This window comes from Astatotilapia calliptera, chromosome 19 (assembly GCF_900246225.1).
Source record: "Astatotilapia calliptera chromosome 19, fAstCal1.2, whole genome shotgun sequence".
NCBI lineage: Eukaryota > Metazoa > Chordata > Actinopteri > Cichliformes > Cichlidae > Astatotilapia > Astatotilapia calliptera.
In genome coordinates, this window is record NC_039320.1 from 17,368,197 (window position 1) to 17,440,285 (window position 72,089).

The 72,089-nt window shown below is 39.7% G+C and overlaps 2 protein-coding genes across 4 annotated transcripts; one reads left to right on the top strand and one right to left on the bottom strand.

Moving 5' to 3' along the window:
• Positions 1 to 25,770: 25,770 nt before the first annotated feature.
• On the top strand, positions 25,771 to 52,570 carry slc7a14a (solute carrier family 7 member 14a). Of its 3 annotated transcripts, XR_003270680.1 has the most exons (11): positions 25,771 to 26,007; positions 37,988 to 38,513; positions 38,856 to 39,092; positions 42,189 to 42,406; positions 42,549 to 42,695; positions 44,434 to 44,642; positions 44,730 to 44,877; positions 45,802 to 46,297; positions 46,409 to 46,645; positions 47,767 to 48,135; positions 49,433 to 52,570. XR_003270680.1 is itself a non-coding variant. In XM_026152421.1 (10 exons), the coding sequence occupies exons 2-10, from the start codon at positions 38,207 to 38,209 to the stop codon at positions 48,063 to 48,065; spliced, it is 2,298 nt and encodes a 765-aa protein (XP_026008206.1). In that variant the 5' UTR covers positions 25,771 to 26,007; positions 37,988 to 38,206; the 3' UTR covers positions 48,066 to 48,194. The 3 variants fall into 3 exon arrangements, 2 of the variants coding, with proteins under 2 accessions (XP_026008206.1, XP_026008207.1); XM_026152421.1 differs by lacking the exon at positions 49,433 to 52,570 and having other exon boundaries at positions 47,767 to 48,194; XM_026152422.1 differs by lacking the exons at positions 25,771 to 26,007; positions 49,433 to 52,570 and adding an exon at positions 26,014 to 26,427 and having other exon boundaries at positions 47,767 to 48,194.
• Positions 52,571 to 55,911: 3,341 nt separating this feature from the next.
• On the bottom strand, positions 55,912 to 59,008 carry cldn11a (claudin 11a). Its single transcript, XM_026152956.1, has 3 exons — positions 58,572 to 59,008; positions 58,147 to 58,311; positions 55,912 to 57,303 (listed from the first exon to the last, which is right to left on the bottom strand). The coding sequence occupies exons 1-3, from the start codon at positions 58,795 to 58,797 to the stop codon at positions 57,041 to 57,043; spliced, it is 654 nt and encodes a 217-aa protein (XP_026008741.1). The 5' UTR covers positions 58,798 to 59,008; the 3' UTR covers positions 55,912 to 57,040.
• Between the last annotated feature and the right edge of the window lie 13,081 nt (positions 59,009 to 72,089).

Genomic DNA, 72,089 nt, shown 5'->3' on the forward strand with positions numbered 1-72,089 from the left:
TACCACTAACAGGGTTACATAACATAGCACCAAAGACACACCGGCTGTTCTTTCCTGCAAAATCTCTGATTTATTTTCCCCTTTAAAGGTTCTGGTTTCAGATTACTGGAATCAGCTGAATTTATGGAAAATAAAAGCTGGTACACAACACGTGTCAAGGTGAAAATAATACTGACTGTCAGCAACTTCTGTCTTAAATGTTTCTGTTTGTGCTATTACTCATTCTCAATTACTAAGGGAGATGGAGTAAAGGGATATTATGGGAGGCGGAAAAGAAATTAGGCAATGCTATCATACTAATAAACAGATGTCCATTCACTCTCCTCAAACTCTTATCAATCCCCAGGCCATAGCTAGAGCCACCACACAGCTGCTCATTGAGTATGTTATATAAGATGAAACTAACACAGCACCATGGTGACATCAATTGGAGTGGATGTCTGGCTATAAAGTGGTTTCAGAGATTGTCAAGTGACCAACGAGGCTTATGTTTGGCATAAAAATGCCAAGGTTGAGATTTTTAGAGGGGTACCATTATACTGGTATCTAGAAAAAAAGAAAAAATAATGATCCAAAGAAAGCAAAGATTGATATTTAAAGTGCATTGTCAGCTATGTGCTTCAAAGCTCTCATGTGGAGAGATAAGGGGCTTAAGATGTGTGTAATATTTGTTTGAACCAAAAAATAAAGTGAACTTTGTGTCCTTAAATTGCTCCAACTTCTGTCTGAATGTATGAATGTTATCTGTTCACAGTGCCCTGGAAACAATCTCAAGGACATGCAGACAGAGCCACTTTGCCAGTATGTTGTGTTCCCTGTTCCCGCAGGCTGTTTGTGAAACAGCTCAGTCATATTTTGTCTCGCCTCTGAGGAGAAAGGCATGAGAAAAAGGCATGCTGCCGGTGCAGATGTCCTATCTCTTTTCATTGAAGTGACTAGCACTATATAGTGATCCACATATGCACACATCCACAGCAGCTGTGCATTGCACTGTTGCTGAACCGACTTGATACTGATGAAGAAACTTGATAATGCTATACAGACACACACATGCACATGGGTCTGTTATACAGTGCACTATTAAATGTCTGGCTTATTAGCTTAAATTTCCTGGAATTAATAGCGGTTGACCCCAAAACACTAACGTAGCAGGAAAGTCTGTGAAGCTTTCCACATTTGTATGTTTGTAGACCCTGTCAATGTGAGTGTGTGTGCATGAGTATGTAATGTGCTACATATGTTCTGTGGTTCTGTGTGTTTGTGGACTGACTGGGAGTGGTTATGAAAACAGTGTTACCCAGAGTACAGTTCTCCTGGATCACAGGTTACAGCCCCAGGGGGTTGTGGGATAGGCTGGGACACTGTAGGGAGCGGATAAACCTCTCAGAGAGTCAGTGTGTGTGAGTCCGTGCGTTTTTCAAACCCCCAAAAAGCGGGACGAGGAGACTGATGTAAGTGACATCATGCTAAAACAGAACAAGCTGTTTTCAGCTTAACGTTATATTCACCACTGACAGTCGTATGTGTACGTGCAGGTACGTGAGTGAGCGTGGTGTGTCCAAACCAAACCATATGTAACTGAAATGCATACCTAGGCAAAGCTGTAGTTGGAAATATGTCATTTAGAATTAGTAGTAGTTTTAAGAATCTTAAGTATCCCATAAATGTCCCATTTTATTTAACAGCTTTTCAACATGAGGTCACAATAAAATATAATAAAAATGTTCTGTTGACACTATAAGCCTAGAAGGTGCATGTGAAAGTCACCTATTGTAAATTTTAGAATAGTAGTCCTATCCAAGTAGATACAACTACAATGTTATAAAATGGTAGATATGCAGTCTTGTTTTCATACACCAGGTGGTGCCAAAGTGTCTAAGAAACCGGCGAACACGTAGCACAACACCACCCATCTGTTATTGTTTTAAAGTTAAAAGGGGAAATTCTGAAATACTAACGGCATGAAGAAACACAAAAAGCACCACAACAACTATGAATGTCAATCTGTATATGCCGATTCATGCAACAAGCTGCATAATTGGAAAATAATAGGAAAACACCAGGAAAAATAGGTCATTTTTTGTCATAAGTACACTTTGCAATACAATACAGAAATGTATTTTCCCTGCACTTTTGTGGAATTTACTTAGTTCGTGATTCACTCAGAAAATCCACAATATGCCCCCAAACTGACCTTTATGACTGAGCTTCCACCTGCAGTTTCCCTTTTCTTTTTCTTCACCATACAAAACGTTTTGTCCTTATTTTCATAAATCCACTGTACTCTGCCTCATTGTTTCCCCTGTCTTCTGTTTTTTTTTCTTTTTTCTCCAAGACCTCTAGTAGTATCACAGTTCCTCACATCTGGGATGCACCTGTCACGGTGAGAAGTCCGTTTTCCCATGAGAATCCAGTTCTTGTGAAGTTAAAAATTCTACCAAGCCTACTTGGATGACTTATAATGTTTAGGGTCTAGAGCTGTGGTTTCATTTCAGTCTTAGGTTTTTATTATCCCAGAAGAGAAAAATTGGTGTAGAACAGTGTGGACACATTTTATTTTGCTAAAAGGATATAAAAAGAAAAATAAACCCTTTCGCACAAAAGAATAAAACTATAACCCCTACTATCCCATCCCTCAGCAGAATTTGTGGCTTTGATACATGAATGTAAATATTCAGTATGTAAGTCTCAGAAATATATAAAGCTTCACAATTCCAATTGGTGGTGCTTTTTTATTTTTTTGCGTCTGTTGTCAGAAGTCCAACTGCTGCTATATAAAACATTTGTAAGATGAGATCGGTTAAGGCAGGGATGTCAAGCTCATTTTATACTGCAGGCCACATACAGGCTACTTTGATCTTAAGGAAGCCAGACCAGTAAAACTTTCCCTTTTGTGTTTATAAAGAACTTTAACTACAAGTTTAATAAAAAAGAAGTAAAAAAAAGAAGTAAAATTTAAACAATATGCCTCTGTTTTTTCTCCATGATAAAGAAATGCTGCTGTAGTAAACAAAAGATGCCAGTCAGCACAACTGTAAGAAATAACTTTTCACTTGCTGGGCCCACATCCTCTTTTTAGGTTAGACAGCATTTTAGTAGGTGAAGGTGAATGCTTGGACATGAACTGAGCTGCGGTTTGGGGAAGGCCTCGAATGGGACTGGCGACGACTCCCGGGCCTGGCAGATCCCTATGTACTAAATAGAAGTGAAGAAGTTAAAGAATTGAAAAGGGGAGGGAGGGAGGGTGGGGCGCGTAAACGAGAATGAACAGCTTGCAGAACTGGGGGGAACCTATATAGATGACAACCGGAAGGAGCGTGTTTGGAGGCGTGGTCCCGCTCCTGAAATTCTGATGCATAATCTCCAATATAAAACAGTCATTTCTATAGGAATCATTAAATTGTTTATCTACTACTTATTTACTTTGACGTAGTATGAATGGGCATGGGGAGGTCTTTATGTGTAAGAGAAGCTGCAAAATACAGTTAAAAGTCCAAGGTTTTCATCCTCCTTCGCATTTCTCTTGTTGCACCAAATCTGGCCTTATGATTGACACCCATGAATTAAGGGCTTCTTATTTAAGAGAGCCCAATGGCTTGCAAAGCCATGCTCCCTACTACATGACCTTTTCTGCATTTGTGACTGTAAACAGCTGGCTACTTTATGGTTGGCACCAGCTTGTGGTCTTCTTCTTCTTTTTTTTTTTTTGTGTCCCGTTTGGATCTTTAGCCATCAGAATTGTTGTCTTAAGGCCAAGAAAGATGCCAAGCAGATTTATTTTACCAAGTGGATCATCATGGCCTTGCCATATTGGTCCATTTGATTGACCTTTATTATAATTATGAATTTATTTTATTTTCAGTTGCTACAAACGGGACAGACATGACTGGGGGATAGGACAGGGAGAAAGAATGAAAGAAAGAGAGGGAGAGAAAGAAAATCAAAGGGGAGAAGAGACGGTGAGAAGGGGGGGGAAGAAAGAAAAACAAACAAACAAAAAAAACAAAACACCTGGGTCACCTGTATGGAGAAAAAAAACAGAAGAGAAAGCAAACAACAAAGAGCAACATAATAAAAAAAACAGCACCATCACAATAAACTAGCTAGCAGTAAATATCAGTAGATACTAAGTAATAAACGATATTGTGCAGCACGCAAGATAGACAGCGCACAATGTGCTTTGAGGCAGCAGCCAAGAAAGCTGTAGTCCGCGTCTGTGAATACCCGTGTGTACACCTGTGTGCATACCTGTGTGGATCAGCATGCTTGCATTCCAAAGGTTTCTCCATGTAACGATCTGCTAGGGAGTGTGGGGAGCCACAGCCCCGTCCTCCAGGGTATGAAGCAGGTATGGAGGAGATCAAAACTCCAGACATCCAGAGGCCCCCAAAACACAAGAGACCAAGGAAGACCAACAGAGGGGCAGCCGCGCCACTGTCCCAGAAAGAGCTGAGGAGAGTCCCAGATGAGGGCTCACTCAGCAGCCGCAGAGCAGAAGCCAGGGGGAGTTGCAGTGACGCGCCCGTGAGCTCCGCCGGCAGCCAGCTGTGCCCGAGTGACCGAGCCCCAGGCCGAGAGGCCGGGGGCACCCCACCTCCGAAGTGGCCCGAGCGAGCCCCAGGCTCCAGGCCCTGATAAGCGGCCGCCAAGGAGTGAGCCGGTGTGTACCCGGACGCCCACCCCCAGACACAAAGAACCACCAACGCACCGACACCTGAGGGAGTCTGCCACTGGCAGGGGAAGTGGTGGTGGGTGGAGATAGGCCTCCAAACCTTGGAGGGCCTGAGATGTCCCCAGAGAGGTGGCGTCTGATACCCAACCTGACATATAGACACAGACATACAGGCACACACAGATACAAACATCCATTCCCACCCTCATGCTCTCATATGCACTTACTCCACACTCAACCAACGTGGAGACAGACATAAAGAGACGCTGTACACACGATCACACTCCCCAAGCGTACTCTACGAACCGGGTCTAGGTACCCTTGCCCCTGGAAGGGGGAACTGCACCCAGACCCAGGTGGTGTTACCCTTTTCCCTGCGGTGGGGAGAGGCAGACCGCCCCGACTCCGCAGCAGCAGGGAGGCCCCACACTCCAGACCGCAGTCGGACGGCCAACTCCTCCAACCTCCCCCGCTCCAGCAGGCCGCAGAGAACGGGGGTGAGAGAAGACTCCAAACCTCCCTCCACCCGCTCATTGTAGTGTTGATGCATGTGTGTTCTAAGGTGCAATTAAAACGCAGGAGGGCATGGAGCTACCTGCCAGAGAGCAGCAGGTAAGCGCATAGTCCCTCCTGCTAGCCCTCAATGTCTACGTGTATTCAAAATTGAGAGGTGGGCAACGACGCCAGGGGTGAGGTGTACACCCTGATGGTAATTTGGACTCCGTGTATCGTGCCCACCCCCAAGATCCTATATGTATGTGTAATGAGAGTGTGAGTAATGTGAATGTCTAAGTTGTGGGATAAAATTGAGGCAGAGGCAGCCAGAAGGGGACAGAGGGGGGGTAGCCTCCTCTGCACCCTGGTGACATACCCCTACTCCAAGGCCCTGCATGTGTGGGTGGTTGTGGTGGAGCGGGAGGAGGGAGGCAGCTGGAGATGGGGAGGGAAGGAAGGGAGGGGCAGGTAACCCCTCCCTGGGGCCAGCTCCCCCGCTGACCCCAGTAGGCACCCCCATACTCCACGACCCGCCAAGGAAAGGGGGCCCAGGCCCATCCAGACCGGGGCCCAGCGCAGCAGCGCCCCCCGGCCCCACAGAGCCCGGGACAGTCCACCCAACCCCACCACAGAGAAAACTGCACCCACCCCACCATCCACTCATCTTCCAGACTACATGAGACAATAGACGCCCAGGCTGAGATCTTCCTCCACCTCTCCTGTATCTCCCCCTCCTGCAGAGAGTTCCTGGGGAGAGGAAAGCTCCTGCTAGGTGTGACAATCTCCCCCACCAGTTGAAGAACCCCCCAGGTGGCTCGACGCACCGGCGGCACCCTGCGCCAGGGATGGGCCCCGATGCACCCACCCGCCCACAACCCCAGCAACACACAAACCAGGACCCAAGGCCCCGAGGCCCGGCCAGGGCCCCAGCCCAGAGACGGAGCGCCCTAGAACCTCACACCCACCCAGGGGCAGACAGGCTACCAGGTCAGTAACCCACATCCGTCAGCACAGACTTGTGGTCTTCAAGTTGAAGTGAGAAGAGATGTGAACAACACTGGGAACTAGGAAATTGTTAGCAAGCATAAACTAGGAATGCAAAACTGAATTTCAGGTTTATAACTATACAGCCTTAGTATGGTTATTTTTTTTTCATGTGTATAATTGATAATTGTTGCTGTACATTTCTGCAGAATCGTGTGCGTTATGCTTCCCTCCGTATGGCATTATCATTACTATCGGCTTTGTATTTTTTTCTGTGTATCAGGTAAAATGATACACGGTGTGCAGTGAGTGTTTATAATGTATTCCAGCGCATGTGCATGGGAGACTTGGCTGCTTTCTGTGTGTTAGGCTGGATCATCCTTAGAGCGGCTCAGAATCATTGTTTCCAAAACCTGTTGCCGTGGCAGCAAGAAGACTTAGGGATCTGACCAACACAAGATCACATAAATCTGCACTTAAAAGGAAGCTGCCCCATGGCTCCTCTTTCTATGTAATTGTGTGTGTGTGCGCGCGCGTATATGTGTTCAGAAACCAGCCTTAAATACGATGTCTACACTGTGTGAGTGGTGCCAGTGAACTGATAAAGAACCATTTGTGTTCTTTATCAGTTCAAACTTCTTTTCATCTCAAATAATTTCATGGCATATAGCTTCAGAACATGCTGTAAATCTGAGAACAATGAAAACAGAGTGGGTCAAATGGGGAGGGGCAGGTGCAACAACTTGTTTCTATTAAGTCAGGATTGGACCGTTGTTCTCTGAAAGGAAAGATCCAACACAAGATGCCATATTGATGAGCAAACTCTCCCATGTCCATTTTTTCTTTGTGTGTGTGTGTGTGTGTTTGTTTGTAAGGGCATGTGTTTTTGTGCATGTGCTTGCATTCACCTGTGTCCTAATTTAAAAAAAAAAAAGCAATACTCTGTGATCACAATGGAAAAGGTGGAAGTTACACATTGATTGAAAATTTGCTCTCTGCCCTCTCTATTGTCTAACTGCCAATCAGTCTGCATTTAATAATAAACACCAGAGTGTGTGTCTCTGGGTGAACTGGAGGTCATTAAGCAGCTTCTCCTCCTCAGTGTTCAATAATAAACATTAAAGAATGTGCTCTAACAATTCAAGACACAAAGACATGACACATGTTCAAAGTTCAGCATTCTGTGCCATTTTGCCATTTTCCCACCACTCGCAGTGCTGGAAAACTGGAACTGGGACAGGGTTGAACTCACTGAACAAACTGGATAAACATGCTTACATCATCATGACTAATGTCAACAGTTTCATACTGTATCTTGTCCTTCAGGATAAATGATGTCGTTTATGAACAACTTTGGCCCGACAGCATACATAAAGTATAGAGCTGGATTTCTGCTCTCTTGTTGACCATGTGTCAAGCTTAAAATGGGACATGCTGAATGAATCTTCACAATCCTCAAGATGTTATTAGACGATGATGTGGAAAGGCTCAAAGGGGGAAACAGGAACTGTGTTACAATGATGCCAAACTAATTTAATATTGTAGTTCCATAAAACTGGGATGCTCACAAGGGACAGATTTAAAAAACCTTGTAAAAATACAGATGAGAACAAAGGCCGTGGTTTTTTTTTTCTCTGACTGAAAAACAGTTATTTAGTCCATAGTTTTTCAAACAATGTATAAAAGACCAAATCAGTCTTTTCATAGTAAGGTATATGGGTTGAAATGCTGTCTGCAAAGAGGGACAGCTGCACATAAGGCCTTAAATATCAGTTCATGATCCTTGGCAACTTAAACAAGTTTATTCTGGATTTTTTTCTAATCCACACAGGGATAAAAGTGTATATACAGCCGTAAATATATACATACTTGGGTTAAACGTCCCTTAGCAAGTTGCGCCTCAACCAGACAGTTTTGGCAGCAATCAACAAGCTTCTGACATAATCCTGTCTGGATATTTGACCATTCGTCTTGCCACACTTGGTAGATTTCATTTAAATGGGTTGGTTTCCTGGCATGGAGCCAGTTGCAAGTGTAAGCAACAGATTTTCAATTTTAGTCGAGGGTTTGGGAAGGCAATTCTAGAAGCACAATGTTGGCCTGATTCATTCATTTCATACCACACGATTTGAGAATCGGAGGTAGACATCCTCCAGTCAATATTTCAACTATTTTGTGCAATTCCACTGTCAACTGGCTGCAACTTTACTCCTCAAAACATACGTCTTATAAATGTGACCAACAAATTCTAGTTTTGTCTTTTTTCACCACAAGGCTTTCGATTTGTCCACATGGGCCACAAATAACAGCATCAAATAGCACCAATCATTGGTGTTGATATTGCTTTTAATATAATTTGCATCATAAAACATTTTGCCCAGAGATTCACTCTTACATTTCCTTCTTATATAGAAAGTGGGAAAGATATGCAATGCAGCTAGAAGAAACTGGATGAATTATAACAGCTCTTTCATGAGCTTGATCCTCTCATGGCTGCAGTTAATTTTTTTTATCTTCTGCTTTGGAGGCATTTTCTCCTACTGTTCTAATGTTGGATCATCAAAGTGCTCACTGAATTTTACTTGGAGATGAGGCGTGAGAGAAGACCATATCCCAAACAATGTGAGGGATTTAGTATGACCAAGATAAAATGGGTAGGGCGGTGAAAGAGAGCGCTGAGACGTGAGAGTGGGAGTCTGAAGGATGAAAGAATGTCAAAGGGCTTGACTCGTGGTGTGTGAGAAACCTAATTGAGTTAATAGACATCAGACATATAAGAAGTAGAAATGCAAGAGACAATACACCACTCACTTTCTGTTACGAGACTGCTCTACTTTTGAAAGATGGTACTTACAAAGTATACTCTTCAAAATGTAAATAAAGAAAGAATCTGATGACTTACAAATCTCACAAGTCCATAATAGTAAAATGTAAAATTCAAAACCTCATTTTGAATTTGATAGCAGTAACATGTCTAAGAAGAAAGTTGGGCAAGGGCAACGAAAGGCTGAAAAAGTAAATGGTACTAAAAAGAAACAGCTCGAAGAACATTTTGCAGCTAATTGGGTTAACTGGCAAAAGGTCAGTAACATGATCGTTCACAGAAAGAACATCTTAGACAAGCAGGAATTTCCGTGTAATGAGCATTAATATCTCTTCATCTGCAGTACATAATATGATCAAAATAATCTGAGAATCTGGAGAAACGCAAATGTACAAATGACAAGGTCAAAAATCAAGACTGTATACCAGTGAGCTTCAGGCCCTCAAGACACATTAAAAATCTAATTCTTCCATAAAATCCCTGCATGGACTCAGGAACTCAGAATTGTGAGCACAGTGTATGATGCCATCCACAAATGCAGTTTAAAGCTCTATCATTCAAAGAATAAACCTTATTTGATCACATGATTCAGAAACACTGCATTCTTCTCTGAGCCAAAGCGCATTTAAAATGGCAAAGTGGAAAAATCTTCTCTGATGAGAAAAATTGATATTTTACAATTTTTTTGGGAAAAGCTACATCGTTGAGACTAAAGAGGAGAGGGCTTAGATAAAAAGGTTTCATCTTCGATCGTAGGGGAAACATTAGTGGTTATGGAATTGGTAGCTTGTGCATCTTCAATGGCACCATCAATGGTCAAAGGTACTACACACAGGTTTAAGAGCAGCATATGTCTCATCCAGATGATATTTTTCAGGGAAGGGTTTGCATATTTCAGCATGATTTGATGCTAAACCAAACATACAACAACATAACTTCCTTTCCTTTTCCAAAAGTCCAACAACTGGCCTCCTCAGTTCATAGATGATTACAGACTGCTACAAAGTTTAAAGATGGCCCTTTTTTGAGGTGTGTTTCTCCCATCAAAGCTTTTTCTTTTTTTTTTTAAACTTCAGAATGGTATTATTATCTACATTTAAACATCTGATATGTTTTCTATGTTATATTATGAATAAATGATGGGTTAATGAGATTTGAAAATGACTGCATTCTGTTGCTTTTTTCATTTTACGGTGCATCCCAGCTTTTTTGGAATTGGGGTTGTATTTTTCACTAGGTGTAGCAATTAAATGCTAAATGATAGAATTTTGAGCAGGGATACATACTTTTTCTTTTCAAAGTATTTGCATTGGCACAGAGTCAAATATATCAACACTTTAACAGAAAAGCAGAAGATATGTTAGACTGATTAGATTTTTAAGTTTAAATGGACACGTAGAAGAACTATAAAAACTGTGGACAAAACAAAGCAATTTGGCTGTAGACCATCACTAATATAAAAAATGTTTTTGTTTGAAGAACAGTGCACTGCACCAGGATTTGGAGCCCTGCTCACAGCATCCATTTCAGGGATTTTATTTGTGGATCAGAGCTATCGCTGTGTGTGTATGTTAGTGGAACAGCATGTACGTGCATGCGCATGTGTGCTTATCTTAACATTCTCACTATGAACATACTGTAACAATCCAAAACATGTTTCCCACTACTGTGCACAGGACACACAATAGGGACAGGGACAGAAAGCACACACTTTTGCACACTCCCACACACACCCACACACTATGGATGTCGGTTAGATAATAAACCAATAGTCCTGCTTACTTTGGCCCCCATGTCTTTTTCTCTCTCCATTCCTTCACTTGGTCCATCTTCTCTCTTTACCCAATGTCTTGCTGCATGATCAAAGACAGACCTCCTTCCTAAGAACACTCATTTTCTCACACCATTTTGTCACCAAACATTTGCAGTCAATTAGTCATAGAACACTCAATCCTTTATTTTGAGTATGTTTTGTAATGTACCGTCTAGCTCTACAGCTTCAATCAGCAGACAGAGTAATGATTGCCTGGAGAGTAAAAAGTTGTCTTCAAATGATAATTTTTGTACTTTGTCCGTCTTTTTTTCCAAGTAGCCAGCCTTGAGCTTAGACCTATGTCCGACTCACTCTATGAAACCAAAACCTTTTGGCTAGTCAAATCCTCACCATCTGTTCTGCAATCCCTTCAAAATTTCCAACCTTGCCATGTTTCACTATCCCTGGTAATTTGATGAAAGTAGTGTACCACACTTGCACAATAACTAAGGATGTCCTTTCTGCAGTGCAGGCCTGTGACGAAATATAAAGATGATTTAGTTCCTCACATTGCTGGTGAAGCTATAATTTTTAATCCAAGCGGCTGACACACAACACACAAAATTCAGACTTCAAAGTTAAAGCATAAAATGTATCATTGGATTTTGTTCACACTGACACTTAGTCTGTGTTCCAGTGTGTCCACAAGGCCTTGCATATACACTAAATGCATATATGCATTAAAATGTTCTAATCAATATAAGCTATTTAAGCTGATACTTTGGAGTCGTTTTGTCCATTTAATTAGTTTCAGCTTAAATGCTCTTAGCCACCTTGATTCAATGAAAGGATTAAAAACCTGCTGCCCTGAGCAGGCAGTATGCAGGAAAGTGAATCCATTGCAGATCTATATAGCTTAGTTTTAACACAGAACAAAATCCCACCTACTCAGTGGTCATTCATCAAGTACATGCTATCCACTGCTCTGAATGTGTGAGCAGCAACATGAAACAGGGGCTGAATTTCTTGGAAAAACACCATAAAAACTGGTCAAATGTTATGTTTTATTGAGTAGATAGATAGATAGATAGATAGATAGATAGATAGATAGATAGATAGATAGATAGATAGATAGATGTGAAAGGAGGAACATTAAAATACTAAAATTAGTTGAGCCCTATTAATCTAATTTAGTGTAATATTTTAAGTTGCTACAGGTCATAAGCCAGGGTACTTCTGGTGCAGTCAGGGTGAATAGCAGAGCAGGAGATTGATATCTAGCCCTGCTTTTCTTAAATTATTATTTTCTTATTATTTGTGCTGTCTTATTATTAGCATGTCATCCATGTGTGAACCACTTTAAATTCCACTGAACTGCACAAAAGGTGCTGTACAGGAAATGTTTTGTCCAGTTTTCCCATTGTGAGGCTTAGCACAGAAATCTGAAAAGTCAAAATTCTAGTCTCATAACTACTGAAATAAATATTTTAAAAGCTATATTTGTATAATGTAAAAACCATGAAAAGAGAATATATACTTTATATAAACCAAAAGATTGCAAATAAAATCAAGTTATGAGAATGGGTACATAGTTTTAAAGCAGTGTTTTTCAACAAAAAGCAGCTCAGATTCTTACTTACGTGCTACCAGATTGTCTTGCTTGGATGTGCACTTTGTCTATGAGACACAGTATATGAGTTTCCATAACCAGCACCTCTCCACAGTTCAGCATGTGCAGCTGCAGAAATGTCTTTTCTTCTTAATCAGATAAATACTACACTTCGTACCCGAGTTTAAATAAACCAACCACATTCTAATCAGACTGAGCAATCATAGCGCTGAGGCAGACAGGTATGTGCTAACACAGCAGTGAATCTGAGAAGACATGTAAAAGCGTATTCTCCCATAACTACTGCGTATCATTTTCATATGGTTAACGCACTCACTGCAGATGAAAAAATTAAGAAAAAAGCAAGACACCCATGTTCACATGTACCTGCTTTAACTTGTGCTTGTGTTCTCTGCATGTTCCCTAAACACAACTGTGCTTTACTAGCTCTAAACCCAACGACAAAACTAAAATAAAGGACTACAGCTCCTTGTTCCACTATCACGTAGTAAATGTTTTTGGGTGGTTTCATAAGCTTTCTTTAGGGAAACTTCTGGTGAAACGTGCTGAAAGTTGAGACAGCTTGATTCGCGGCCAAGGTCTTAGGACTCAGGAATAGCGAAGCGAGCAATTTGAACTTAACACAGTAAATGATGCCATGATCCTGATAAGCAATCATGAGATCAAGTCCTTTGCTGCAGTTTAATAAAGCTCCTTTTGTCTGAAGCATGTGTGTGAAGAATCTAGCACTCAGTAGCTGTGATAGCATCTAAACTTGGCAGTGTCTTTCTTGGTGTCATTGCCATGCAAGTGTAGTTTAATGATTTTTATCCATTTATATATTAGTCTAAGTGTGCATTTTGCTTCAGGAGACAGCATATAAATAATTCATGCCCCCCCCTTGGCATGTGAGTGTATGTGCATATCAAGTGTGTGTGGTTATGTTGGCAGGATGTGTGCTGTGCTAGTCTGGGCTCAGTGGTTTTACGATGTATATCAGGCAACTGCTTGGTCTAGCATCTACAAGATCAAAAATAAAAGCTGTTAGTCTAGAAAAATGGCAACTGTGAGATACTATTTCACAATCGGACACCCACATAAATGTGTGTGTGTACATACAAGTACACACCAGCGGTCGCTTCTGTTTTCAACCCCTTTTCCTGGCATTCCTAAGCCTGTGTTGACCTTTAAACTGGGAGGTCAGATAACATCTCAGGAGATGTACTCTACCGGCTGAATTGTTGACTTAGCAACAGTAATTGGTTTGAATTGAACTTCATGGAGGCATTTCAGGGAAAGGTATTCACCACAGATATTTCTGGCTTTGAGGCTTGGGGGGGATTTTACTTCCCCATATTTTGGATTTATTCACTGCCTCAGGCTTTCTAAAGGAGGAATAAACATACCTTATATTCATGAAAATTTAGAATTAGTTATATGAAGTCCTGTGACCTAGGTCCGCCTGTTTGCTTTTAGAGATAAATTCAAATCAGTGGAGAACCCTTTTTTCTCCTTTATTTCTTTAGGGAAATAAACACATACTGTGAATTTTATCCAGAAAAAGCAATATTTTGCAAACAGGGCAAAGAGAGAGACACTCATACGTGGACACATTCACACTGGGCTGCAAGTCATGTCTCAATCAATGTAAGCTGATCCTTGTCATCTGGTTCTGGTTTAGATAGACCCCATTTCGAGACTGATTTGATCTAAGTTCACCCTCTGGTGTTTCTGTTCTTCCAAGTGACTCATTCAGTCATTGCTTTTCTAGCTGTACATCACACACATGCACACGCACAAGCACCCATACACACATTGCTTGCACCGGTAGTGAGAGAAAACGATATTTCCTGCACAGTCTTCTCACTTGACCCTGTGTTCCAATATGTTAATCATTTCCTGCTGTATAATCCAATGAAACGGTTGAATCCACTGACTTATTAGATTAGTCAAACTGGTTTCTACATTGGAGAAGCAGCAGCATAACTGGATCTGGACTCACCTGAGTGTGATTTTATTACAAAGACTTTTTGTATGATTCATAAAACATAAAGCATTCTTTCTGCTGGCTTTAAGCATTCTGATGTACTGTTTTCAAATCTTTCCAAAGTGGTGTTATTGGTGTGGTGGTGTTTCTATTACAACATGATTAATATAAGATAACGGTAATGGTCCCAGTGAAGTGTATAGTCATAGTGAAAGAAAAACCCTAGTCATAGGAAATGAATGCATAAAAGGATTTTTTATAGCAACATTGAGACTAAAACTAGACAAAAATGTTGGGGATTTATAAGGAATGTAACCCACAAGACAATCAAAATACTGAAAAACAAGAAAATACTGATAGTACAAAATTCAATGCAAAATGCTATGGGGGGAGTAAAGAGTCCAACGTCAGCAGAGTAATGAAAACCTTCATATCAAAGTTCAGATGCTTCTAATTTAACTTTTGACCCCCAAAGCGCCTTCCTTTATCCACAGGAGCAGCCCTAAATGTCTTCCTCCTGTTCGCTTTGTCCAAACAGTAGAGGCCTGTAGTTCTGGTGACCCCTCTCTCAAGGCTACTTCATGGACATGTGGCCATAGTTTAACATTGCATGGCACAGCTGTTGTTAAATGCAGTTATCCTTCATGTTTCTTTAAATTGTTATACTGGAGAAGAAAATACAGACACCTCCCGTTTTCTAAGCAGTAAATGCCTGCTTTCATTTCCCTTTCCTTTTTTCTCTGACTTATGGTGTGTGACTTACTTTAACTTCATTCCAGCTCCAGTTAAAATACTTCATGGCATCATTTATTCATGACCCGCTTGAAGCACTGGGAGGTGATTGGCTTGCTGTCATTTTGGGGGTCTGGTGGTTAAAGCTCTTTCCTAGGGCTGCATTTCTTTTCTATCTTTACTGTACTTTGAGTGCACGTCTTTTTGGAGTGATGTATCTGTGTATTTTGGTTATGAACAAACAGAGTTAAAGCAAATAAAAGAAAAAAAAATCAATCAGAAATGGCCAAAGCTAGGACTTAAATAAAACAGAACTAGAGAAATGGGGATTGCTATATAGCTCTTTCTCTTTGTAATCAGATCCTAACAGCTCTCTTTGTTCTAATGCTGGGGGCTATAAGTAGGCCGGAGAGACATGTGTTGAATGAGTCCATCCCTTTGTGTTATTACATGTCTGTGTGTGTTTAATCATTGAGCAGTGCTTTGAAAATGATGCTTCAAGCTTGTGATGTATTTTAAAACCTATGATAATGACACTGATACTGATATTGTAGGTCAGGGGTTAATAAAGCAAGTGAGTATGTGTTAGGGCAGATGTGCATGTTTGCTCAACTCTTAGACCTCTCATTAGCTCCCCATTGTGTGCTTTGAAAAACAAATATAAGCAACATGAACAGATGAAAATCACACAGCAGCGAGTAGGTCAACATTTACTACTGTTATTCTTAGGAAAACAGAGGTCTTTTAAAATCAGGCGTTTTAAAATTAAAATGCTCATTTAAAATAGGAAGGTAACGAAAGGCCACTGACCCAACCTAAACCCCATGACACCTGCACATTTCTTCAAACTGAATACATAGTCCCTCATAGAAGCTCTTTTATATACAGAGTTGGGAAAACTAACAATTATACACTCGCCAGCCACTTTATTATGGACACTTTTTTAGTACCAGGTTGGAGGGATGGCTGTGGCAAGCAACAATAATCAGGTACACTGTGACATTTAAAAGACACTCAATTGGTACTAAGGGGTCCAATCTGTGCCAAGAAAACAATATTCATAATATTACACCACCAGCAGCCTAAACCTAATATGATGTAGGATGAAGCCTTGCCTTAATATCATTTAGACAAAATTCTAACCCTACTATCTAAATGTCACAGCAGAGATTCTAACTCATTATGCCAGACAATATTTTTCCAGTCTTCCATTATTCAACCTTGATGAGCCCTTGCAAATTGGAGCCTCAGTTTCTGTTCTTAGCTGACAGGAATGACACCCAGTGTGGTTTTCTGTTGCTACAGGCCATCTGCTTCAAGCTTTGATATGCTGTCTTATGCTCTTCTGCATATACTGGTTTTAATAAGTGGTTATTTAAATCACTGATGCCTTTCTATACTCCTCTGACCTCTGGCATCAAAAGGCATTTTTGTCCAAAAAATTGTTAGTCCAAAAACTGGATATTTTCTCTTTTTTGGACCATTCTCAGAAGAACCTGTGTGGCACCAACAGCAATCACTTAAATGACCGTTTGTCTTATAAACCTATACTTTAGTCACAAAAGAACAAAGAAGATATAAAAAGATTAGAGTGAAAAAAATATACAATTTTAAGAAAAATAAGGACATGTTTGAATTTGATGACTGGAGTACATCTCAAAAAAGTTGAGAAGAGGACCATGTTTACCACAGCGTACTGTCCCCTTTTCTTTTAACAAAAGTCCAAAAATATCTGGGAACTGAAGAGGAATCTTGTCCTCTTCTTGTATGACATAGGAGTTTAGTTGCTTAACAGTCCTTTGCTGTATTTTTCATGTCACCATGCATCAGATATTTTCAAATGGTGAATGTAGTGCTGCCTGAGGAACCAAAGACCATAGACATGCAGAACTGACCTCACTAGTCAAAAGAGGTTTCTCCAGAATCCAAGAATCCTTTGATGATTTTTGGATTGAAGATAATAAGATATTCAAAGTCTTCACAGTTTGTAGATGCCGATTTTGCAGAATGACGAACCTCTGACAGTCCTAATTTCTGAGAAATTCTTCCTCCCACAGATGTTCTTTTTTTTATAGTCAGTCATGGTACTGGCCTGTTGCCAATTAACCTAATTAGCTGCAAAATGTCCCTCCAGCTGTTTCATTTCTTTTGTTGCCCCCATAGCAACTGTCTTTTTTTATACATGTGCAGCTCAAATTCAAAATGAGCTAATAATTTTCATAAAATAGTAAAATGTATCTTTTCTATTCTATTGTGAAGCAAATCTGGATTTATGTGACCTGCAAAACATTGCACTCCGCTTTTATTTGCATTTTACATTTTACTGTAGCTTAAAACAGGTTATGCACAGTTTCTGATATATTTAAAGTAGCTAGAGGTGCTTTGTGAAGCAAACATATTTGTAGAGATCTGCATATCCTCATAAATAATTTCCCCCAGGGATCAATAAAGTATTCTGATTCTGATTCTGATCTTATGGTCACCAGGGTCATTGCATAATGCACAAACAAACTCATATTTACATTTTTTTCTGTTATTGCTGTGGAACTGAATAAAAGTCTTTCACATATGTCACAATTTGCTACACTGAAAAGAATGAATTCCTCTCTGATGGCTGAAACAACTTTTTATACAAAGAAATAAATATGAAAAGAATGAACCTTATCAAGGGCAGAAGCCCTTTACTGTGCACTAATCGAACAGAAGGACGGAATGAAAAAAGACAAAAAAATCTTAGACATTTATTTTGCTGTGCCAGTTTGTCATCAAGGTCCCATACCACCATTGTGTTGAGATTACTGAAGAGAGACGTACTCTTACTACAATAAAACTACAAAGAAGTGCACATTTATGGATTATAAGCACTTAAATCCATTGGTTATGAGTCATATAGGATTTCAGACACAGACACACAACCTGCACACATTGTAGAGCTTCCACACAGGATATGAAACCAACTGATATAAGCAGACTTAACAGATAAGGTGGTACTGTCCCTCTGGCTAATGACAAAAGTAAGCATATGGTTCATCAACAAATATTAAATCACAAATATAATTTCTATATTAGTTGTTACACAGGGAAATTTTAATGGCATCATCAGTCCTAGCTACCTGCATCTAGCTACCAAAAGTTATTGGTATAGACCAATAAAAAACATTTACTTATGAGGTTGTTGTCAGATTTTACTATTTGGCTTTAAAGTGTTTAATGGTTAAATAATTTAGAGCTTTATTATTTACAGAAAACATCTGCTCTTAGCTGGGAGCTTATTTTAGCAAGATTTGCACACTGCGGCACCAAAACTATGAGCTAACAGAGACTAAAAAGCTCTATAGTGCCTGTTGTTGACTGATAATTCTCTGTGGATTTGTCACAATGAGCAGTGCCTCTCAGAACGCAGGATTTAGTTTTATAATAAATATTACCAAACAGCTGTGCTTTAGGTTAATTGCGACAGCAGCTGTGTAGTCTAACAATATCTATTGCTTCTATTAACACTGTGGACCTTATGAATAAACATAGAATATGTGTGCAGTGTTTTAGTCTACTGCTCTCAGATGAGCTCAAGTATGTGTCTGGGATGTTTTGATCGAGGGATATATGCATTTGTGACTTTCACTTCAGGGTAAACGTAGATATAAGATTAATCCAGTGTTTGATCAGGGTGTCAACCTATAGGCACCTAAAATAGCCCCAATTTTCTTATTACCACACACATCTAATTACTATACAATGGTGTATGTGTATACGCACATGATAGATGTAGAGGACATTGTGTCGTCACCCAGGGTAAACACTGAATGAGTCATGCCTTGCCTCAGGTGGATTTCATTAACGGGTGAATAGCATCTATCTTTATCTTAACAATTTCTAAAACAAGATGCAGAGACAAGGAAGAAGAAGGATGAATGAAGCAAGGCTTACTGATGATATCAAATACGGCAACGTGGCAACTGAAAATTGTGCAGACGCCATAATGAAGACATTATGAAAAAAGTGATAAAGGGAAAGATCCAAGAGATAATGAAAAGCTGGCATCAGGGGTGTTTTGTCCAGATTTTCATAAAACAGAACACCCCCTCCTTCCATCTTTCATCCCCATGGTGACGTGTTTATGTGTGTGGGCAGACACTGAGGAGAGAGAGGGCAAAGCTGAGGAAAACCATTAACGGAAGGAAATAAAGAGAGTGCAGAAGAGCAGACTGGTCAATTCCCCAAGGTAGGGGTGGTAAATTATTTTTTCCCCTCTCTGACAGAGCACTTATAACAATAGCAGTAGTAGATACACTGAATATTGTCTACCCCATACACAAAGACATACACACCCTGGAGATAGCTTATCATCTGCATTTTTATTTAATTACAACAAGTTCTAGAGAAATGTTGGAATGCTTCACCCACCCTGATATTAAAAATGATATTCCTCTGAGCCATCTCTGTTTTTTCGCACTTGGCTGCGTTTACAAGGCTCAGTTTACAACTTAATTACATCTTGGTCTCCGTGAGATTACATGTGACAGGACATGCTCCACATGCGAGTCATACTTACCCATATGCTTGCAACAATTGCTCTCACAGTCAATCTCCCATGGACACTCATAAGCTGGAATGTAATTGAATCATTTATTGAATCCTGAAATGTTATATTTCCTGAGCCTGCATGGAGAGCTGCTATCTGTATGCTCATTCATTGATTGCAACCTAAGGAAACAATGATGAAAGGAAGTAGGAGGACCAGCCTTTCTGTGTGGAAAGCAGAAAAGTAAACACCGCTGTAGAAACAGCCCATTATACATAACCGAAACATCTTTGTATCGATTTTTGAGATGACGGTGATTCAAATGCATTAAAGTAATTACAAGTAATAATTGTCATCTTCATTTTCATGATTAAAGTTGATTAATGAGTAATGTTTGCTTCTAACATATGTTTAGAAGCTTCTCGTGCTAAACACACACACACACGGTTGCCGTGGTTACCAAACACCACACAAGCATACATTAGTATAATTGCCTCGATAATAACACCCAAACCGAAATGTCAAGAACTCATCAGCATTAGAAAATGAGGCCATGGGCTTCATGGAGATACAAGGTTTTTTTAATCCAGCAGCTCTGAGCTCATTTTAGAAACATGCAACTCACGAGCTACCTCTGTGACAAGAGATGTGAGATATCTTCACCTGGGAGATGTACAAAGCACATTGATAATGTGAATGTGTGTGTGAGTGACACTGTGATATGTGGAAGATGAGGAGACAGGGGAAGGGAATTGAGAAGAATTTCATACAGTGAAACAATGGGATAAAATTATCATCCATTTCAAATATTCGATAGCATTTTAGGTATGTCCTGTGCGTGCTTCTTTTAAAAGAGGACACTTGCTGGGATCCTTATATTTTCTTGCTATCCATGCATCAGGACAAAAAAGATTGTCCCTTACACTTTAATGCTTGCTAGTGTTCTTGAAAATTGTGAACAGGTCAGCAGTTTCCTGTTTGTATTGGGAGACATTTGTCACAATAAATTGCACTGTTGAAGCCAACTGAATGAAACCACAATATGCTGTTAATCATCGCTGAAATAAGTAATACGTGCACAGCCAAATAGGCATACAGCGCACAGACACGAATCGATACACATCCACAGTTATAAATCTAAACTTGGTGCACTGCACAATTAGGCTGGTTCGAGTCCAGCTACACAGAGTTGTTTGTCTATTCCTGCTGAGCTGCCGAAGCTGTTTATTAAGTGTGTGTTCTTTTTTGTGGGTGCATGTGCATTGTGAGTGCATGGCTGCTGGGTGGAAGCAGCCGGGGGAGGCCATCGATAATGACCCCATGTGTGGAGCTCACACCTGTGGGAACAGCCAACCTCAAAAGCGCTGTAAAGGATCATGGCACAGGAGCCGCCATGCCTCAAAGAGACTCCAGAAACCATGGCATTAACTGCCAGCGCTGCCAATTAGTGGTGTGAACCCTCTGGGTTTTGCCTTTTGCAGACCAAGTCTGTGTAAAATTGCATTTGCACAGAGATAACAAGGTTTGTTTAAATGTTGGTTTAGAGGAGGTGACCATGCGGCACAACACAATGAAAAGCACACTCTTTAAGAAGTCATGGAAAAGGTATGTTAAGATTTTTGGTAATGACTTCTGCAGCAAAACTTTTTTACTATCATATTCTGATCAAAAACCAAGCTGACTAATATGGGGAGTTCATCAGTTTGTCTATAATACCATCTGCATATGGTACTACTTAAAAATACATTTGTTTTAAAGTGCCACTGAAAGTGCCCTTAATGGAGTGTTAAACTTTTGGCCACTGTGCTTTGGAAACTTTTGCCTTCTTCAAAGAGCTAGTTTAAAAAAATGCCTGCATGTTAAATATAGAGCTGGAGGAAGAGGACCATTTAGCGTTTACTCCTCCTAGTTCTAAACTTAATTAATGTAAGTTTAGAATATCATAAAGCTCAATTTTATCATATAGCTTACACCAACAACCTATTGTTGGTTTGGCCTGCTGTTTTCTGTCAAAGATCTCAAGTAATGTTTATTCAGCATCAGATTAGGAAGGTCGATTTTTTATCATATTATCAGCTTTGTTGTGTTTCATTGTAGAATGAAAGACTAAATTTATCTCCATGTATTGAAATTTAATGAGGCAAACTTGGCTGGCTGCAGACTGAAGAGGATAAGAAACACTCCAAAAAAGACAGGACTGCAGTGTCCTCAAAGCTTCTTCAAAGCCAAAGTGTTCAAAAATATATAAAAACATATCTGTTTAGTCTTTTCCTCCTTTTCAGCTCCCCCGCTCTGTCTGTGTTGCTCTCTTCATGGTGTATCCTCTCTTTTATATCTCGTATTCCTTCTGTTTTAGCTTTCTCAACTCATCACATTCCGTTCCTCTAATTTTCACTTCACTTTTTCACTCTTTAAGTTTTTTTTTCTTGAATCCTCCCTCTTCTTAGCTCTCCTCCATCCAAAGGGAGTAAGAGGACTACTTCTTAAGAATTTGTTGAATAATACATGCCTGTTCGAGCACAGTAGAGCTGAGGAGGCTGACATGGATGGAAGAGAGACTATTGAGCTGGATATAGAGTTTTTATAACGTGTGACTATGGAGCATTTATTATGTTGAGAAATGAGCAGACAGGTTCATTACAGGGCGAAATTATAAGATTTGATAAATCTTTTAGGTTCTTCCTGGCAAAAGTGAAAATGTGTAAAAGCACATGTTTATTTTTTAGATGTTTTTAATGAGCATACAGACTTTTTCATAAACATGTTAACAGCCAGTTCAATGTGTTGATGGTTAAACCTCACTTCAAATATGTATAAGCAAAGATATTGACTCTTATCTGAGATTTGAGGAAGCAGGACGTGTTTGTGGTCTGTCCATTCCTGCAGAGTCAGATCTGTCAGACATAAAGGGTCACTCCTGCCCTGTAGCCCAGTGACCCCATCAGACAGTGTTGAATTATGGGTAGTGGCACTTAGGTCTCACAGCTGTCTCACCGCTTTGGGCACAGTGATAGTGAGTCATCTCTCTCTACCTCTCTCTCTTTCTCCCAAACACACACACACACACACACACACACACACACACACACACACACACACACACAGCAGCAGCTGGACTGCAGAGTCGCTGACATTTAAAAGTGAGGGAAAAAGCAATGAGTGGGAGCTGGAAAAAAACAGAGCTGCAGCCATGATGGTAACAAACACATCAGAGCACCAAAGACTAGAATAGTCATAGATTTGGCCTACTTGTGTTTAAAGCGAGTGTGTGCTTTTTGGCCTGTACTTATTCTCTTTGCTACAGCATGTTTTTTTTATGTGAATTTTCAAAACATTTACAAGAATTTTAGTCATTCAATCTGCTTTAGAGATTAAAACATCACACTAAATGAAAGCAAATTAAACAATTACACTTTAAAACGACATTTAAGGTGTATTAAAACAACATTCCATTATTTGCAGATACTCTTGAATTTTAGTGCAGTCTGGAAATGCCTGTGGGAATAAATATGATTTCACCTGAGATATGAAAATCAGTAGTGAAGCTGAAATGTCTGAGATGGCCTTTAGAGAAAGTTTGAAAGCCAGTTTGGATTGAAGACCTACTAAGAGCTGCTTCTCCACTGACCTAAGCAAGTGATAAAAACGCAATAGGTCTAACAGATAAGCCATATTCAATCAATTCAAACACTCAAAAACAAGATTTTAGGTTGAGGTGGATATGATTTACACACAGTCTCTTAGCCTAGAGCAGGGGTGGGCAACTCCAGGCCTCGAGTGCAGCTGTCCTGCAGGTTTTAGATGTGTCCTTGATCCAACACGGCTGATTCAAATGGCTAAATGACCTCCTCAACATGTCTTGAAGTTCTCCAGAGGCCTGGTAATGAACTAATCATTTGATTCAGGTGTGCTGACCCAGGGTGAGATCTAAAACCTGCAGGACACCGGCCCTCGGGGCCTGGAGTTGCCCACCCTTGGCCTAGAGGTTAGGTGGCACGTCTCTTGCTATATATCTGCATTTTTATCTTGAAATGAAATAGGAATAACATTAGATATTTTCAACTAAAACCTAAACGTGAGAAAACACTTACTTTCACTTAGAAACTAAAAAGATTGATGAATGGCTAGATTAGACTTGACCGCGCAGAAGCTAAAATTATACAGGAAATGTCTTCAGCTGTAATCTTGTAGTCAAGTAGGTCAAATGAATCGACATCACAAACAACAGGGGGCACTGGTGCGTATAATTCTTTGAGATGGGGTTGTTGACATGAGTGTGAGTTAATTGCCAGCACATAATATTTTTCTATTTTAATAGCTGTTCTCTAAACAGATCAAATCTTTAAGGATATTTTTTTTCTTTTTCAGTTTTGGATCCTTGTCCTTTTATTGAGTCACCCAATTTTACTTTAAATTTATGTTTTGGGTGTTTTAGTTTATGTTTGAGTATTATTTTACATCTTAGCCTAATCAGCTCGGACTCTTCCTTTGTCAAAGGGTCTGTTATCTACCCTTCTGTTTTGCCTGGCTCATGGCGATGTTCTTTTTGGGGGATTTTGAACTCCCCCAAATCAACCACAATAAAGACTCTTTTCATTGGATCCTGTTCACGTCCATGTTATGATAGAAACTAATAAGCTATACAAAAACAAAAAAATGATTAAAAATCAAAAACTAAACTGAAATAAGGAAACTGACCTACTGTCTGAAATCTAAACAAGGCATTTTTAATACAACAGTGCAAATAACTAATGAAAAATAAATTACAGTAATGTTTTGCAGTTTGTTTTACTCTTGTCTCTACGACGTTTGGTGCGAACACCACTTTACACCACCACATCTCATCTATCTGTTTGCAAAATTGCTAAAAAATTACAAGTTATCTGGATCTGGATCCAGGAATATTTGCAAGTATTCTTTACTGTTGCGAGATGTTACAAGATACATTTTATGAAAATATGTTTATTTTATTTATTTATTTTTCCTTGTTATTCTTTTAAGAGCAGTTTTTTCAGCTGAGAACAATCTCCAGACTAAAATATTTCTTAAAATCATGTTTTTTTTTCAAGCCTTGAATAGTCTTGAACATGTATATGTTGTATCCATACAACGTAAAGATTAATAAGACCTGCTTCCCACTCAGTATTGCCCACCTTACTTAATGTCCTGGCAGCAACAGAGAGCTTTGTTTGTTAGTTTTTTCTAAAAACATATATGTTGGCATATCTGTAAAGAAATATTGCTGATAAACAAGTGTTAAGGTCTGTGTCGGGTTAATGGCTGCTGAAATTGGTGAGTTGGAGAACAGGTTATTCACTGGCAATGTTGATGTTGCACAGGAAGTCAAATACACAGCCTTTGTCTCTCTTTCTCCTCAACATACTCAAATACACACAATGACATAAACAGGCTATCTATGGCAAACAACATAGCCATCTGTTGAATATTTGATCAGAGACCAGCGCAGCCTTAATAATTTAGCAACAGGCCTTTGCATGACTCTCACTGCTAGTGAATGTTGGGTCCACTTGGCACACTAGGAATCAATTCTGCCACTTGACTAGAAACTATTCAACAGCTGTCTAAATCTGATATCATTATATTTTACAGGCATGCCTGAATACCACCTGCTTTACATTATGGAAGATGATTTATTGCTGCAGATGTGTTTGGTAGTTTCATGATATACTGATAATCCGCTCAATGAAATTATAAAGTACTAAAACCGGCATGAAAATATTAAACCTATTTAAGCTCTCTGTACTAATTTTGGAACTAAAAAAGGGTAATTCCTGTAGTCTTAAAAGCAAATATTTTCTTAGTGAGTTGAAGTTTTTTCTTTCATACTAAGAGTTTTAATATCATGTACTGTAGTAGATTAAAACCCTATATCCTTTGCGATTTACTTAAAAAAATGTTATACCTAAACTATTCTTCAGTTGTTAATCTGGGATGCTCCTTTTATACCCTTGTTTTGTGTTACTGGCCTTGACAAAACTTTTTTACTCTTTGAGCACATATGTTCACCATAAATGATCAGTAATAACGAATCTTCTCTATTTCATTTTGAATAAGATACGAATATTAATTTGAGGCATATTGTGGGCGTACTGTAGTGATAATCCTTGTGTCATGGCTGGATCAGTTTAAGTCACGGGGAGGGGGGGTAGTGGACTGCAACGGTGATGTCCGGTCAGCTTGGTGTCTTGGCCGGTCAGGAAATAAACCGGATGAATAATACACAGTGTCGACGGTCACATGTCGTGCAGCGGGCTCCTGAATGATTTAAAGCTTTTTACATCATCAGCCTCACCCTCCCTCCCGCTCTGTCTGCCGCTGATGCACCGCGCAGCCCGGAGATGCTGCTGCTGATGCTGGTGACCGACTGCAGCATCCGACATGGGTATCCTCTAATCCGGCCGTGCCACAGTGAGTGTTTTTCCTTCGCTTTTCTCCCCTTTGTTCTCCTTGCCATCGTGTTATCTTAAACTTGATCACCTTCCACCCTCCTCCTTCGTTTATCACCTATCCACCCCTCCTCTTCACCCACCCTTTTTTGTTGTCTTCCTTTGTGCAGTTTTTTCACGAGTGATGGCGCATTATAACGTGGCGGAAACCGTGCGTCTTTCCTATAGGGAGTGTGTTTATGATTTCGCGGAGTGGACGGAATGGTCGGTCAATGGTCCCGTCCTGTCACCTTAACGGTGAGCGTTAGAAACAAGGGGGGAGGCAGAGTTTAGGGCGGGTATCGCTTCTCCCAGCGGACTAGAGCTGCAGGAGGCTATGCTTGGAGGGTCGAGAGGAGGACAGGGCAAGACAAAGTGGCGACTTGGACCCAAATGAAAGAGGGTGGGTTCTTTAATTGAGAACATTTGCAGTTTTTAGTATGTATGCGGTTATTACCTAGACTGTTGGCTCAGTGGGTGTGTCGGAGAAAGAAAAGATTACATAATTAGAGTTAGACTTGATCTTTATGATCAGGGCAGGGTAGGAAAAATAAAGCTGGACATGTGGACATTCTATCTATCTATCTATCTATCTATCTATCTATCTATCTATCTATCTATCTATCTATCTATCTATCTATCTATCTATCTATCTATCTATCTATCTATCTATCTATCTATCTATCTATCTATCTATCTATCTATCTATCTATCTATCTATCTATCTATCTATCTATCTATCTGTCTATCTGTCTGTCTGTCTGTCTGTCCAGTAAAGCAAACTACTATGTTACTTGATTCATGTGTGTGTCTGTGAGGACAAGAGGACTAAAGCTTCAACCAGTTCAACTAGGCTAATCCCTAATGACATGGCCAGATCTCTCTCTCTCGCTCTCTCTCTCTCTCTCTCTCTCTCTCTCTCTCTCTCTCTCTCTCTCTCGCTCTCTCTCTCTCTTTCTCATTCTTTCTCTCTCATTTGCCATAAGGCCTTGTCTCATTTTTCTGCTCTTAATTCTTTAAAAAACACACTTGTGGTGTCGTGCTGTCCATGGTGCTGAAAGCAGTCGTCTGCAGATGGCTTGCTAATACGCTGAAGCTTGATGGCCCTGTCATCGCTCAACAGGTGCCTTTTACTGCTACAGCTACACAGAAATAAGAGAAGTTGATTTCAGTTGTAACTCTGTCATTTAAAACGGGTGTTGTGATTGCATGCACTCTGAGTTTTTCTCTGAAATGGCATGCTCCTGACACAGAAGCAATTAATTTGCCAACATGGAATTATGCAATTCAAAGGGCAGTGGGCATTGCAAAATTACTGCTTTTTAACACACATTATTTTACAGATTTTTGGGTTTGTGATACTGCTCTGAATTTCAGGATGTATCAATAAGCAAAAAATCTTGGGATGATTACCATAGAATCAAGCAGTAAAAATGTATAAATATTAATATCTGATCAATATTAATGCTTAATAATAAAGTATTAATAATAATTAATACTTTATTATTTCAAACAGAAAAATCTATGCTGGACAGGCAGTAAACGTTCAGAAGCTCCTAGCATTTAAGTCAAAAGCAGTCCATCCAAACCATTGAATGGACATCCGATAGGAAAATGAAAACCATGGTGATGCTGATGATTGAGTTGGTGAAAACAACAATAAGAAGTAGAAGCAGAATATTATATAACAGACCAATTTAGCAACTGCACTATGTCTGTCTGCATATCCCTCACACACTCTGTCAAACAGCCTCCAGGATATCCAGGTCTCACATTGGAGGATGAAGTCACATGTAGAGACACACCATAAGCTTGAGGGGCAGTCGTTCCTTGCTTAAGGGCACTTTAGCAGTAACAAAGGTCAAGAGTGGGGCATCTGCACCCCCCTCCTTTTATATTTCTTTTGCACTGGCTGAATATTATCATGTTGAAGAGATGTATTGAAATTGCAGCTGAATGAAGAGGATAAGGCACAACTCATTTGTTGGTGACGTTTATTGAGCATTTCTGTCTTTAGCTGTCTTCACAATTTAACTCCAGACAGTGTTAGAAGAATCACAGGACACAGCAGGAGGCTGTCTGCTTCAGATGTGTTCTCACTACTGGAAATAAAATGTTTAGGGTTGGGATGCACTTGCAGGAAGAAGGATATAAGATGGCTATTACTTGGCTCTGATTTCACTGGACTATTGTCTTCATCGATCTCATATTGGCACAATAAACTTGAAACAGATTTGTACTAGCGAGCTGACATGTCAAAGACTGCTTGATTACTAATACGACTGCTCTGTACATGTGCATTCTCATGCATACGTTGGATAATGTTTAGAGAAGTCGATATCTACAGTGCACATGTGATAATAGCTTTTATTAGATAACAATATTGGAGATGTGGCAAAGAAGGGGTAGAAAAATGGTTCCTTCAATGCAGTAAAGTAGTACGTTTAATAAGTGTTTAAAATATTTTGTATATTATTGTTTACTTATCTATTTATTTTGTCAGCCTTTAATGTATCTGCTTGTAATAATGCTAATCTAATGAAAACACTTTTTTGATGCCACATCTTTAGGGTACCATTCATAAACTCATATGGGTTTTTTCATGTGTTACGATTTCTCCGTGTTACAAATTTTAAACAACTTTAAAACAATTTTAAACAGCATACATAAACTAACAATGCGCTCTTAACCTAGACGATGCAATATCTGATTCATCTGCCATTTTCGGGTGCTGTAGCTGGGTTGAGCAGGCGACACATATGTCTTAAGGCCACTTCAGAGGCTTGTGGGTTCATATGTGCGCCGAGGCTATTTATTGCATGTCTCCCCACTGCTCTCTCCCAAGATTCTTGTCCTGCATCGACAAAGGCTAACAAATTGTCATTTTTTCAGTATCGATTAAATAAAACTAGCAAATGCTGAAACGTGTGGAAGTGCAAGTAAAAAAGGGATAACAAAATAAACGAACAGACTTAGTAATATCAGCTTGGCAGCAATATTAATCGAAAGCTTTCGGACTCTTGCCCCAGTGAGCAACTAGAGACTAGCTGGTCGTGTCAGATGTAGTAAGGCTTCAGCAATGAAACCCCTGAATCTAAATATTGCATTCACATAAATAATATATGTTTTATTTTCAATTTCAAAACCACACTGTCTTGCTCCTATTCAAGGCTTTAGATGCAGGCAGGAACTATGTTACTGCAGAGGTTATGAAATGCTACTGGCCTCTCATTCATTTTTATTAGCAATAATAGGCGCTGACAGAAGAGTTGTGAGTGTGTGTGTGCGTGTGATAGATACAAGACACATACGAAAAAGGGAATTGATATTTATTTTTAAAATCTTTATTTGCCTTCAACACAAAATATTTCTGGTATATTGCAAATAACTACTTTAGAATAGAATATGAGCAGCACAGTGATGCACTGTTAAGCACACAACAATAGAGTTCTGGATTTGAATCCAGGAGCTAGCTGCGGCCTATGTGGAGTCCCTGTGCTCTCACTTTGCTAGCCTGAGTATCCAGGTACTATGACTCACAGTCAGTTGGTCAGTCAATTCTTAACTGACTGTAGGTGCAGCTGTGAGTGTCTTTCTCTCTTTGCAGCAGTAGACAGATGACAGGTACAGGTACACCTGAATTGGATAAGAGGTGAATTGATTTATTGAGATTGATTCTTTAGAATAGGTGATGTACTAATTTCTATACTGTAAAATATAGCTGTGACTAACCAAGAGAAAATCAGACACGTAAACATCAGCTCTTAATTTTATGGCCTCCATCACCCTTCCTCTATGAGATGCTGCTCAGCACTGACGTCAGTGAGTCTGCTTGCGCATAAAGGCTAATATAATCAGAACACACACACACACACACACACACACACACACACACACACACACACACACACACACACACACACACACACACACACACACACACACACACACACACACACAGAAAAAAGACTTGAAGGCCAGTATGTTATCTGATCTCTGATTTGAGAAAGTGACTGCTTATTTAGGAGCAGATTTGCATAAAAATAGGCTTTTTCTACTTTTCTTTTCACAGGCTTCACTTGCAATTTTGAGATCGTTCCTAAAAAATGGGTGTACGGAATCACACTAAAGCTAAAAGCTGCCACTTAAGCATATGTTTCTAAGCTGGAGAAAAACACTTTGCTAAAAGGTAGCTGATGAATATAAATGGCTGGATCATGCAGTTTTGTAATCTGTATAAAAAAGTCTTCACACACTGATGTATTTGCCACTTTCAGACACAGCACCCATTTCTTCCACTCAAGGTTTGCCTTTCAAAAAACAATTGGCTCCCATTATTTAAAAAATCAATAAAATAGTGAACCAAGGCATTCTGTTCCACTGACAAATGCAGTCAATGATTTTGGAACTTTACAAAGTAGCTTCAATCTGTGGAATTGGTTGTGTAGGAATGATTGGATGCCTCTGGGGCTCTGTCCTATTTCTACCCCGAACAGTCCTATTTCCCCTCATTTTCCCTTCATTTCAGTGTTGCCCAGGGTATATTGGAAAACAGCAACAAGAAACAGTTAACTAACCTAATATTTGCATCTTTACATCAAAGAGACAATAGTAGCGCAATACAGGAATGTAAAAAAGATCTCTGAAAATAGCTCCATATTATAAAACGATATTAATACAATGCTGTCAGAAACGTATTCCTTAATATGATGTATTTCATAAATAAATGTTCACCCCAAAAACAAATGAAAGATCATTAGTTAAATGCTTATAAATGTATTAATTTGACTCAGTTTGTCTCGCTTTTTTACAATATCAAGTCAGTCACTCCTCAAAAATTGCATTGGTCTGTTCAAAACTGTCACCACTGACCATTAAGAAAGGTCAAAGAAAACAAAGCACAGAACATCATTCAGTCTTGTTTAACTTTGAATCTGGCATTTATTCGTGTGTTAACTTTAAAATGCAAGGTTGTTTTCCACTAATTCGGTCAATTCAATTTATCCATTTGCTTTCTTTGGGAAAGTACCCCAAGGCTTTCCTTTGAAAGAAGTCAGAGAAACACTGCCAGAGAGAGAAGGGGATGAAATACACCTGGGAGTGTGGAGTGGTCGAACGGGTGAAAGTGGAATCGAAATATAAAAGACTGTCAACTGGCAGAGGACTGTTTCGACATGGTGAGCAGTGCACACAACAGGCGCTGCATTCATTTAGTGCTGAGCGGTATGAGATGACAAACAATTCTCTGCACTGTCGGAGCTGAAACGGGAATATATCAGAAAGGAAATGTGGAGATTAGAGAGGGTTGTGTTAAAGGCATGGTTTATGATAGATGTATTGTCAGTGATATAGAATTCTGACTGAGGAACTACAGAGTGACAATCCTGGACACAGTTGGGAGTATATTTGTATATTTTTGTATATTTTATTTATTGTTCACTCTATTTAATTTGTAAAATATGTGTATACACACACACACACACACACACACACACACACACACACGTAGAAAAATATTTAGTATACACATCCAGAAATGCATATACTATTATATATTGTACATATATTTATTAGTTTCAGATGTAGCCATTCTTGTATTTTGCTTGTTTACATTATTATATTTTGCACAACTCTGTTGCTTGTGAAGCTCGCACACAAGAATTTCACTCACATGTACTGTACCAATGTACCTGCACATGTGATGTGACAATAAAAGTGATTTGATTTGATTTGATTTGATTTGAGAGGGATTAGCAAATTGGACATATAGTGACAATACTGTGAGGAAAAAGCATCATTTGGCTGCCACAGGCAATATTTCCTTTCCCATTGGTTCAGAGTGTTACCAGCGTTTCATGGTTTTGGAGTTATTTGTCAAAGAATTACTCAGCAGGGCACGCCTAAAGTCTGCCACGGAATCAACAAGCCAGTTTTAGGGCCAGGTCTTCAGTTGAAGTTTTAACATTAAGGGAGTCACAACTGGGGTAAGTCCCTGAGTGTGTCAGATGGCCTTGTTGTTTCTTTAGGGCTTTAGGCCACATTGACAGAGATGTCATTGATATGGCTGGTTAAGCACAGAGCCAGAGGGAATGACAGCACTGTTTTTGTTTATCTTGCAGTGTAGAAGCAGATCCATTTTGCTTTAGGCTCCAGGCCCCGACTGTGCTACATTAGGGGAAGATAGATGAGGATGTAGCATTGCAAACTGTGAGTGGAGCAGACCAGCTGACAGGTCAGTCATGCAGAGCAATTGGTCTGTACCTTTTTGGACTAGTGCCAGGAGATTCCACACTGTAAACTTTTGATAGATAGGCATTATATGTCTTAAGTTGACTGAGAAATGGAACATTTCCTCCCTGTGTTTACTGGTTTCTTAGAAATCTAGAATATGCCTCAACAGGTTTAAGGTTAATGGTTAAAATTTGCAGCGATTATAGTCCAGGTAGTCATTAAAAGAGTAATCCTGTGAGACAGCCAAAAAATTGATTCCAGTACTCTAAAGGAATAGAAATTCCAGTAACGTGGATACTATATACATAACCTGGAAACCTCGAGACATTTAACCACTCATTGGTTTATACAGTACATTAGTTGTGGTTTTTTTTTTTTTGGCTTGTTTAAGAAAATCTTTGCCCAATCTACACTTGGACACAGATTTCTTGTGTTTTCCTGAATCTTAATTAAGGTTCAGCAGCATCTTCTACGAGCATGCTGTTTATTTACACTGTGAGCCGAGCCCATTTCAAGTTCCAAGGCCACACGGTCTGTCTTAATTCTGTCTTGTGCTCCATAATCATAACATTTTTATGAATGAATTAACATATTAAAAATCACAAGATTAGAATCAAAAGATAAGAAAATCGTGAATAAGAGTTTTTCTGTAGTAACAGATGAGAAAAGCATGGTAGGTGGCTCTTTTCTTAGTGATCTTAAACCAGATCTTGATGCGTGAGTCGTACTTATATTAACACATAATACAACATGCTAAAAAACAAACACCAAAAAAATTGTTTTGATCTAAATGTAGTTTATCAGTTATTACCATAAAGTCAAGCTAAATGTTTACTGTGGTTTTTTCCAAGTAAACAAGACAGCAAAAATATAGATAGTCTTAGGATAGTCCTGTTGTCTACACTTCAAATATAGGCGATCAGAATGTATATAGCTCTACATTTAGAGCTATATACATTTTATATGTGCTTCTACATATGAAATAGTTTATAAAACATATCATAACAGCATGAACAAATAAAGATATGTACTTAAGTGGCTCTTGTGCACTGTGTGTGCACCATTACTTTACAATATGTTATTTACCCCTTGATGAATGATGACGCCTTTTCCCCAGGTAGTCTCATCCTGTGTTTAAGCAAAGAAACATTTTTCATGTGTCTTCATCTGCCTGAAATAAACAGTGGGTCGGCAATTGTATTATTATGAACTGAAAATTTAATTAGTAGATATCAATCCAACAAACATCGTTGGATCATGATCTCTACCGGGCCCCAAAACCATATAATTTCAACCAGTTGACCGATGGATTCACACACAGGACCTTCTCTCTGTGATGCAACATTGCTGGACATTGAACCACCAAGTTTAAATCTCTTTAAATTAACCATATTTATCTGCTCTTCTTAAACCTTTAGTCAGTTTATTTTACAATATAAACCAGAGGAGCATGAATTGAGTGTTACCTAGTTATTTTAACGCATGTGCAGTTTTCTTTGTCTTTGCTCATGAACTGACCATATTGATATACTGTGTCTATTGCACTGGTGGTCATTTAGTTTTGTTTGACATTAAATAAAACAAATGATGTATGATATTAGCATATTCCTGCTCGATGAAACTCCAGAAAATCAAAGTTCATGTATACAGTAAAAAACAGCCTTTGGTCGTACAGGGATAGGTACAGTGTGACTGATGAGCCAGACAACATAATCAACCTGGCAGGTGGCAATTTCTCTTTTATGTCAGATTCATTAGGCTTGTCAGACAGGGACACTGTGGCCGGGGAGCCAAGACACTAAATCAGCCACACTGCCACCAAGATCAGCCATGCAGAGGAAAATGAATTTAGGACTTCCACTTCCACGTTAAAACCTTCAGTTACTGCTGATATTTATTGATCTGCTGACTGGGTCATTGTGCTTTTAGCACAATAGCTTTGCTCCCAGGTACGAGACCTATAGGAACTCATGAAAAATAGAGCTGGTTTATATAGACCAGAATATATTTAATAATAATGTATGACTAAATGGAATTAGCTGTGATTAAATAAGAGGGTATTTGCTATTAGTCATAGTGATTGATAGTAATACATTATTGTGTTCAAGACTCGATGGGGCTCTAAGCACTGATGTGTAACACTCCACAGAGGCTAGCCTCATAACTCTTAATACTGAGAGGCACTAATATGGAGATATGCACATACACACATGAATTATGCATAATAATATTTTCTCTTTTACATAAGTTGTTTGTGTGTCCGTTTGTTAAGCTAAAATGAAATATAATTTAGCATTTTTATATACTGCTATTTGCTAATTGTGCTAAAACAAAAGCAATTGCAAAGTGACAGACTTGCTCACTTGTATTTTACATTAATTTCTCTTTCAAAAAAACATCCAAATCATCAGTGACACTGACATCGAGTGTGTGATAAAACGGAAAACAAACTCACACAAAAATTGTAATTTCCCTGACTCAGGTGCTCTACCAAGAACTGCTTCCTGTTCTGTCTGCAGGATGTGAGAATGGGGCCAGGGCAGCATGCCAGGTCTAATTTTTGTGGAGGCCAGGGCCATGCATTGCAGACTGGTTTCCACGTCAGTGTTGAGTGAATTAGAAGTGCTCTCAACTTTATTAAACCACAGCAGCTCTTACTGTAAAGGCAATGAGAGCTCAATCAGGTTATTCATCCAGTTAATTCAGACACAGGCAGGGGCGGACACAGAAACAAGCTTAGTCATGGCTGATTAGACACAAGTATAGATGTTCTGACAGCTCTCTTATCTGGAGAGGAAACACACTAATGTTAAGATGCTAGAGGTGGCTGTGGTGATTATGATGACAGGGATTTAACTATTGATCTTTATACATCTGCGCAAATGGGTGTTTGTTTAAGCGTGTAAAATTATGGAAGAAGAACAAAGAAGTGTCTAGTTCAAAAATCCATTAGAGTGTGAAACAGTTCCTCCCATGCTGGGAGACGAAAGCGATGCTTTTAGCTCTTTGTGTTGTGCACATTACACATTTCTTGATACGTACGTGTTAATTTCCAAGATTTCTTCCCCTGCAGTTCAGTGACAGAAATAATTAGATCAACTGATGAAAAGATATTTAAATAATAGGCAAAAATCTAAAATGTATTGCCTGCAACCACACTCTATTAAATAATTTAGTAGCCAGTGTCACCACTGGCATTTTAGCTTCTGCACTGTACTCCGAAGAACAGCAGTGTCTGTCTCTGTTAGAGGTGCTCAGATTTTCTTTTGGATGCTGTGATGATGCACTCATTACTAATGAGGGAGGTTTTGGTTTTCATTATATAGGGTGATCCAGAAATTTGCCTCCTGGTTACAGACTCTCATTGATCCATTCATCATGCCACCTGCTAGAAAGCAAAGTGTATTTCTTTACCATAAAAAGGTCACACAGAGAACATCAACAGGACACTTTATCACATAAACCTTTAACCCAGGAACAACTATTAGCAAGATGAAGTCATTTTTCCAGAGCAGATGGAACACCTGCTGCCACGGGGCTTTGTGCGGCTCTGTTTTGTTGATCTAGAGTACGACTGTTCAAATAGCTCGCACTCAATGCAGGACAGGTGGTGGTCATCATCAATGAAAACTGGCCTAGAATATTTAAGTGAGCAGATGTTCTGAAAAGCAGAGCACTTGTATGATCTGATTAAAGATATAGACTGATGAAAGGTTGTATGTTTATGTGTGGCACTTACTCTAGTACACACAAAATGGAGCGTATGTCTTCCTAATCTGCCACTTTTATGACATTTTTGAAACTGGCTGAATGTGATTGAATTCATGTATAGGTATCATTGTTTCAAATTTAAGGTATTAAGGTCTGGCTGGCTTGTCTGGACACTCATGTTCCATACACGCGCGCACACACACTCATGAACCCGCACATACACACACATTGATTGACAAAGCAGAGCCAGGTGATCAAAGCTTAGTGCACTAACGAAACCAGATTTGCTGTTTTTCAGTCTGCTCATCATCCTCATTCTTTTCTCCTAATGTGTTCATCTTCTTCTGTCTTCTGTACACACACACACACACACACACACACACACACACACACACACACACACACACACACACACGCACACACACTCACACACACACGCACAAGTATTGAGCAGTATTACGCTCAATTTAAATTTTCTTATTTCTTATTGATTGCTTCTATGAGATGACGGAAATAAAATCTTGTTTCCACAAATATCAGGTTGTTTGTCCAGTGATTGTAACACATAGCTCACTTGTGCGTCACATTTTGTGACTGCGTCATTCATTTAAGTACATTTTCATATAAAACATAAATGGCACTAGAATAAATGAGTTTTTATTGCAGTAATCTACGATAATTGAATAAGATGTCATCATTTTATGTCTGAAGAGCAATAAAAACTTTTGTTAGAATGTGTGTGCAAATACAGAATAGAAGCAGAATTTCATCTACATGCCCAGGAGTAAGAACTCTACTGATCAGATGCTCTTAAACGTAAATTATTATATATGGTTATGACTGGAAATTTCTGAATTTTAATTTCAGAAGGGTTCTGCACGTCATTTATAACTACAGGGCTTCATACCAGCTCCATTAAGGAAAATCCCTTTTGTCAGAATTTAAGAGGTACCGCCCCACCCAGAGCTAACCACCATGCTCAAAGTGAATCACCTTTTAAGCTTTCTATACTGCTGCACATGTAATACACCCACTAAGTGCAGTGACAATAGCAGCCCCACTCTATCTGGTTAAACAGCTGAGTAATTGCAGTCATCATTTGAGTGGCTTATGTTATAGTTGAGGGCGCGCAGTGTGGGTCTGCTGAATGTAAGTGTGTTTGTTCAGTAACTTGAATTTGTTGTTTAAAGTAGATGAATGGTGAGTGTTAGTTCATTGCTGTTAAGAGAGACAGAGGTGGACTCGGCTACAATTGATGGCTTTAATAGCTCTCTTTTCAACAGCATCTCTAATCTGTTACTCACTCGACTCAGCTAATGCTTTGTTTAAACGTGGCAGGAAAACCTGCATTACAGCAGCACTAGGAATTTACATAGTTGCATTTGAATTATTCCGATAAATTCTACTTATACTGAAAGGAAAAAAAAACATTCAGCCCCTATGATTGCCATGGCTTTGCATGTAATATTTTTTAGCTTGTTTTGAAGTAATGCATCATATAATATGGCATTTATTTATGTGAAAACACAGGCTAATAAATTAAAAATAATTATGTAAAAAGACCCCAGTATTATTTTCACATGAGAGTAAAATGTAAATAAACGTGTTAAAGATTTCATTCTGAATTTTAATGGAGTGATCGTTAAGTATGGCGAAGATGTTGTAGTTGAAGTACATTGCCTCTGATTCTACAGTTATTTATCAGCAAACACAACAGAAGAGGTTTTGCCAAGGTTTAATATTGCTATCTCTCCCCCTTACAAACAAAATAAAATGTCATTAGGGCTGTCACTAATGAGCTTTGCTACTATAGCGACATGGCTTTGGGGAGAGGATTTCTAATTAGCTGTTTCCTCATTCAGGTACACCTCATTTGTGGACAAACTTGTAATACATTTCCCCTTTTGAACTAATATGTCTTGGCATGCATACTCCAAAATAAGCATTGTGTCAGATGAATAATAGTAGGCAATGGGCTGTGAAATGCTGTAAAAATAAATTATCCCTCTTGTGTCTTTCAGATTACTTTCTCTCTCACTATGTGGGGAAAAACTGACGTGGCATTCTACTGAGCCTGAAAACAGAGGCGTGGACTGCAAGACAAAATCAGATTTTCTTCATTTATTTGGATTAGGAATAATTCCTCACATCTGCACATCTTCTTGAAGAACTCATTCACAGAACTTAAGGAAAAACACTGGTCAAACAGTATCTTCCGCTACTCCCCATTGGCTTTCAATATGAGTGGTCTGGTAGGGAAGCTGGATCCTCGCAGGATACAGTGGGGGTCGACATGGAACACCTTTGCATCCCGTGTCCTCAGGACCAAGCCTGTGGAGTCCATGTTAGATTCAGCCATATCGGGTACAAGCTCACATGGAACCAGACTGGCCCGGGTTTTGTCTACGGTGGACCTAGTGTCGCTGGGTGTGGGCAGCTGTGTCGGGACGGGGATGTATGTGGTCTCTGGACTGGTCGCCAAGGAGATGGCTGGCCCTGGGGTCATTGTGTCCTTTATTATTGCTGCTGTTGCCTCCATTCTGTCAGGTGAGACTAGAGCTATGCACGCTCATTTATGCAAGGCTTCTCTAATCACATAAATACCAAGGGGACAATAGCCGCAGTATAAAGGTTGCTGTCCTTCTTATTACCATTAAACTGGTAAGATATATTTGAAAAGCCTTTTAATACCTATGTAATTATTACAAGGGCAATGACATTATAGGGGCACAGCTATAATAGGTTCAAGAGATAGTAAAATATACTTTAATGCTCATATCAATAGTTTCAATTCAGCCTTTCACTCTAGTGATAATGCAGTCAAATCACTGATATGTGTCTGAATTTATGTGTGTCTATATTGTACTCCTCTTCCTGTCTCCCCCACAGGAGTATGCTACGCAGAGTTTGGTGTCCGTGTGCCTAAGACCACAGGTTCAGCCTACACATACAGCTATGTGACAGTGGGGGAGTGTGTGGCTTTTTTCATCGGTTGGAACTTAATTCTGGAATATCTGATTGGCACAGCAGCGGGGGCGTCAGCTCTCAGCAGCATGGCGGACTCACTGGCCAATCACACCATCAGTAACTTTATGATTTCACACATTGGAACACTCAACGGCTTAGGTAAGTAACACAAAGATGCAGTGCTATGACAGCTTTGATACATTTTCTCTCTGGTTCTAATTTTCTCAGGATTGAAATTCATTCAAGTATTGTGTAAAGTACTGCAGGTTTACTGTGAATGCTTTATTCAGTGTTATATTTACAATATTTCAGGGAACTGAAGCCAAAGTGCTTCTTAGAAATCACCTGTGAGATAATTTTCTTGAAGGCACATTTTTAAAGGCATTAAGAAGCAGGGTAATTCATTTAGAATCGACATCTTATCAGCAATCAGCTACAGTTAGTTGTTTTGGTTCAGCTGTCAAACATGTTTGCTTTAATGGTAAAAACATGCATTGACCCAAGTGACTTTTGGAGAGATGTTATCTTTTTTCTCCCTCCCCACTCTCCTCAGAAGGTCAGACAGAGCTCTGTTCCTTTTGCTGTAGTTGTAGTTAAGACAAATACTTCCTCTTTGAGGTCTTGAACAGACTTTGACATTTAGACTTTGAGAAGTACATTTAATAAATCCAGCCTTTGCTCTGCTTCCGTATTTGCACACTAACACGACTTGCTCCTAAGAGTCATGATTTACTTTATCAGTGTGGAATAGAAGCGCAGCGCCATTTCTATCATACAAAGGATCTCCCATTGCCTTGATAATCACAACACATCTTTCAAATTTTAATAAAAACACCAAGATAAAAATGCTTACATTATCTCAGAAACCATTCAAACCATACCAATTTATTTTTCCCAGGAACATCCAAAGAATATTATGCAGCTTATCTTGGAAGTCATACTGTCACGGAAAGTAAAAGCAGGCACATCAACTTGAATTCTATATAACACAGTTTTCCATAATCTTACCATGAGGAGGATGCCTGATTATCTTGTGCAATGCTCCAGCTGATGTGTGTGCCAGCTATGTTTCTATCTGGCTGACACTGCCTCATCAGTTGCTTCCTGTTAGCCTTTGAAAAAGTGATGGTAGTGATCACATGACAAGTGTCACGGCCAGCCGTTCCAAATGATCACGGAAAGCTGATGTTTCCTTTTCCTGTTGGAGAGAAATGATTGTTTCTCCACACCCAAGGGGAAAAAATGTGAAATCTAACTAAAATATATCTCATTCATTTCCAAATACACACAGGCTGAGTTCTTGTGGAACATGTGCATCTAAAGATTTGTTGCCGTAATGGTCAACTGGGTGGGGTGTATCTAATTTAGGAATGCAGTACTTCACTATGACGACTTATCTTACAAAAATAGTTCAGTTGATGTGCCAAATCTAAAGGTGTTTCCAACTTTCTGTTGCCAAGAAATTAAACAGAGTTGGAAAGTTCAATTTTTTATTAAACCATGGCTTTGGGTGTTTTATTGGACCATTGGGGAATGTCCTGTGAATTACACATGAATTCACTGGAATACCCTTGGATAATTATCTACACATACTCCAACATACTCTATGAGAGCGGCTGAAACTCTTGGAAACAACAAATTAGTCTGGGATTATTTATTCTGATTAATAGTTGTGGTCAAATGTTTACATAGAGTGATCATGGACATGATTTCGTATCGTGGAAAGTTTGAGCATTTAATGATTACTTTGAACAGTTTCTGTCTATGTGGGTTCTCAGTAATCTCTTAGATGAGAGGTGAAACATCATTTAAAAAACAAAAACAAATGCAAGTCACCTTCCTTTTAGCTCTTTAGACTTTGAACTGTTCTTTCTCTTGGTAAGAATAATTGTACGTCAAACATCTTTCGTGACAGATTCCATGATCATCACTTCAAATAATTGTACATAAGTAAAGTTATTCAGATGGGCCACCACTTTGTCAAAGTCTGAAAAAAAGGTCCAAACTGTCACCCTCAGATGAGAGAAAATTGGTTAAGACATGTGGAGCAAGCCAGGAACCACTGAGGCCTTAACCACTTAAGCCTGCCATGAACTGGAAACTGCTGGAATACCAGGGTAACAGTTACATCGCCATGGACTGAAATGGTGATGACCTTGAAAAGACCCTTTTCCAAAGTTGACACCTTTAGGCTCAACTTAAATTTTCAGCTGCCCACATGGATAAGCTAAATTTCTTATAGAGAAAGGTTTGATGGTCAGGCGAGACAAAGATTGAACTATTTGGCCACAATGACAAGAGTTATGTTTGGAGGAGTAAAGATGAGGCTTTCAAACCTATGAACATGCTCTGCATCTCTGCCACTATTGTATTGGTACAATGCACTAAATGGATGGAATGATACAGAAGGAAGAAGCTTCTTTATGCTTCTCCTCAAAATCCATCAACTTCACCTCAGATCAATAGCTAGATGACACAAATGGGTGTTCCAACAGATAGATCAAAACTGGTTTTGGAATGGATAAAGCAGGCTAATGTTAAGCTTCTGGAATGACCTTCCCAAAGCCCCACTCTCAGCCCTTCTGAAAATGTGTGTGCTATGCTTAAAAGCCGGGCCGGTGCCAGGAAACCAATTCTGCCAAGAAGAGTAGTTAAATATCCAGCCAGAATTATGCCAGAGGCTTGTCGATTGATACTAAAAGTGTCGGGTTGAGGTGAAGAGTGGTACATTTGAAGTTGTATGTTTGACCCTGTGTGGATTACAGAAAATCCAAAATGAATTCAAAATGTTGAACCCGGTTCTTGATTTTAGATGTATGTTGTACAATTATTCGACCCTGGAAAAAGAAAAATTCAGAGAAATTATTAAAAGACCAAATTTGCATTGACATTTATCCCATTAATGATTGTACTTTATGTGTACTTCTGATAAAAAACTATATTTAGTTAAACTGATTTGACAGCGCTTTGGAACTAGCACCAATAATGTGAGGATTTTCTACTTTTCTTTTTAATTTGGCGTTAATCAGACAAAATAAGAAAACGAAAAACATTTCTCTGAGAAACCTGCTTAACTGTGAGAGGACTTGTTCTTGTTCTGACAATTTAGTATTTTCTTGAAAAAATAACAAAGCACTTACTCAAACAGTTTTACGCCAAACACACAGGAAAATGGATATATTCATCTTCAGCGCCACAGGGTGACAGCACTTTTATGTCTTTCTGTGTATTCAAGCATGCGTGTTTCCTCTCCAGGTAAAGGAGAACAGTCCTACCCAGACCTACTGGCACTGCTGATAGCACTGCTGGTGACAGTGATAGTGGCTTTGGGAGTGAAGAACTCTGTTGGTTTCAACAACGCATTGAACGTCATCAACCTTATAGTGTGGGTGTTCATGATGATCGCTGGCCTGTTCTTTGTAAATGGGGAGAACTGGGACGAGGGGAGATTTCTGCCTTTCGGCTGGTCAGGGGTATGCATCCGAATGTATATATAAACACACACAATAAATAACAAACAAACAAACAGAAACCCCCCTACCATCAGCAGGGTATCTGTGCTGTTTGGTTGTTTTCTTTAGGACATCCATCAGCTCTGTTTCCTCTGTGTTGCAGGTGATGCAGGGTGCAGCCACCTGCTTCTATGCCTTTATTGGATTTGACATCATTGCTACAACAGGAGAAGAGGCCAAGAGTCCCAACACCTCCATCCCCTATGCTATCACCGCCTCACTCATCACCTGCCTCACTGCCTATGTCTCTGTGAGTTAGCTTTATAACATATTGCATAAACAAACATGACCACTCTATTCTTTATATATCTATTGTTAAGTAATCGACAAATCTATTGTTATTCACACTAATAGTTTTGTGTATAACAAAGTAGAGCGTCATTCATGTTATGGTGGTTTCCGTTGATATATTTTGTAAAATGACTTAATTTAATTATAAACCTAAAGAATATTGATCACTTATCATGTGCTGAAATTCAGCTTTAGCTTCAGCTGCCTGCTCTCCCCCAAATGTTGACAAGTTTCCAATACACGGAATGAATAAATATGAAGATGCTGTATTTCAAATTTGTGGGTGTATATCTAATCTATGATCTCCACCTTTACAGCCCGTACAGCTTTCCTGATTACATAATGTGTGCTGGATGGTTGTTGCTATGGGTGCTGTGGAACAGCAGCCTATCAGATATAAGACGTTTTTCAGCATTTTGTGTGGCAAAGATTGCATCAACTTCAAAAACTCGAGTGCTTCTTTTTGAAATCCTTGTCTCTCTCTTTCACAGTCACATCTATTCCTCCACATCATCGCTCTCCTATGCACCAGCCTCTCTCTAATCTCCACCTTTCTTTGATCTCACTCACTGTAGGCTGCTTGGAATAACTTTTCTGCTGCTGTGAGGATCCCGTGGTTGCTGCTGTTCAATCTTCAGAAATCAGCTTAAACACATTACCTGTCACATCTTTGTGTGTGTGTGTGTGTGTGTGTGTGTGTGTGTGTGTGTGTGTGTGTGTGTGTGTGTGTGTGTGTGTGTGTGTGTGTGTGACATTGATTTTTGCAGTACATTTAAATCAAAGAGTTTGCAAGGCAAACTTATGCTTGTTTGTCAGTTTCTGAGCTTTTCATTCACTGTTAGTGATGACATATCTATCCTTGTACGGCCTTGCAATACTGTGGTCTTCAGTTTAGGTTGGGGCAATGAGCAGCAAGGGAGAGAATTGTGCTGATTATTTTTTCTGGGAAGTCCTTTGCTCTGGAGATGGGTAATATGAATTTGCCAACTAAACTTAGCCGACTGTGAGCTGAAGGGGACACTGAAAAATACATTTTGGGATCGGATTTGTGCTCTAAGCAAATATGTTGTTGTAGATTTGTTTTAGATTACTTTACCCCCTTATGACTGGTTCACACACAGTGTTAGCCAGTCTTTTCATACAGTAAATAATGGATGTTAACTTCCTTTCTGTAAGGGGTTAGTGCTTTTTATTATTATTACTCCCCTTCTGTAATCCGTTGATGCAAATCTATCTGATTAGCAGCACAGCATTTGTGACAGATGGCTCTGCATGATATCACACATCAGACACAGGGACACACATATTGAGTGAGGCACGAGTAATGACCACTTTGCATGTGATGGAGCATGCTCTGTGCTGAGCATATTAGCTAAGCAAAACTAAGCTCTAAGGATGTAGCTCAACTCTTTTTAGTATCTAGGGTCTAAATGTTGATGTGACTATAGGCTCTACAGAGTTACTCTGAGAAGAGCCTCCACAAGAAGTCGAATTAGTCTCTTTTCTGCAGCATCATCCCGCAGCATTAATACACTATAATTCTGGCAGCAAAAATCTAATATTTCTGCTTGTTAACACTGGTATTAAAGTTTCTCTGTACTTTAATAGATTCATGATAAGATTTTGATTTTATGGTGAGAACTGCAGTAAAGATTTCTTAGTAACAATCAACACTATGTTTGTTTTTTTTATTCCAGGTTTCTGTGATTCTGACACTGATGGTACCATACAATGAAATTGATGAGGATGCACCACTGATGGAGATGTTTGCCATGCATGGTTGTATGTTCGCAAAGTACATAGTGGCGGTAGGCTCTATAGCTGGACTGACTGTATCCCTCTTGGGTTCGCTGTTCCCCATGCCCAGGGTCATCTATGCCATGGCAGGAGATGGCCTGCTCTTTAAGTTAGTTCACACTGTACTTGCATTTTTATTTATATGTCATTCTTAATGATGTTTGCATATGAGTCTCATCTCATCTCTTTTTTATAGGTTCCTGGCCCATGTGTCTTCCTACACAGAGACCCCTGTTGTAGCCTGTGTGGTTTCAGGCTTTCTGGCTTCCTTGCTGTCCCTCCTGGTCAGCCTTAGAGACCTCATAGAGATGATGTCCATAGGAACGCTTTTGGCCTATACCCTGGTGAGTGTTGGATAATAATAATGGAAACATGTACATCATGAAGCTTACTCTCAATATTATTTAGATCAATTTTCTTTAAAGAAGTTTTTCCTTCCACATTGAGGGGCATCTGATTGTCTTTACCTTACAATATAAAGTGCCTTGAGGCAACTGTTGCTATTTGGTGCTATATAAATAAAATTGAATTGAACTGAATTGAACTGAATGCATTTAATATATCTGGATAAAGCCCTTGAGATGTATTTAAGGATGTCTAAACAAACATACTAGCAACAACTGCTAAGCAGAACAATACAAAGCCACAATCTCACTGTATTACACTGCCTTACAGAGATCAATTCACAGTATTTTGTAACCAGGGGGCATCCATAATCCAGCAACAATTGTTTTATAAGAACTAAGTGAAGATGCGTTGCTCAGCTTTCATCTCAACTCTAAGAAATTTATAGCCTGAAAACAGAAAGATTGGTGTTTCTTCTCCTAAGTAGCTATACATTCAGATTTGACAAAAAAGCACTGCTCTTTAAAGGAGCTATGAAATACTGCACACAATAACAGATACCTTGCTAGGAAAAATAATCTCTCTAGTGCATGATTTCCTATGATAACAGGATAGCTGTATGTGTTCATAGACAACAAATCTTAACAGAGTCACCAGTATGTACAAGACATGTGGGCATGTGTTTATCAGGCTCTAAAGATTACCTTCTACCCATGGCTGCACAACACTAGTTAGATGGTAAGCAGTTAACTAAGATAATAATGAGTCACTGATTTATGAACCAGTCAGTTTTTGTAAAAACTAATTATTGAGCTGTTTGTTTTGAAATAAAACATCCACACAATTCCTGTGGAATGGGAATGTCACTACTAAAAATGGTTTTGTGATGGAGCTCCTGTTTATAAATGACATGTGTTTTGCAGGTGAGTCTCTGTGTGCTTCTCTTACGCTACCAACCTGAGGGAGACATCCATGGTTTCGTGAACTTTCTCTCTGAGGAGCAGAATAAAAAGAGGAAGGAAGGCGTTCTGGCTGAGTGTGAGAAAGACGCCTGCTCACCAACCAGCGAGGCCGATGAGTATGGCGGTCCGCCCACTAACACCTGCGGAGCCAAAAACCTGCCTTCACTGGGTGACAATGAGATGCTGATTGGCAAACCAGATAAAAATGCATACACGGCCAATCACCCTAACTATGGTACAGTGGATATGACTACTGGTATTGAAGCAGAAGAATCAGAAGGTGGCCTGTCCCGGCGGTTAAAGAAGCTGATTGGACCACGCTACTACACCTTGAGGATCCGACTGGGCCTACCGGGAAAAATGGATAGACCGACTCCAGCAACGGGGAAAACTGTCACTGTGTGTGTTCTGCTGCTCTTCATCTTCATTTTTGCTTTCTGCTCCTTCATAATTTTTGGTGAGAACAAGTTAACAAACTCACACTCACATTTGTATGATTCAGGCACAGATTGGTCAACAAATAATAAAAGCGTTGAACTGAATTGAATGAATTATTTCTTCCTTTCAGGAGCTAGCACTATTGGGGAGGGTCGTTGGTGGGCCTTGCTGCTATTGATCGTCTTCATCATTATCATTGCCCTACTAGTCATCATCATCCTGCAACAACCAGAGAATCCCAAGCGACTTCCCTACATGGCACCCTGTGTGCCCTTCGTACCTGCTTCAGCCATGCTGGTTAATATCTACCTCATGCTCAAACTGTCTGCAATCACCTGGATAAGATTTTCAATCTGGTGCCTCGTGGGTAAGTAAATGATGTTTTATTTGTTTGCTTTTAAATTAACTTTAAAACATTCGGAAAGAGAAAAGATAATGCTTTTATTTAGTCAGTTCCACACCTGTCAGTCATGTAGAAGGACAAGCAGGAACTTAATGAGACTTTTGTTTTAGTTTTGTCGTGTTTAATCACTATGCAGGTTGGTTGCTAAATTATTTCCATGTTGTATGCATGAAAATAATTCAATATAATTATAGAATGTAATGTATATATGTTTGGCAATGGTTTATATGAAAACTGGCTGCTTCCATCTCAATATAGCAGTGAAACAAAAAGCCAACCAAAATATTGCACTGTAAGCAATGACTCATGACAGTTGATACTTAGTGTAACGACTGAGTAATTAAAAATAACTATTTTTTAATTAAAATTTTGTGACCAATAAAGAACAGACTGTGTGTGACTTCTTGTTTGTTTTATTGTGGAAGACCTGGGGCATCTAACTTTCCTTTTCCTTCCTGCCTCAGTTGTATCTATCTGAGCACCTATTTTTAACTTGCCTTTATAGCTGCAAGAGTGAAAGGGAAGGTTTACAAGAAGGTAGTGAGACCTGCTTTGATATGTGGTTTGTAAACAGTGGCACTGACAAAACTTCAGGAGCCTAAGATAAAGTGACAGGGATGAAGATGCTAAGATTTTCTTTGGGAGTGACCAGGATGGACAAGATTAACAATGAGGACATCAGAGGGACAGCTCATGTCGCAATAGCAAGGCTGAAGCTTGGGCATGTACACAGTACATGGTGGGTATACTGGACAAAGGATTTTGAAGATGAAGCTACCAGGCAAGAGGAAAGGAGAAAGACCAAAGACAAGATTCATGGATGTAGTGAAGGAGGACATGCTTGTTGTTACAGAAAATGATTCTAGGGACAAGGTGAGATGGAGGCAAATGATCTGCTGTGGCAACCCCCAAAAGGATACGGCTGAAAGGAAAAGGAGAGTCCAACAGAGCTTTTAGGTTGATGGAGATTTTCCTTTTTTTCTGTATTTTTATTTAAGCAACTAAAATCATGCCCCAAGGTCTAATAAATATGATCCACTGGATTATGTATGTGTGAAAAATATTAACATGTTCTGTTCTTGTAGGTGTGCTCATATACTTTGGCTATGGCATGTGGAATAGTACTCTGGAAATCACAGCCAGAGAGAATGAGGTGCATGCTTCCACCTACCAGCGCTACGATCAAGGTGTTGACGAAGGCTTCTGCGGCTTCGAAGATGATTTCTACCCACCTACCACTGACGCCTGGGGTGCGCCAGACGGGGCATCAGGGCAAACCTCGCCCCCTGTGGCAAAACCTGAAAATGATGGGATGCCATCGAAAAGTGGAGGCAGAACCATTGCCAATCATGGCCTCGCGGAGGAGGATCCAATGGATTTCTAAGGGACTGACTCTGCGTTACCCTGAATGTACTGCCTTGTCTGCTGCCTGGGGGATGGGTGGGGAAGAATATGTGAGTGCACGAATGACTCTGTGTGTGTGTGTGTGTGTGTGTGTGTGTGTGTGTGTGTGTGTGTGTGTGTGTGTGTGTGTGTGTGTGTGCGTGTTCATGCCAGCATGTGTGTTTTTTTGTGTGTCCAACTCTTGGGCTAGATTGTTTGTTGGCAGTGGAACTGCTTTTCTATCACTTTATTCCACCGTGCCTGGCTCCCCCGCTTCCACAGAAATTTAGATGTCAAGGTCGTGAGTGTCTTGACTCATTTTCTTGTTATTACTTACTGGAATCCACATGCCACACAAAGAAAGGCCAGACAGAAAAAGTGCAGATGTAGCAAGAGATAAAATACAATGTGGCTCTTTGAACTCTGAACCAAATGAGAGTGTCTGTTAAGCAATTTTTTTAACTGTTTATTTCTCGGAATTACGAGATACAATAGAGGAGAAGGCAACGAGATGGGGCAGATGAATCAGCATGTCCCATCCTGTTTTAACAGACAGGCAGGAAGGTTAGATGACAGCACGGCAAGCCCAAATGACTTCCTGTGGACAGCTCTGGTTTTCTCCGTTCATTCGGAATTTTCAACAGAAAGCAAAAGTGCTGTGCATACCCTCAAAATAATAATAAAAAACCGTTAACCCTCAGTGTTATTTCATGCTTTAAATGTTTCCCTGACCCCAAACATCTAGCCCAAGTGATTCTGAGTTGAATGTGGGAAAGGGTGTTGATGTTTTCTGTCACAAATATTACTTGGACTTTGCTTGCAATAGTGCCTTCATCTACTGTATGTGTACGTGAGTTTCTGATTATGTCGGTTTTCTACTTTAATTTTGCCTGCGTGTGTATTTGAGGGTGTACTGCATGTACACTCAAAATCCACCTTTACATGGGTTATTATATTTGTGTTCGTATAAAGTGTGTTCTTCAGATTGTTTTACTCTGTATGTATAGATATATTTTCCCACTCTTCCCCAGCATGAAGCTCAGCGTGAATTCACTTGCAACAAATCAACTCATCAGTATATTGGAAAATAGGAGAGAGTAGTCGATAGCAAAAGAGAATGAGCTGAATACTAACTGGTAACCACTATGGTTACTCTGAAGAAAGTCATGTTTTCTCCTGATTTTTTTTGCATGATAAGTTTACGATTTTATTTAAAATTCATTCAGAATGTTTTTTGACTTATGATCATCTGTTCTTTTTGCTTTCTTTTTTACCAAATGAAATGAAATCTAATCTTTCCTCTTCCTCCTTTCCTTTTCTTTCTTCAATTCCTCCTTCTTCTTCTTCTTCTTCTTTGCATTTTATAAGGTTCCACAATTCCTTTCTTCTTCCAAACCAACTCTACCTTCCTCTCGCTGCCACCTCACCCTCGGCTTGATATCCATCGGGCCATGTCATCCACTCTAAGCCACAAGTGATAGAGCCAGGATTGGTTTTCAGTCAGGATTTGTAACAGCAATCTGTTCATGGCCTGTCGATCTATTAGCTCCTGTTTCGCTTAAGGGTGTCCGCTATCGCTTTTCTGATTTGTCACTGGAGCGTTTACTACACTCCCTGTGGTCCTGCTCCCACTTAGGCTCAAGCTGGTATGAGTGAACCTCACTATTTGGCCCTACTTTGTTTTTAAAGCATGTAGCTTGTGCTGAAGTCCCACTCTTCACATTGTACCTACATTGCTGGTGCACTCAGAAGAGCTTGTGAAAATCAGCTGGATCAGATAATGAGCCAGTGTGGTTTAACATGTAGGACAAGTAAGCTACAGCCAAGGTTAGGGGTTGGATTTCATAATTAGTATGTACTGCAAAGCATGTTTAAGAGTAAAACACTTTTAAACAAGAGAATACAAAGTGCTTTACATTGAAGGGATTGTGCAATGTATCCATTCATGGCACTATAACTGATTTTGGCATCAACCAAAGCACCCCCCACCCTTATAGGTGGGGGGTGCTTCTTCTATATAGCTGCTGCTGCTGTCTGCCCTGATTGTCCTACTTGTACCTTTTGCCCCTGTTGCTGCATCAGTCCCTTCCAGGGAAGCCTTATTTGTCTAATGCACTAAATCTAAGGATGCCACGCTATACCCCCACCCCACCTCTGCCCCCCTCACAACCATACACATTCCAAAAAACAAGAAAACAAAAATAAAACAAACCAAAAATGAAAAAATAAATTAAAATAATTATTATATCAACAGGCCCTTTGGTGATGTCCATTGAAGAGATTATACCAACTCCATATACACAGGGATTTATGTTCATATTGAATGATTCTGCGGGTAGCCAGCGCACGGAGCAGTATGCTGTGCAGGCAAGTGGAAGTTTAGGGAGTTGGAATTTAGTTGCGGTTGAGTGTGAAGCCTATGTAGTCTGCCAAGGTCATGACTTTAGTATCTTTTATGGAAATGTGACTGGGTTATTGACTTGAGGGGGGGGAATCATATTTTACGACCACAATATTACATTAAACCACACTGTAAGTTCCAGCCATGGATGTTAGAACAACTGATATTTTATAGCAGTTTTTTTACGGTTGGCACAGGAAAAAATAATAGAAAGTTTTGCAGAATTGTCCAATATAAACATTATTCTAGGTGATACAGTTGGAAAAGCATTTGCACATTAAGTCTCGCACACATCTAAACATATTTTCATTTTGTACTTTTGAGCCAAAATACCCACTCAGATCACTTCCTAACTCAGCCAAAAGAATCCAACAGCTTTGCATTCATAGCTCAGCCAAAACAAAAAAGTAAATTCAGGCGATGCCATTCCTCTCACACTGGACTGTACAGCCGACTTTCTATATTATCTGATCTGCGTGTGTGTATAAAAACTGTGCGAATGCATGTGCTGTATGTGTGTGCGATGTGTGTTTGTGGTCTACGCCTGCGCCTCAGTGTGATCGTCTGGTGAATGTGTAGCATGCTGTCATGCACGAGGCCCAGACTATACATGTTGTACTTGCATGAGGTGACTGATCGCAATGACCTGTAATGGAACACTAAACCAAACCAAATGCAGGCTTAATTCTTATACCTGGGAACGTTGGCCTCTCTGCTCTGGAAGGACTAATGTTTAACAATTTAATAGGTTAAATAAAACCACTATCCTACAGGATGATTTTGTGCATTTGTTGCACTTTGCTGCATTTTCTATTCTGATGGGAACCCAGAATTTTACTTTATAACTCAATACTATGTTAAATGAAAGAGCTAAAGGAATATTATATACGATATCTCCTTGCCCAGGTATGAGAACCAGGACTCCATTTGAAAAAGAAGGAGTACATGTAGCAAACACACTGATGTGGGTTGCTCTTCTCACATCCTTCCTCAAGCACTTACAATATGCCTACTTCCTCTTTGTCCATCTTCTCAACCACAACCTCTGCAAGCCAAAGTCCACAATGTTTGTTTACTTTTCACGTACAGAAGGCTGTAGTTTCTTCAGAGTGAAGACCTGAGAAAAAAACAGAGCTAAATTTTTTTCTTCTCTTCTAATAAGCTACTTTATCACAAGCAGACAGATTTTTCTTTTATTAAAGTGACTTTGGTCATTGGCATAAAGGATAATTTCTGAATTTTTGCTAGTATTTCGTTAATATTTAAAGTATTAGTGTAGAATCCGATGCATCTGTTCTGCAACGACACGATGCGGTGAAAAGTACAACACTATAGGAGGAGTGAACTAAAAGAAAGGTATTTTTCTACAGCTGTTTCCCATTCACGGATCCTCCTCGGGAAGGTGTACACAGCAGAGTTGGGTGGAGTTATCAGTCTTCACTGTCTGTGGTTTTGTTTAATCACAAGGAGGCCTGGGAGAAACTGCTAAAATATATTTTTAACAGCCATAGTCTCTCTAGAATGAAAAGGCTCATTTATAAACGTTAATATTTTCCTTTGAAGGTTTTTCAAATGGTTGTTCAAGACGTCAATACGACTATAGGTGGTTTAGGAGTAAGAATACTAATAACTAATAAGAGAAAACACGCAGAAACTATTTTAATACGATTCTATAAATGGTAAACTACACACAAAATCAAAGATTGCCTCTGTTGCTTTTAAAGTCAGTTACTGTTTGTTTATTTAGTCTTGGAGAAGGTGTGCCATGTTCTTCCTGTGCTCTGTATTCACTGTGGCCAAGCGTCCAGTCAGTGTGTGTTGGACTTGTTGAGATTGGCTTCTCTTGCAACAGCAGATTTTATTCCTTTTCACTTCTGTATATTTTGGCACAAAGCTGTATAATGTAATTGTTTTTAATTTTTGTTTTTTAAAGGTTTCTTCCATATGTGTGGTTAATTTGCTCCTGGGTGCACTGTTTTTGCTGAGTTGTTGATATTGCTTCCATGCAACAATGAAAGTTAGTTATTGCAATTACAAAACAGTGGCTTGCTCGTTTATTTGCACATTTATTCACACATTAGGTGAATGCACATGCATACACAGATGTTTTCCGTGTCTTTTCCCTCTAAAACTAAAAATTTAAAATAGATATATTTTTATTTTTTATTACATACAAATTCTTATGTCTGTGCAAAAGTATGCAGTTAAAGTTTTTGGCTGCAATGCAGAAAGCAAGCTATTTTATGTTATATTCTATTTTTAACCGAAATGAGATACAAATTTACTTCTATTGACCATTTTAAAAAGGCATACGGATTGATTTCTCAAAATATAAAACTGTTGTTTTAGCATTTTGTCATCAGTATAAGATGTCTCACTGTTGCCATGTCTACAGAGGAGGACAGCTGGACCCCTACAATGGGGGACCCAGACAATACTGTGTATATTTCATGTTTCCACAGTATGATCGACTTTCTTTGTTTTGAAATACTAGTATTTGGTATGTAAAAATAGACTTGTCCTGTTTTTTTAGTGCCCTCACAGCTATATGATAAAAAAATTCTCATAATTAGCAGAACAGAAAACATAAAACATGCTAATTGCACACTAGTCTGTGTATTCAAAGCACTGGAAGGAAACTCTTGCACATGTGTTTCCTGCACTGACTGAAATGGCAGCTCAGGTGCATTTATAAATTTATGACCCCCTTGAACTCCTCTTTTGATCTGTTTTAATTTTAGTTAGCTCTCAAAATCAGAATCAGAATCAGAAAGGGTTTTATTGCCAAATGTTGAGCAGGTTTACCACATTAGGAAATTGCTGCGGTGCTTCAGTGCAAACATACTGTCATAAATTACGCTAAAATAGACATGAAAATAAAAATAAGAATAAGAATTAAAAGTGCTAAGTAGATAGATATATACATGAGTGCAGGTGGTGATCAGTGCCAAACATGGAATGATGCAGTGAACACAGTGTAGGGTCATGTGTTAGTGGTGGGAACAGTCATACGGTTATTGTTCATGTGTCCGACAGCAGAGGGGAAGAAACTGTTCTTATGGCGAGAGGTTCTGGTGCAAATGGACCGGAGCCTCCTGCCTGAGGGGAGCAGGTCTAACAGACTGTGTCCAGGGTGAGAAGGGTCAGCTGAGATCCGAGCTGCACGCCCCAGTGTCCTGGAGGTGTACAGGTCCTGCAGAGATGGGAGTCTGCAGCCAATCACCTTCTTAGCAGAGCGCACAACACGCTGCAGTCTCTGTTTGTCCCTGATAGTGGCTCCAGCGTACCACACGGTGATGGAGGAGGTGAGGATGGACTCGATGATTGCAGTGTAGAATTGCATCATCGTCCGTGTTGGCAGGTTGAATTTCTTCAGCTGCCTCAGGAAGTACATCCTCTGCTGGGCTTTCTTGATGACGGAGGTGATGGTGGGCTCCCACTTCAGGTCCTGGGTGATGGTGGTACCCAGGAAGCGGAATGAGTCCACAGAGGTGATGGGGGTGTCAGTCAGGATGATGGGGGGGAGTGGGGCTGTGTGCTTCCTGAAGTCCACAATAATCTCTACTGTCTTCTGGGCATTCAGCACCAGGTTGTTGTGGCTGCACCAGGACGCCAGACGTTCAACCTCCCTCCTGTAGGCAGACTCATCCCCGTCCGAGATGAGTCCAATAACGGTGGTGACATCTGCAAACTTGATTAGCTTGACAGACTGGTGGGTGGAGGTGCAGCAGTTGGTGTACAGGGAGAAGAGCAGAGGAGAAAGAACACAGCCCTGAGGGGAGCCGGTGCTGATGGTCCGGGAGTCCGAGACATTCTTTCCCAGCCTCACATGCTGCTTCCTGTCCGTCAGGAAGTCAGTGATCCACCGGCGTCTCAGTTATCATGGAATACATCTCAGAATAAATTGTAGGCACTTGCACCTGCAGGCACAGCTTTCATGTCTGTGTCAAAACAGCCTCTGACCCCTGTATAACATCTGTTTTGAGATTCTCCCATGAACCCTCAAAAACCATGTACCTGTCTCTGCAGGAACCTGGGCAAACACAGACAGTCGTCATGACAATGTCAAGGTTCCCCTTAAACTTTATCACCATTGTCCAATAAAACATAATTTCAACTTTTAGGTTAAAAGAATGACATTTTAACCTAAAAGTTGAAATCTGGTACTTGAACAGCATATAAGGATTAAATGTACTTAAAATCTGGTATTATTTATAGTCTTTTACAGTATGAAAATACAGTGAGGGACATTCTGCATCAGTGATGAAGAAACTGTGAGAAATCCATTACATAACAGGCAGAAATAACAATGAAACACCCACATCAGCAGTGTAGACCACTGCGTTGTGGTCAAGGGAAATCAAACATTACTATGATTTTCTTCACAGCTGAAGAAAAATTAATGGATGTTTACATAGTGGATTTGAACTGGATTCGGGACTGAAATGGAAATAGAAAAGCTAGGTTGAATGATGGCGCAAACACAAGAAGAGAAAATTAAATACTTAGTCAGAAAATAAAGATTGGTGTATGAGAATGTCCCAGGAGAGATTAAAAAAATCCCACAATTAGTTTATTCTTTGCTATAAACTGCCAACTGTGACTCCCATGATGTACCTACGTTGTAAGCATCATTAGGAACTGGTAAGTACTTTTAGCTACTGAAAATGATACAACATGGTAAATGGGAGCCATATTACCTTCAAACTTCTTAGTCAGTTCTGTCCCTGATGGACAGCAGCAATATTTATGTATAGGATATCATAACACTACAAGTCTTTTTCAGCAATACAGGACAGCTTGTATGCTTGCTATCCTCCCACTGGCCTCCTGTTGACTGGATGGCTTTATGCCTAGAACAGCATCACATTTCAGGGAATACACACACCGACATGATCACACACCTGCACTCACAGGCGTGCCAGGAAATTCACATGCAGAGCGACAATGATATGCAGAAATACAGTAACACAGTGGAAATCTGTACGCACACTATAGATGGTTGCGTGTGTGGTAGGAGAAAAGCTCAGGACAAAGAGATAGCACATTTTGTTTTCAAAGTGTCATGTCATATCTGTGGTATGACTAAGTGACCTCGATATGGGCACAGAAGTGCACACGAAGGAAACAATTATCTTTCTTAGTTGCATATTATTTGTGTGGTTGAAACAGGCTTTCATTTACTGATTTAACTCAAGGTCACTGAGTCACATTTTATCACAGCGCGTAATGTTTTCTCATTGTCTTCAGTTCAGATTTGTAAAAAATACAGACTCATGCACAAACACGCCAATTATAGTTTGTCTTTGTAACTAATGTGCAACAAAAATCAACACAGCATGTTACATTGCAGTATATCTCACACATCCACACCACATGCTTTCTCCAGTTTCTTTCCACCCATAAATAGAAAAAAAAGAAGATAAAAAATACCCTTCCAGCATTATTCATTTCACTACTTTGCCTTTATTGCTGAAAATAAAACAACACATAAGTAAAAACAATAAATAGTCATTGCCGACACTGCTTATGTACAGAGTTGCTTGAAAGTATCAGGCTCCATCTGTGTTATATTCTTTCACGAGAAATTAATCGACACAATGCTGCTTTTTTGCACACACAAGTTAAACATACTTTTAGCTGTAGACATTTTTCAAGAGCTAATATATGAGAAAATTTAACTGATATTTTGTGGGAAAATTTACAACACCTGAAGTTACATTTTGCCAGAAAGTCATTATTCAAACATTAAACTGTAGCAAAAGAAGGGACTAAGAAATACTGCTATCAGATGACATAGTTCAAAGTTGTATTCTACAGTAAGGTTTTTCAGTGCAAAAAGTGAGACTTTAATGAAGCCTGTAACACTGGTAAAGCTCTCCTGTAAAATTTATGACCTCATAGTTCTACCATCATTCAGTGGGGACTAGAACAGAAAGCAGTGGTACATCATTTTAATCAAGTCTATCACTCAAGAGGCTAGAGAGTTGTATAACACTGTCAAAGAAAATCAATGTGCATAAACATTGAACATGCTTTTAATTCCAAGAACAATACTGTCATACCCTGCAAAAATCAAAGCAATAGGTCATGATATTATTCAGTTTAAAAAACACATTCATTAACAAAGGCACTCAAAGGATTTCATCTTTAGGTACACAATAGAAAAAAAATAGAATACAGAATAGAATACAATGTCTGAATGACACAAGGCCTCATCTGACTATGACCTCAGGTGACTGAGCATCCGTTGCTCAGAGATTCTACAATTATGCAACATTTGGGAATGTTTGCACCGCACCCAAGATGAGGAGGCTGGAAGACACAAAAACAGTCCACTGGTGGGAAAACGACTCCACCAAAACAGTCTTTTATGTTTGGATTTTTGTGTATGCATATGCGCGCATTCAAAAATGTGAAATTTCCATTTCATGAATGGGTGTGAGAATGGGTTGCCTTCTCTTCTGGGACATGTAAAGATTACTGCAATAAACGGGGATATATTAACACTCGTGGATAGGTCTCTATGTACAAACCACTGCTATCAACAATCCACATGGGCTTAATCTCCAATCTTAGACGTGGGCGCTTTTGGCATGATTGGTGGAGGGCGCAGCTGGTGGGTTGCTGCCTCCCTGTTTGGAGTAATAAAAATGGTTGTTCTCCTGGTAGGAGCGAGACGAGGAGGAATCGGATGAGCAGGTGACGATGGATCCACCGAGCAGGCTGAAAATAGTGCCCACCCACCCAGAATAGAGGGAGAAGCCAAATGACATGAGGCCATACTCACGATGGGCCCCAATGGGAAACCAAATAGTGGACACCAAACCGCAGATTGCTGAGGAGAAAGAGACAGACAAAATGTTCAGTTAGAAACAGGAAATTAATGTAAAAAAACATATGATTAGATTTTATGAGAACCGAATCTTGAATTTAAACTCATCCCAAAAAGCCTGTGTAAAACAAACAATGTCTAAATGTAAAAAATTACATTTAAATAGTGCACTTAAATCCATCCTATATCCAGTATCATTACATACAAGAACAAATTCTAAGTGAACACGATCAAAGATATATAAATGATACGGCTACTTATGTAAAGAAGTAAGCACAGATATAAAGATAAAATGTGGATTATAGTTTTACAGACAACAGAATACAGATACTGTATCGTTACAATAAGGAAACATGCCCACTGAATTTTAATTATGCTATCCAATAAGTATTTAAAAACATGCATACCCATATATGTTCCTGATAGCTAAAGAAAACTTTTTACTAGCTTCATTAAATCTGAGCTTCATGGTGAAAGAAAATCTGTCATGAGAAAAATGGGCAGTATGAAATGATTTGGTCACTAGGGTTGAAATTTCATTTCAGGGACACAGGCGCTGGAAATGCTAAAGCACCAGTGAAATATTTATAAGCACAGAGTTCATGTTGTTCAGGACAAAGACAGGGTGTGGACGAGTAGGTGGAGGAGAGGAATGTGATGGAACCTTGGGGGTGGGTTCAATGGAACAGGAACATATAGGAGTGCATGTGTACCCCAGGGAGGAAAACAGTCAAATTCAACATCCTGTGCTCGCCACAGCTTGTAAGCATCTGGTGCACGTATAAAAGTGGTCAGAATCAGGAAGGTTCAAAGAGATGTTGACTTGTATATTAACTAATCTCTTACCAACTATGAGTATAAGCACTCCTCCCAGGATGGCACGCTTGTTCTTGGAGCTCTGGGGTTCACTCCCAAGGTTGATGCAGGGCATGGACATGAGGAGCATAACCACTGCTGGGAAACCGAGGATTGAACCTGTGATCATCAGGGCACGAGTAGTCTGGATGTAGGCTATAGACGCAGAAAAGGAAAGTTATGCGAGGAATGTACACGGGATAAAAAACAATGCAGTTTTTTTGACAATCAACTCATGAATCAATAGATGAAAAAGAATGAAATTATAAAGAACTTGTAGTTAGATAACGGGAAATAAAATAATTAGTGTCAAAAATATGGTGTAACAAACCGCATGAGCTCAAGTGAAGAGAATAACTCAGCGTGTATAAACAAACACTGTGCTGTTCAGACAACGTAGACGGAGCAGTGTCTACCTGGCAGATCCAGGATCTGTGTAAGGGAGACGCAGTGGTAGAGCCCTGTAGAGATGACACAATGCGCCCATGGTCCCCTGGCCTCCAGCTCATCCATCTTCTTACAGGTGTTTAAACCGTATTTACAAATATTCACCCAGTCAGTGGTGGATGTGGCGATCACTATACCTAGCCACCCGAGGAAGCTGAGGAGAAACCCGCCCAGTTGGAGACAAGAGTTTGCCATGATGAAAACTGCGAGTAAAGACCACTTGTCCCGAGTTCAGAAACCGTAAGAATCCCTAAAACTAAAGCTGAGTAAAATGACAAAACAGAAATGTAAGTGATAAAGCGTTAAATCAGTTCCACCACACAAGATAATCCGGTCCACGTCCAATTGAATAATTCCATCAAATGAGATCTGTTGCGTACTTCAAAAGAAAGGTTTAATATGACGATACCTTTTATAAGGGGAAGTTCAGTAAAGAAAAAAAACTAGCCTAAAACTTTCAGCCAATCAGAAAATCACGTTTGCTATTTCCAAAAAACAAAATGTGCACTCCCCTTTACCGGATCAAGTGATGCAGACTGTGTAGGTGGCTGAGATTGAAGCACAGAATGTTTAACAAGAGGCCTGCTGCCATCTACTGGTCATTCTGCATTCTCTTCAAACGGACTGGCAGAAAGGTGCATCGTCTCCAACGAAACAATCCCTCAATAAAAAGTTGGAGAAGAATAAAAGAAGACCCGAGTTAAGGTACACATTCCTCACTATATCGCTACGTTTATTTTCCGCACTTCTATTATTGTGTGATACGTTGCGGGATAATAAAGTTATTTGAAATCCACAATTTTTATGTACTTTTATATTTTTACTGTATATAATTTTCTGTCTGTGACCGCCTGTTATTTCCCTTAAAATAACAAAAGTAGATCGGTTAATTTACTATACATTACATGATAATTTATTATTATTATTTTTTTTGGGGGGGGGGGGGGGGGGGTTGTGGGGGGGGGGGGGGGGGGGTTTGGTTAAAAAAAAAAAAGACTCTTCCTGGCGTAAATTTTACCATTTTTGATAAATCTTTTTCTATCGTTGCTGGAACTAAGCCCTACATGACAAGTAATCTTCTTTATATAGATGCTAATTAAGGAAAGAGGACAAGCTCAGCATCTTAATTTATTGGGCAAACAGACACAAGGCATGATCAAGACCGCTAGCACAATCAACACTGTGAAATAACCTTGAATGTCTATCTGTGACAGCAGTCCAATTTATCAGCACTACATGTTCAGCATCACCCAAGAACAGTCAGTAATAATTTTATATGTTGTGCAGTGGTTCACACATTCACCTAACAAGCAAAGGATCGATTCTAGAAGTAGACACAAATCCATCGGGGGCTGTGTCAGTTAGGAAATCCACCTTAAAAATATGTCAAATCAAATATGTGGAGCTACCTTCTGTGCAACTCGTCTCCTTCTTCCTTTTTTTGACATATACAGGCTGTGGCTGACAATGAGCATTTTATGTTTGCTGGTCTTGTTTACCACCTAAACGCCAGCTTCCTCTGCCTGTAAAGTGACTTAGTTGTCTTGGGGTGTAAGGTAAACTGATTAATTTTGTCACGTGACGACGCAGGGTGGGAGATCAGAACCACATACTCAGTGTTCAGCTGAAGGAGCCTATCTATGTATCAACATACAACATGATAGCCCACAGGAATTGGGGGCTCTACCTAACAAATGATGATGATCTCAGTAGATTAAAATTGTTCAGTCATCGCAGATTAAATATCATAGCTGTTTATTTTTCTCCTGGATTTTCTGCTCTAATTTATTGTCCACATGTATATACAGTGCCTTTTCCTTAAAGCAAATTGGAGTAGATTTGTTTATTTGGCTGCTGTACCAGGGTGTGTTAGGAAGTATTTCCAGTCACTTTACTCTGTTCTTTTGTTTCCTTTGTTTCTGTGCCGGCACCTTTTCTCTTTTTTTGCCTGGCTTTTAACTCTCTGTCACCTCTCCCATATAGTGTACTACAAGCCTGGGAGAAATTTACTGTGTCCTCCTGTAGTTCACAAACAGGTGAAATTAGCTTCATTTTTTCATACCTATGAGTCTTAGATGCATGCCCACTTTTGATCTACACCCACATTCAGTATGATTTCTGCTGGTTACTCTGTGCTGTTACATGTAGACACAGTTTGGGACTTCTAACATCATGGTAAAGATCCCTCAATCTTGGAGCCACTAGTTAATGATCCAAATCATCAACAGGGGGCGATAAAGCACAGCATTGGTCCACCGTTTACATTCAGGTGTTGTATGACAAGGTGTTTCCTTCCACCCGTCCTTGCTGGATGGAGTTAAGTAAGTCCTCCATCACTCACATCACTCAGTGACGTGGCAGCAGCATAGCAATCATTCTGAGAGGAAGACTGAAACTGACTGAGACTTTTCAGATACCCCAAGGTCACTGACTGTAATGGCATCTTTGGGCTACATCCTTATTGCGTGTTTTGCCCATTGCTCTTTGCCACAGATGCACAAATCTCAGATTTTATTTATTTCAGCACATCTCATCAGATCAGGTATGATCAGAATATCTAAACAGAAATGGCCTCTCATCAGGTAGGCCTATGCTATTTTCAGCCTGAAAGAAAACGTTTCTCGACAAGTATCCTGAAAGCAGTGTTACTTTCAATGTATCTGTCATAGCTTCCAGGTCAATGGATTTTACTTTGAGAAAATTTTGACATCAGAGATGTGGGCTCGATAGTATTACCTCACCCTGCATATCAAAATTTAACACAGACTGCATAATTCTTTAAAAAAAAACTCCACCAGGTACTGTGGGGAAAAAAACAGTAAGGAAAGACTAAGACTTAAATGTATCAGCAGGACAAAAAGCTGCTGAAAAGCCAAAGTTGTTGGTATCAGATTATTCTTTTTTTGGGTAATAGCAATGTATCTTGTTAATGCAGTTTCAATATTTCTTTCAGCTGCTTCAAAGAGAAAACCTTCCACTGAAGATAATCATTTATGACTTTCACTTGGGTCCAACAGAGCTATTGAGTTATAGTCATTCAGTGTAGCTTTGTTATATTTTAAAAGAGACTACTTTGTTTCAGATCAATATTTATATATATTTATACTTTGTTCCATTCAAGACAGCAAAGGGGTTTGCTGCATGCACTTGGTGGTGTTAGACTATTAAAAATGTCTTTACCATTACACCATCTGCAGCTGACACCACTGACTTTTTGTAGGCTTTTGTTTTATTGTAGATTACCTTGCTTTTACTGGGTTAATCTTATATCCAAAATGTATTAATGGATGCACAGGCAGTGTGTTTAGTGGTGAGTAAATGAAAGAAATGAAAGAAAAGAAGGAAAAACACAAACGTATATCTTCAGATAGTATCTCCAACCTTATGAGACACAGTCTGTGTGCATCACATTAGTGTAAAAGTGGTGGGATAAAAACACATTAGATAAACACATAGATCATTGGGGTAAGTGGTTTAAGCCAGTCAGCCATATAAGAAGTGTTACACTTCATCTCTCCCACCATTTAACTACTCTGTGTCATTCATATCGCTCTCTGTCTCTCCCCTCAACTCTCCAGCTCAACTGCCTAATAGAAATGGATGAATGCATAGATAGAAAGATGGATGGATATAGATAGATTGCTCTTAGTAACTAAATCAAAGATGGAAAAAAGTGAGGGAATATCCATGCATGAACGGGGGAAACCACATGGAAAAAAAGAGTCAAAAAATAAGAAATGTCCTGAACATGGGAAGAGAAAATCCCACTATGATTCCCTGAGCAGTTCGTAAGATACTGGTTGAGTCAGGCGGCAAGGGGATGGGAATATTATGCTAATGGATTAAGGACTGCAACAGTGACACTGACACAGAGGGATGATGGGATTCTATCCCTCCTAGGGAGAGAAAGAGGGGAGGGGGCAGTGCATGCAGCATGTTTGTGTGTGTGCCTGTGGACAGGGCATTTGAACACAGAAGACAGGAAGCACAAGAGAGTAACTCCTCTCTAACCCCTCATGCTGTCAGAGCTGTCAGTCAGTCAGCTGGAAGAGATGAAGACCAATGACATGCTCTTTGTCTCTGAAAACCCGGACTAGTCGTCCAGTTCAGAGGTGGAGTTGCATTGGAAGAGAATGAGTTATGAGTGGGGAGGTGAAGAGAAGCAATGATAAAGTGATTGGAAGAAGAAGGTTACCGTTTTAGGCCAGCCCACTGTGATGGAGTGGCAGCCATATTGGATGAGTCATCCCCAGCCTAAGGGAATGATGGGTACTTTTTCAAATAGATGTCAAGTCACATTCTGTGATTAACAGGAGCCAGAAGCGGAGGAGAAGACGATCATTCCAACAGTGACGTGACTTGCACTGATGAGATTTCAATCAAAGTGCTTCACAGTTGATGTGTTGAGGAAAAAACGAGTATGCATCATTTAAATGTTAAACACAAAGCATCTGCTCGTCAAAAGCGTTATCAAGAACATAAAGTATCAACTTGACTTTTTATGATGTTGGGTCATTTATTAACTATATTTTAATTACTGCAGTTATGTTTTTCTGCATAGTGACAGTCTCTGTTGTTCCATTATGCATCTCTTGGTCATTTGACAGAACTATGCAAAGACGTTTATATTTTGATATTAAGTTGAGAAACAAGGGCAGCAATTTATTTACACATTTGCAAAGATACATAAAAAATAAACCATATAAGTCTTAAAAAAGGGGTTTTATACAATTCCAGTGAACTTGAAAGTCAATATTGTTACGGATACCTTTGTTCTTCAACACCTCCTGAACTCTCTTTGGCAAGCCTTCTTTGAATATACATAAGCAGTCTTTAAAAAGGCTTTTTGGGAGGACATTTCAAAGCTTTTTTTAAATTGTCTTTTATGTGTAAACACAACACCCCTTGAGTTATGTGTTTTTTATGCTTGAATAAGTCAAAGGTCATTGTTAAATGGCTTAAAAAACAAAATCCCAGCCCAGACCTCCTTCTCCCCAACCATCTCCTCCAGCCTTTCTGGGGGAACATCGACAAGGCGTTCCCAGGCCAGCTGAGCTATATAATCTCTCCTGCGTGAATCCAAAATATATATTATATATAAATATATGTATGTAGTGGACTGAAAGTTACTGAAAAAGTAACCAATAACCAAAGAAAATCTTCGCTCAACACCACTTAAAAATTAAAAATGATAGGAAAGCTAGATATACAGAAATAAGAGCTGGGTCAAGAATTTTGCACAGTACTGTATTTCTCAAAGCAATGTTTAAATTACATAAATTATGGTGAAGTTTGGTTAAGTAAAACTAAAGGATGTATTTTAGGCACATAGGCACACTTTTCCTTATGCAATTATAAGACATTAAAAGGAAAGATCCTTTCTTTCAAATAGACTTTAGTGCAGAGCTCCCAAATTTAAATTGCTGCTTAGTTGTACTTTTGAAAATTGTTATACATCCCTGGATTTATGCCTGGCGTGAACATGCATCTCTTGTTGGGATATTGCACAGACACGATTAAGATGGATTACACTTACATTTTCTATTCTCCTCCACTGTGTACATCCATCATTCACATCACTTCCTGTAATAATGTTGCTGAGTTATTAGATCATTTGATTGACATATTTCCATTTTGTTTTTTTGATTTTTTTTATATGAACGTTTGCACAACACCTTCACTTCTTTGGTATTGTGCTTTTTTAAATGTCTTTTTTGTGAAATTGCTTTGGTGGCTCATAATTTTTCTCATTAAAATGGGTTTCCACTAATTAACTTTATTTGAACACCAGTTAATGTTAGCCTTTGGCTGTCAGGAAGTGGATCTCACTGTGACAAAAGTCTTCAGTAAAACCACTAGTGAAGTAAGTGGCTGAGTGCTACTTTATGGTCTCACACACATATCTCTTTGATTTGACTGCACTGTAGATGGCAGAGCAGTTGGAGCATGTTGCTGCAGTTGGAGCAGAGTTGGCCATGTGTTTGCAGTGTAGCAGCCATCACTCACCACTAACTGTGTTAGCCATTAGTATCAATTAATCTCAGCAAATGCTGTTGGCCATTACACTCAATACATCACCACTGGCTCTGCTAACTACATACCACACAGAACATAACAGACTGGTAGAACCCCGTCGCTCTCTGGGAGAAGATGAGAGATACATGTGTCGTTCCCCATATGGCTGAAGAGAGGGAAGAAAGTTACAGCTAGAGAACAAGCAAGGATAAAGAGGGAGGGAGAGACAAATGGAAACAAAGGTGATATATAATTCATCCTGACCCTCTGGGACCGAGGAGCGCAGATTCTGTCAACACAGTAAATGCACTCACAGGATTTGTCATAATATTTCATTAATGCTGGGAAGAGATTTACGTAGCTACCAGGGGTTAGGAGGGTGGATTAAGAAAGGGGTGTTTTCCAAAATATATGTTCTGAAACTCTTGTATACAAACATATTTTGAAGCTACCTGTCAGCTGGCACATGAACTTGTTTCTAAACCTGAGCTCCGTCTTTCCCATCTCGTCCTATTCCTTTCATACAGCTCCTCTCTCCGGCATTTTCAAACTGCTTAAATTAGCCTCCTCATCATTCTGCTCTTTATAATCCTCCTCTTCCCCTCCCCTCTCCCCTGTTGTCACCAGGAATAGAATAATCTATTGCTCTTTACACGGTGGGCTGTGCATTATCTAATATAGGAGATGGGAATGTGTTGGGCAGTGAGACAGAAAGAGAGAGAGATGGAGAGATATAGGGAGAAGGAGCCATGTTGTGACTCGTAAATCATTTTGATGAGAGGCTCTGCAGTAGTGGACTGAGTTGAAGTTGGGCCATATGTGAACCACAGGATTACATTAGACCAGTTAAAGGGATAGTTCGACTCTGTGTGTTAAATGAGGTCCAGAAGTCAGGACATGTCTGACTTAGTCCGAGCAACAATTTGTGACTGCAGGCAGGTTTTAAGCATGGCATATATATCTGTACTGTGTGCAGATAAACAGAAGCATGATGGTAACACTCCTGGCAAAATTATTGTGATGACAGACTGTTGGAATAGTGCCATAAAAAGTCCTATCTGTCACTGGTTAAGAAATTGTTCCAGCATATACAGTAAGTTTCCCCAGAGCCTTAAATCATCTAAATGAGCTAAAGCACTTACATTTTCCTACTTTAAAGGAAGCTGCAGGCAGAGCCATGCTAGCTAGCTGCTTTCATTCTTTAAGTTGAGCTAGCTTACGCACCAGCTCAGTGAATGTATGGGTGACTGAATTCACAAATCAAGTAAGCCCAGATTTATATCTTCTAAAATGGAAAATTTTAACACATTAATCAAAAATAATCGTACAGTGAATTCCGGCTATCATTTGCGTGTCATTAACTAATTTCTTTGGTGTTATATCCCTAAACATTACTTTTCTCACTGCTCTCATAACCCTTTTCCCAGAACAGCAGTTGGCTGTTTTCCACCATATACTACATGCCCTGCACCAAATGACAGTTAGCACACTGACCATTTAACTTTATGGACCATTTAGTAGCTAAAGATTTTTTCCTGTGCTTTGAGGCACCAAAACTAATCTAAAAGGAGAGCTTCATTCGATCGGTTTAAACACAAAACTCCAAACGCCTGCTAATGTCACATTTTCCATTTTAGAAGTATAGCAATATGATTATTAAAAAACAAAATTGGAAGAAAAAATAGTGTAAAAAATCTAGATTGAGGTTTGGATAAGTAATTAAAGTTCTTTGTTTTCATGAGGAGACCTCTACACCTTAACACCTCTACCTTTATTTTAAATATCGCAGCGACAGAAAGGTATACCGGAAAAGATCATTGGAGTAGTTAAGAAATTGTGCAATCATAAGCAGTTTGTCCATTATAGTAAGATAACCAGATGCTGACAGTGAGACAAGCAATGTGTTCATGGGAAATCTGCATCAACAACGGTGGAATATTATATTGGTATATATTTCTAGGAGTTTCTGAATGTTTCAATCCTGAAAAAAAAATGGTATTGACATTGCCCATAAAATTCAGTATCAGACACACTTTATATAAAGCAGCTGTGTCCTTCACACAGCTGCTTTATATTTTTGGTATCCTTCAAACAGGCAGGAATTGACACTTTTTAGTATGAGTGCTGACGCATTGTCAAGAGTACTGATCCACTTCAGTGTGGCCTCATAGGTGAATTTCATTATTTATTTTTCAGATAAGATTAACTATAATGGACGGAGGTCAATGACCCAAGAAGATCATTACTTATCCACTGACTCAGGCACCGGCCTATACTTTGCTATTCCTCAATTACCAGCTGACAGACAGGAGTGTGGAAAAGGGGTCATGCTAAAGCCCAAGCACCCTCACCCTCTACCCCCCATGTAAAGTCGGCTAAATCTCCTTCCTTTCACCCCTCTACCCCTATCTGGGACTCTCTGGGGAACGTGGATAAGATTGCGTGCTCCATTGTTTCAGCTAATGCGGTTTAGCTGCCTGTCAAAGAGGCAGTTGGGATCTGCGCCAGCCTTAACCACCAGCTTGTCTCCAACAATTTCCCTATATGTCTGTGTGCACATGTGTACATGTAGCGCTTTAATTTGTAGCGTGCACAAACATAGGACATGAGTCCTATGCATATTGTATGTGCAGATTTTGCAAGTATTTATTTCATTAGTCACGTCTTATGTTCCTCTGCCTATTTTATCCTACCTCAATCCTTAAAAACTTGAATTTATTTGTCCCCCCCCCCCCCGTTCATAAAACCCTACAAATGCATTTAAATGTATTTACCCCCTATCTGCCTTTGCTCCCTGACTGCCAACCCTGCTTTCTCCCTCTTAAATAAACCAATTTAATCATGGAGGCTTCTTTGCCCTCATGCATTTCTGTGTGTGTATGTCTTTGCTTGTTTGTGTTTAGAAGTGACTGTGTGTGTGTGTGTGTGTGTGTGTGTGTGTGTGTGTGTGTGTGTGTGTGTGTGTGTGTGTGTGTGTGTGTGTGTGTGTGTGTGTCTGATAGAGAGCCGGAGAAATCCCCACAGGCTCGTGTGGGTGCTTGCGAGCATGCACGTGCAGCCTTCCCCCTGTCAGTGCTGGGTTCAGTGATGCCCAGCATACTCATCCCAAATCGGTGTGACCTTGCCAGTCAGCTAGTCAGTCAGCCATGGCAGGGCATCTAGTACACCTGCCCTCTTATGCTGTTGGGGTGTGTGTGTGCATAGAGTTTGTGCACGTGTAGCTCATTTCCTCTTCCTTCCTGTCTTATTTGTGTGGCTTCAACTGTAGCAGACAAACAAGGCCCCATTTTGTCCCCTAAGATCAGATGATTAGCATCTGATTGGGTCTTTTAATCCTAATGACTTTTTCCACCACACGCTTTAAGATCACACCAGCTTTGTCACCAAGTTCCAGCCAATAATAATCACTTCCTTTGGGCCTGTCCCGAAGTGACTGCAGTCATTGCATAATGTCAGATCTTGAATGTTTTTGAATTTGAAAAGTTGCCGCTTGAGATTGCAAGGCAAGCTAGGATACCCAGGCAGCGAAAAATAGAAAATAAACACTCTCCTTTTCCCTTAACAATTACTATCAAAATGTCCTGAAGCATATATCAGATGCATATTCCCTTTTTGCGTTATTTGAAACAGTTAAGCAGCTGACATGTTACAACTCCAAGTGTTCTTGAAACTGCCTAGATATGAATGTTTTTAACTGGCTAAATAAATGTGAAGCAGAGTGTTACTGCATAAAGAGCCTAAGTGCTGAGCAAACCCTCCTTGGATAAATACAGATTAGAAACACACATATATACAGAGTTGGCAGCCAGGTCCTATGTGAAATAGACTAGACTCAAGGCAAATACCACACAATACAGCGTGGAGCTCCGATAATATAATTTTAAAATGAGCCTGAGTAAACCTGCCAAAGGAAATTTTTATCTCACACCTCATCAATCAATTTTTGTGCAAAAAAACAACACCGGCAAGATTTTTTGCTTTGATTCTGTTCAGTTCCGTAAACCTCCCGTCTCCTGTGTATGGGGGATTGAGCTTAATTCATTTCTCAGAAGAAGAAATCTGGCTGTGGGCCCTCCGTGTGGAAAACCAGAGCAGTGTCTCCATCAACCTAATATCAAAATGGCCCGCATCCCTCCCTCTGCCCCTGATCTGTTCTAGCTGGCACGCCTCAGGGCCGTTTGTCACACAAACAGCATCTCATATGAGACTGAGGCTGACATTGGTCCACCAGGAAAGACGGATGACACATTTCGCTACACCTTTATACAATTGCAGAGGCTTGTCTGTCAAACTGCTGCAGAGAGGAGGAATGAGTGAAAACCCAGTGGTCAAGGCAGAATTTAAAATGAGCATCGGTTCTGATTCTTCACTGTCCTCTTTGCTCTGTTCTTTACGTTTTTCTCTCTTAAATGGACCGCCCATCACAAACACTCAGAAATCAAAAATCATTACATGTAGAAAGTGGATGTATTTTTAGATAAGCCATCAAAGTTTGTAACTAATAATTTTATTATCCTGGGTAAAGTACTCCTTAAATTGTATTTAACAAAATAGCACATTAATTAGCAGTTGTCAACAACAACAAACCACCTATTATCCGATAGAAAAGTTATCTGATGTTGAGATGATAATCCTCACTGAATTATAGCCTATAAACAGCCGTTTTTCTTTTAGGAACAGGTGAAGTCTAATCATGAAATGCTTGAAATCAACATTTCTCTCTCTTGTGTGCAGCTGACATAATAGTTTTTGTTTTTAGTTTAAATTAATTTTGCTCCTTTCTTCTCCTTGTCTCCTGCAGGCTGAGATAACTATTGGAAGTGATTTAGTATCAGAAGTGCTGGTGAGGAGGAGAGAAGGGAGCAGAGGTGGAGTTGTCTAAAGGGGAGTAATAGATGGACGGGCCAAGGATCACAATGGCACGCAGGAGGGCTGTGCAGCTGACACTGAATTCTCTGAATCAGGCTTTCTCAAGGACTTTAGTAATTCACAGTTTGAACTTGGCCTGGGGGATCATAAGGAGACAAACAGAGGAAAGGTAGACAGGAGTAACGGGCCTTCGCTCTTTGGGGCTTCACTCTGGCTGAATAAATTGAGAGAGCAATTATTTGAGAGATAGGAGATGGATTGGTCACTGATCCAGTGCAACTACAATGACCAATGTGTCTGTTTGTTTCTCAGAACAACAGAAAGCAGCTGGGGTGATACTGTTATAAAAGTGTGCAGAGAGGTGGCAAGTGCTGACAATTAATGAGACTTGGGAGACTGTCCAGCACCGGAGATTAATGCTGGATATTCAAGCTAGTAGGGGATAAATCAGGCCTCACGTTGCCAGTTTGAAGCTCATAAATTACTGAGTGGCAGAGGAATACACAATTTAGTTAAAAATCAGCTCAATTGTGGCTTGGCAGACCTGTTATAAAGGCATTTGTATAAGTGGCCACTGTGACAAAAGTGACCTATCATCTTGCTCATTCAATAGACTTCTCTGTTTTAACTGTGGTGCAGCAACTTTATTGATTGTAAAACAACAAAGCACTAATTGTCTCTTCAATTTGCAGTGCATTTAAGTCTCGAGAGGATCGTGTCCTTATCAGCGCTGAGCAGGCACCAGGAAATGGTGCTGAAGTCTCACACAATAGCTCTTTCCATTGAATGTATAGACTCTTATGCATTTACACATGCAGACTTATGCATATGCATATGTTTGTGTAAGTAGTGTAAGTACATACAATGGGTACACTCTAGAACTAACACAAAAATACACCTAAAAATGCACACCCCTACCTGTCAGTGGACTACAACAGAGGCTGTTTCATGTTTCCAGTCATGTATGTGTGTGTTTGAATACCTCAAAGGCTTGTGCTGTTGCCCGCCACTCGGCTTGCTCTGCAGCCCTAAGCTGCAAGAAGCAGAAGAAAGGGGATTTGCAAGTTCACTAGTGGCTGCTGAAATGAGTGTGATGCTTTGGCGAGTTCTGCTCGTGTGGGATTTAAGTGGCTGAGAAATTCGAGGACAGTTTTTACTCCTCTGATTCAATCCACTGGCTGATCTGTCTTTGGCAAATTTAATACACAAACGAAAAATTTAAACCTCAAGGGCCAAAAAAGCTCTTGACTACTTCCTTTTCAGTATGTTGTAATAAAAAGTGTGATTGTGAGTAAAATACTCTCCAGAGCTTTATAGGTGTAATATATAACATGTCTATATATGCCACACCATGCACAGACAGCCAGTCCCCCGGATCAAGTCACAAATGTTTAACACCGGGTGTGTAGGAGGAAGCTCTACGGCACTATTGAAATAGCAAAGTTAATCACTTAGAGCCACAGATATTCTGCATTACAATATTTCTATATCTATCCAAAGTGTCCCTTCCAGTCGTTTCCTTTTGCTTATCCTTAAGCCAAGACCAGCTTAGACTGATAAGAAGAGCTAGCTGAGGGTCATCAACTGCTTATCCTCTGTTGGCCTGTGTGCATGTGTGTGTGTGCGCGCATGTACATATGTGTCCATCCATGGGCACGCCTATCCTTGCCTTTCTTTATGATACCAAGATGTGGATGTGTGGTAATGTGCATACACATGCATCAATATTCATTATGTGCCATCGCCATGTGTTTTGTCAGCAGTGCTGATAGGCTGAGGTATTCAGAAGGCTGGGGATCTGCTTTATCTTAGCTCTCTGTTGCTGTATCAGACTTTTCTGACCACATTCAGGGGCTCATCCTATACTGTCCCTGCACCTGCACTAAAATATGGCCTTAAAGGCAAAAAAATATGATGTTTTGTCAGTAAACTGAAAAAAACATGGTATCAAATATCAAATAATTGGTGTCAGTTTACAGATTTTACATTTTGTATTATAATCCTAGTTTATGCTGCGCTCCGTAACTGTTTTTACTTACTCAGTATATTATTATGTCATAATTTAAATTTATTCTATTATGTATATTGTATTGCCTGTTAGTTGTATTCTTTCTTCTCACTTTGCAGAAACATGCAGAGCATGAAGACACCAAATTACATTTTGTTTAGTCTGGAGAACTTGGGGAAAATGTTTAGCATAAAAGTTAGAAAAGGGCAGTTCCACCATTAGCTGTCTTGATTCCACAGCAGCAAAATTATGTGAAAAGACTCTTAACTGCACCAGCCATGCGGTTTAAAAGAAAAGGATGTTCAACCTTACTGTGCATCAAATGCCCCAGGGGGTCTACAGTCTCATTATCCTTTTTGTTTTGTCACCTAATGATTTAATCATTAAGAAGTAACATATATTTTCTGACTGACTTGATACTTAAATATATTTTGTGCCTCTATTACAATAATTAGTGTAAAGAAACAACACCAACCTCGAAATGCGGCTTTAAGTAGTGTAAATGTTTCCTTAAAGAAGTGAAGACACAGAGCTGTACTCTACTCTGTCCTGCTTTATTGTAAGCTGCTAAAATGTGCTCCAATCTATTTTAACC

Coding starts and splice junctions, on each gene's coding strand:
- slc7a14a (XM_026152421.1), top strand. CDS start 38,207: ATGAGTGGTCTGGTAGGGAAGCTGGATCCTCGCAGGATACAGTGGGGG. Junction 42,696..44,433: donor GCCTCACTGCCTATGTCTCT/GTGAGTTAGCTT, acceptor TTTTTATTCCAG/GTTTCTGTGATTCTGACACT. Junction 44,643..44,729: donor GGAGATGGCCTGCTCTTTAA/GTTAGTTCACAC, acceptor TCTTTTTTATAG/GTTCCTGGCCCATGTGTCTT.
- cldn11a (XM_026152956.1), bottom strand. CDS start 58,797: ATGGCAAACTCTTGTCTCCAACTGGGCGGGTTTCTCCTCAGCTTCCTC. Junction 58,312..58,571: donor ACAGATCCTGGATCTGCCAG/GTAGACACTGCT, acceptor CTGCGTCTATAG/CCTACATCCAGACTACTCGT. Junction 57,304..58,146: donor AGTGCTTATACTCATAGTTG/GTAAGAGATTAG, acceptor CTTTCTCCTCAG/CAATCTGCGGTTTGGTGTCC.